This window comes from Sceloporus occidentalis, unplaced genomic scaffold (assembly GCF_023333645.1).
Source record: "Sceloporus occidentalis isolate IW3139 unplaced genomic scaffold, rSceOcc1.0.p SCAF_305, whole genome shotgun sequence".
NCBI classification, from domain to species: Eukaryota; Metazoa; Chordata; class Lepidosauria; order Squamata; family Phrynosomatidae; genus Sceloporus; species Sceloporus occidentalis.
This window is the reverse complement of record NW_028317285.1, coordinates 552,592-620,092: the sequence shown is the minus strand read 5'-3', so window position 1 is coordinate 620,092 and position 67,501 is coordinate 552,592. Positions and strand designations below refer to the sequence as shown.

General features: G+C 43.3%; 2 protein-coding genes across 2 annotated transcripts; one reads left to right on the top strand and one right to left on the bottom strand.

Annotated features, from left to right (window-relative positions):
• Window positions 1-24,989: 24,989 nt before the first annotated feature.
• LOC149275003 (NACHT, LRR and PYD domains-containing protein 3-like) lies at window positions 24,990-33,089 on the bottom strand. The gene is made up of 10 exons (XM_089505000.1): window positions 32,990-33,089; window positions 32,836-32,889; window positions 32,300-32,548; window positions 31,795-31,833; window positions 30,006-31,683; window positions 29,666-29,764; window positions 28,079-28,249; window positions 27,817-27,984; window positions 26,276-26,446; window positions 24,990-25,152 (listed from the first exon to the last, which is right to left on the bottom strand). The coding sequence occupies exons 1-10, from the start codon at window positions 33,087-33,089 to the stop codon at window positions 24,990-24,992; spliced, it is 2,892 nt and encodes a 963-aa protein (XP_089361126.1).
• A 17,399-nt stretch (window positions 33,090-50,488) lies between these two features.
• Window positions 50,489-67,221, top strand: LOC149275002 (pendrin-like). The gene is made up of 20 exons (XM_089504999.1): window positions 50,489-50,625; window positions 51,520-51,659; window positions 55,285-55,395; window positions 55,819-56,009; window positions 56,404-56,568; window positions 56,869-57,021; window positions 57,115-57,197; window positions 58,474-58,621; window positions 59,352-59,465; window positions 60,259-60,336; window positions 60,951-61,046; window positions 61,780-61,886; window positions 62,256-62,325; window positions 62,411-62,503; window positions 62,593-62,688; window positions 63,645-63,884; window positions 64,159-64,213; window positions 64,460-64,605; window positions 65,296-65,379; window positions 67,102-67,221. The coding sequence occupies exons 1-20, from the start codon at window positions 50,489-50,491 to the stop codon at window positions 67,219-67,221; spliced, it is 2,427 nt and encodes an 808-aa protein (XP_089361125.1).
• The last annotated feature ends 280 nt before the right edge of the window (window positions 67,222-67,501 follow it).

Sequence of the window (67,501 nt, the reverse complement as noted above, 5' to 3'; positions counted from 1 at the left end):
ATTTGAATATTAATTTAGGAAAAAAAAGAAAATGCCTGAATGTAAAAAGACCACCCTATAGGAAAAAAGTTTTACCAGTAAATATTAATTTAATTCATATTTCATAAAAGCTATGATTGAGAAAAATATTTGCCAACCTGCCCCCTCCCCCCAGTTATGCACATCTGCCCCCCAGAATTGCCTTATACCCCCCTATATGCCACTCTGCCCCCAGAAATGCCTTAAACCCCTATATGCCACTCTGGCATACAGGGGGTTAAAAGGCATATCATGGGACCATGTATCGAGAGAAGAAGCCGGCTCTGTCGGCAGAAGTCCATTTTCACCATGGCAACATGGCTCCTGGGATTTAGTCGAGCCCTAATTTTTAAAAAAATTCTTTATTAAAGAAATGTTCCTTTTGGGGTGAAATTAAGTTAAGATTTTTTTTTATTATTATTATTTATTAAATAAATTTTCCTTTTTGAGTAAAATTAAGTTAAGATGTTTTTTGGGGTTTTTTTTGCATTTTTTTTTAATGATAATTTAAAAAATAAAAAAATTTTTTTTTCCTGAAATGGGAGCCAACACTTCGGAAATAGAATAAATCGGTAAAAAAAAAAACAAAAACAAAGAGAAGGTAAATTTCCCACGGAGTTCACCTTTATCAATCCTACGTGGCATTATTGAATCCTTTCTTTTAATTTCTAAAGAGACCGTTTATCGTCCCAGACGGATTCGCCGAAGAACGCTTATTAAAAGTCGCTTATGAGCGGCAGCTCCACGTCTCCTTCGTGGTCAACCAGCCAATCAGTGGGTGAAGAACTCTGGGAAGCTGCAGCTCCCAACGTCCGGACGACGCGTAGGAAAGTCCACCAAGGACACCGGAATGTCCCTCAGAGGAAAGCAGGTCGGATCTGCTAAGGAGACAATGTTACCCCCCCCCCCCCGGGCTTCTCACTCTTGGACGGGTCACACAAACCATCTGTCTCGTTTGTCACAAGACACATTTTCGTCCCATAATCATTTAAGTCCCATCAACTTGGCCTGGAGGCCACCATACTTTAGGAGACATCTCCTACTCAGACGAGTCCGTTGCTCCATAGACTTTCATTAGCCAGGGAGTCCGGCTGGTTGATTAAGAGCGAGCCATTCTATTGTTGCCCACAGGCAGTATGATAAGGATAGATTAGTAGATTATGGGGCAAAAACAACAAGTGAAAGTGATTAGCTATGGTATTTTTAGGACAGGAAACTGATCAGATAATGCTCATCTAGCACTTACATTTACCTAATCTATTTTTTCCTCCCCATAAAAAAGGATCCGTCACAGCTTTTCAAGGCGACTAAATTAACTAATTAAAAACTACCCGGAGCGTGCGTTTTCTGTTTAATCGTGAAAGTAGAGATCTGCGTCTCCGAGCGGCAGAGAAAGAATTATCTGATCGATCTCCTGCCCTGAAGTCCTCCTCCGGCTGGGAGAAAGGCTGCCAGAACCGAGACAAAACAAGAGGAAGCATAACCAATGGAGCCCTCGGAACAGGAAGCGTTCCAAATGAGCCAGTCCCGTTTATTATATGTACATATGCTGCTTATTTTACGCTGTAAAGCCCATCACGTGTGTGTGTGGGGGGGGGGGGGCGCTGTATGGCCGTCGGATTAGGGAACCCCCAACGGATCTAATTTAATGGAAGCTGCCTCAGCATGATGAGTCTCTAGCATCGGGAACTATTTAGTATTGTGCAGCCCCCTCCCCTCCACGCTTACTAGCAGCATCGCCCTCTCTATACTAGGCTGAGGGTGGGGGGCACAACTCTCTATACCAGGCTGAGGGTGGGGGGCACAACTATCTATACCAGGCTGAGGGTGGGGGGGCACAACTCTCTATACCAGGCTGAGGATGTTACAGGGTCACCGTACCCAAGGCTGGGTCCCCCTGTTTGAGGGCTGAGGAATCACCAGTCAGTCCCTCATACGGATAGCACTCAGCTATCCACGGATCATCCAGACCACCATTCGTAGTAAACCAAGAAGAACTCTCTTTATTACAAACACACAGAACTTTATATACAATCTCAATGCAATGAGTACCGAACCCAACCCCCAATCCCATCAGCCACATCCCATCACAAATCCCATCAGTATACAGGGGATGTATCAGGTGAGGGGATTACAGAATACAATGGGTTCCCCCACCTGTGTTATCCCCCCTGTAGTGCGGGTGCCGTCTGGGCAGACAGGGCTGTGTTGGCTGATTAAGAGCCCCAGCCAGATTATAGGATCGTCTCTTTGAAGGCTGGGGCTGAATCCACATCAGTCTCTGGGCCGGTTACACATTAAACACAATATAATATATTACCGGGTCACGGGATACGGAACCGGACACAAAAGTGCTCCGTGACCCGGCTAAACTTCATATGACATATGAGCCAGGCTGAGGGTGGGGGGGGCACAACTCTCTATACCAGGCTGAGGGGGGGGCACAACTCTCTATACCAGGCTGAGGGTGGGGGGGGCACAACTCTCTATACCAGGCTGAGGGGGGGGCACAACTCTCTATACCAGGCTGAGGGGGGGGGGCACAACTCTCTATACCAGGCTGAAGGGGGGGCACAACTCTATACCAGGCTGAAGGGGGGGGGGGCACAACTCTCTATACCAGGCTGTAATGCCTCGATGTTGTGGAAAGGGTTAAAATACTAGCATTTGAAATACCTTGGGGTGTCTAGTTTTCAAAAATATGGTTTGATTGGGTAAATTGCATTGGCCGGCTTCCAAGATACCCGAAAATGCACATGGGGGCAGAATGACCAGATTTGGAAAAAAATGGTTTTGAAATAGCAAAAGGCTACGTGTACTTATTGCCCAATAACTTGCAGCAAGATGCCCATTATGACGTACAGGTACGTCGTGACTTTGTTACAGCGGCGGGGACATCTATAGACAGATTCCTGCCGACAGATCCTGTTCGCTATTACTCAATGAATAATCTCTGCCCTCGTAACAAAAGAGCCCCCCTGCTCGATCTTCTCTATGTTCTCCTCGTGGATGAAGGCTTTCCTCCTCTTCCTTTACACAGTTACATCAGGAACTCCGAGCCTCCGTCCTTCTCTTATTCGGAATATTCAAGACCCTCTTCTTCAGAGTAAAACCTCCATATCTTATCTGCCACAAGTACAACTCCCACCGCTATCTCAGCCTCAAACACCATGTCCCCCCCCCCGATCCCTTCTAGATTGTAAGCCTGCGTGCAGAGCCGTCTTAGTCCGTCTCTTCTAGTTTTGCCCTTCGAACGTAGGGACTGTAAGAAATTGTTGGCAGTATATCGTTTTCTATGTCAAAGCTGGGTTACCACGGCGACTACAAAATAACCCCCTACGCCCAGAGTATTTTCAAAACGGCTATTATAATGAAGCAGTTTTTGGTCAAAAGCCCCAGGCTTCTGGGAATCAGTGGGTGACCCCGAATCTAGGGGTTTTTCTCCCAATCTCAGGGCGAACGGGGCAGATTCTCAAGGGGTCACACGGTCCGGTGCCAGATTCCCACAGTTGGTGCTTTTGCTCCCATTACGTTATAGTTGATACCCCCTGCTTGAAAACAGGTGACTCCATTACGCGTATCTTTACATAATGACAAGTCAAGGTTTCCATGACGACCGCTATTACAGCCATTTGGCTAACACAGTCGCAATCTAGGATCTCCCTGGTGGGTCGTTAAAGGGTTAATACTTCAAGCGCCCCAGCTCTTCTAGAAAGCTGCCAGGTGCGGTGACCACGAGGGTCTCTCTCACGCTGTCATATATTAGGGGCTACACATTAGAGGCCCCCCCCCCATCGCAAATGAGGTATTGGATTAGGAAGAAGAAACCCCTAAGGAGACATGGGGGGGGGCGCACAGAGAACAGGGTTTGTGCAGAGTGATTTTGCAGGAAACAAATAAAGTTTGTTCAAATAAAAAAGTTTTCCAGTGGTTACTCTACACAGACATTATTACACGCTTCTCGTGCCCGTCCTGGGCTACAAAGACTTGGGGGGAAATCCTTCAAATCGCGGCATTATAATCAAACGCCACAAAACGCCATTTTTAATACTTTCAGATTCCACCACTAAAGATTTACTCCGTTGTACGGCGCTGCGGAACAGGATGGCGCCATATACAATAACAATCATTTCTACAGCCACATTTCACGAATAAAGAAATTATATCATTCTAGCATTTCGCCCGTATACTATAAAACTTTTTGCTTTGACTGAAAACAAGATAAATGGGTTTTTTGACCCAAACAACTGGTCTACGAGATAAGAAGACTTGCTCAACAATATTCAAATTTGTGCTGACTTTGTGTGTTGGGTGTTGACAAGATTGAGACTTATAATGTATATATATATATATATATATATATATATGACAACATATTATATATATATATATATGCATATTAAATATATATATATAGACATATATAAATATTTTAGAATGTATATTATATATATATATATGCATATTAAATACATATATTTATATATACATATTTAATAGATATTGTGTAATACATATAAATATATACATATATAAATATTTTAAATTGATATCTTTATATTATATATATACACACACACACACACACACACACACACAATTTCCATATTTACTGAGTTACCCCACCTACTGTGGGCCTCCAAGGAGCTCCCCTCTGCCTCTAATTAATATGGCGATTAATTCAATAAATACCGAATTAAAAAGAGGAATAAAACCTAATATATGCAATTATGACAAACGTTACCGGCCGACATTATTCACAGAAAAAGAACAAAACGTGAACTGACCTTAATAAGCAACGTCCATCATCCGAGCGCTTCGCTAAGCCCCTAACCGGAAGTACAGAACAGGAAACGCTCACAGTTCCGTTTCACCTCACTGGCTACTTTTGTTGTCCTATTGTTACTCTCTTCCCCGGGGTGTTCTGCGCTCAATAGGCAAACTGTGTCGTCGCCGAGCCAGGCGCCATTTTGTTGGAGTGAACTCACTAGGCCGCCGCTAACGTTGGTCTCTGACAAAATGGGCGCGGTCCTGGAAACGAAGCACCTAGCGACGGAGACGCTTTTCAGAACGAGTTTCTTGAGTGTTTAGCGCTCGCAAGACTGGTGGTAACTTGGGATTTGTAGTTCCTGAGCAGCAAACGGGACAATTGGACAGAGAGGGGCTGAAGCAGTTTATTTCTTCTTATTGTTTTGTGAAGCCTACTGTACAAAAATAAAATACTCCGCATACAGTCTCTGAAATGTGTTGTTTTTTTTTGTGGGATTAAATAATAGACATGTATATAATCAGGCGACTCCTCCAGGGGAGGAAAAAGAGAGACTGGCGAAAGGGAACAGGGACGCTTGGCAGGTAAAGCATAGCTGCCAACATTCCCAATTAGAGCGACATAACTTTGAAGACCTCAGAGGTCTTTTCTGATGGAGTCGGGCTCTGCTTACACACTGTCACTCACATGGAGAGATGGACGGAGGAGATGGAGAGGGGATGGAGAGAAAAAGAATGGAGAAGGAGAGAAAAGGAGTGGATGGAGAGAGGTAAAAAGGAGGAGAAGGAAAGAGAAGAAAATGATATAGTGAGGAGGGAGAGGGAGGATGAGGGGATGGAGAGAAAAAGAATGGAGAAGGAGAGAAAAGGAGTGGCTGGAGAGAGGTAAAAAGGAGGGGAAGGAAAGGGAGATATAAAGAAGGAAAGAGAAGAAAATGATATAGTGAGGAGGGAGAGGGAGGATGAGGGGATGGGGAGAAAAAGAATGGGAAGAAAGAGAAAAGGAGGGAATGGGGAGAGATAAAAAAGAGGGGAAGAAAAGGGAGATATAAAGAAGGAAAGAGAAGAGAGAAGAAAATGATAGAGTGAGGAGGAGAGGGAGGATGGATGGAGAGAAAAAGAATGGAGAGGAGGACAAAAGAAAGGGGACGAAGAGAGATAAAAAAAGGAGGTGAAGGAGAGATAAAGAAGGAAAGAGAAGGGAGAATAAAGTGATAGAGTGAGGAGGAGAGAGAGGATGAGGGGATAAATAGAAAAAGAATGGAAAGGGAGAGAAAGGGAAGGGTAAGGAGAGAGATAAAAAGCACGGGAGGGAGAGATAAATAAGGAAAGAGAGAGAGAGAAGAAAGTGAGAGCATGAGGAGGAGAGAGGGAGAGAGAGGATGGGGTATGGAGAGAAAAAGAATGGAGAGGGAGAAAAGGAAGGGTAAAGAGAGAGGTAAGAAGAGATAATTTATCATTATAACTATTATTTTATTTGTATTTCTTTTTTCTTTATTATTGTTATATATTTATTTTATTATAACTGTTATTATTTGATTTATTATTATTTTTAAAAATCCACCCCCCCCCCCCCCATTAATTCAATGGTTTCCGGTAAATCGTTCGCCCCCGTCAGACCTCGCGGAGTTAAAAGTTATATTTTTTGTTCTCTGTGGATGATTCTTACGCAGCAATATTCGTATTAATGGTGCAGTCCCACTTATACAAAACATTTCTGGGATATACCTTAGCCGATTTGGGAACGACCTATCAGTGCCTGCGTTTGGGTCACGTGACAATTAAGCATTCCCTGAAAAATGATGCATGGGGCAAATTTAATTAGCCAATCATTTCTAGGAAGGGTTTGGACTTTTTTTATGTTAAGTGACGTTACTAATCAGAATCATATACTGCACCATACAGTAGTTATTGAGACCAGCAACACTTTGGCATAAGCCTGACCTTTAACCTATGTAAATATAGACTACAACCCCCACAATCCCTCCAGTGTCTGGAAGTTAGATTCTCTGATTGTATCGCTTGCATTTCGAGCGATTTTTGACATCGTAAAAAGGCGTCAAAAAAAAAAAAAGAAGTGTACCCAGTACGGAGGAGATAAGCCTAAGCAGCGGCCATTTTCTTGGAGACCACAAACCATAAAAGGCTACGCGCGCAGCTACAACAAAATGGCGCCTCGGTGAGCGACAAAGAGCGGACGCGTCAGAACGAGGCTTGAAACGCAGACTTGGGAGAGAGAGAGAGAGAGAAAAAAAAAGCGGAAACAGGTGGATTTTTTTTTTTTTTATATAATTTCCGGTTGTAATCTAATTACGCTACGGGAAATAGGTTCGCGGAGCTTCTTACAGGTCTGAGTTATCCAGGTGATTGTGTTTGTTGTTGTCAGTAATGTCTGACGATCTATACACTCAGATAATGGTCTCTATGGTCTATAGGAGACATATAGCCCTTATAGATGATCTGTTGTTTTATCAACTAATTTCTTAAGTAATGTATATGCCAGTGATGATATATACAGTGTACCTGACGTCATTAAGGCTTATGAAGTCATCGCTATGTAATCTATTATATTATAATATATGTAATATAAAGCAGAATGCAATTAGGAGTAATGGCGGTGATTTACGCAGGTAAGTGCAGTCCGGTAGGTGCGCTGTAGTGAGGTGTATACAGAATCGTGTGACCCCTTCACTTTAAATGTCTTTATTTTTGCCTTTATTCATCGATTTCATGATCGTTCTGTATCGGGGATCTGCGGTTCATGAAGAGCCATGCTCAATTGTTTTTAATTTCTAGTATTTTTTTTTTTTTATAATTTATTTTTCTCACGTAGGAGACCAAAACGTCAATATAACCTCAATTATTATTATTTCTTTATTTTTTATTTTTTTTTGCAAAGAGCTGTGTCTTTTATTTTTTTATTAATATATTATATATTTTTTTTTTCTTGACTGTTTACGCCACCCCAGCTTTCCTATATACCATGTAATGTTTTTTTTTTTATTATTTAAATTTTTTTTGCCCAAGGAATATTATGTTTTTTGTTTTTTTTTATTATTATTTTTTTTATTTTGTTTTTGCCTAAGGAATATTATGTTTTTGGTTTTTTTTGTTTTTTTTTTATTCTTTTTTTAATTTTGTTTTTGCCTAAGGAATATTATGCTTTTTAAATTTTTTTTTTTTTTTTTATTGTTTTTATATTTTTGTTTGGATTTGCACCAGAGTTTTTTCTTGGAATCTACAACCGAAAGAAGGGGCATTGGTTTTTGGATGCCTACTATGAGGGGAACGGCTACCCGTTCAGAGGAACCCGCCGTATCTCACGTACCTTCTGTTTTCTCGTCAGTGAGGGGTCGTGTTGGCTGTTTTATGGAAAGCGCGGAATACCGTCACCACGTCGCGCGGAGCCCTCCTCCGGAACGTATGGCCGACTCGTCCGTGATGGAGCAGGACGAGAGTCTGATGGGTGAGAGGGTCTTGAATCTCACCCTAGAGATCCTCTACCTGTTAACTGGAGAGGTGAGGTGTTCTGGAAACGTTCTGCTGACACCCGGCACCTGGCTTACGATATCGCCCGAGAGCCCCGATTTTGGGGCGCATGGGCTAGTTGGGGAGAGGTGGGGAAAAAAATCAAGGGAGGTCTGTGCTGATGTGGCGCTTATCTCCACCGTGGCCCCTCGTGATGATGGGCCAGCAGATTAAAGGGCCAGACCGGAGAAAGAAAAGCAGCTCCGGCACTTTAAGGCCAGCGGCCACTAAATCACAAACTACATTCTTGCGCTCGCGCGCGCCGCACAGCTGCGGCTATCCGTGGGTTAAAGCACCGGATAGGTCGAGCCTTCTGGCCGCCGGACGTAGTGAAGAACAGCCTTTTACCGTTTTAGGACTATATCGTGGTGAAGAAAAATGGCGGCTACGTCACGGAGAGCAGTGGTCCCGGCGTCCCGGACGAGTCTGAAAAGAGTCCGAAAGTCCTCATGGAGCCTCGTCCCGATTCGCTGCTACACAATCGAAACAACAACAAAAAGATCCTGGAACTGACCAACAAGATCATCCAGCTGCTGACAGGAGAGGTGAGTGCTGCTGGGTACGGCATTCTGCTACCTGCTCGGGGGGGGGGTGAGTTCTTTTTACTTCGGGTGAGGGTGGTAGATAAGTGGAACAGCCTACCAGCGGTAGAGGCTAATACAGTGAGGGAATTTTGGGATAGGCAAACGGCTCCTGAATCTAAGATGAATAAGGCTTGTGTCTTTACAGCAGGAAAAACAGGCAGACTAGGTGGGCCGAAAGGGGCCGATCAGTTTCTAAAGCACTGTGTATCAATAAAGGATGTTGCGTGTGATTGTACGTTCTAAAATGATGCCGTTTTTGGTGTTTTCCTTGTAGGAGTTTGAGTATTTGGGAGAAAAGGCTGTCTATAAGGACACGATCGTGGACGATGTCTATACCTTCAGCTCACCAGGTATGACGTCGGTAGCCGTGCTTGTACAGACAAACATGCTACAAGGTGACATACAGTAGCTTGTAATTGAACTGTAAACAGGTCTTATATCTACAATAATCACCCAAAAAAAAAAAGCTCTACCCACCGCCATCTTTGTTGTGGCGGCCATTTGGTTCTGCATGGATGACGTAGAAAGCTTTCCAAATAACCCAAAAATTACACCTAGAGGGGAATTCCTACTGAAAAAAAAATAAATTATTGTTCTTCCTGAGCTTAAGCCCCAGTGCTGTGTACAGTAATTGACAAAAAAAAAAACCTGGGTTCATCATTAAGAAAAAGAGTCCTGCGATCTCTGCGATGGCCGACCGGTCCATGACCATGAGTGGTCAGTCTACAGCCAGCGCCCTGCCGTTCCTTGCGTGTGGTTGCAGACTCTCGTACGTCTTTAACCTTCTGCACCCCTTGGCGATGAGCTGAGACATTGGCTGATCCATCGCTTCTAGAAGACGTGGACGTAAGCGTTCGCTGTAGGAGCTACTCGAGGACCAGCAATGGTCCAGGTCCTCCTTTAGATGTTTAGATGACTTTAGAAAGCTGTGAAAACCCTAAGTTATGGTAGAATGTCTTGAAAGCAGGTTTGTTTGCAGGAGAAAGGAAAAGTTTTTTATCGTAGTTCTTGTCTTCTTCTTCTGTCCCAGATAAACCTGTGAGGAGGAGGAGTACCCCGGAAGAATACGAAAACCTTATTCCTTCCGATTTCGCCAAGGAAGACGGCTGCGACAAAAACACGCAAAGAACCAAATGTAGAAGGAAAAGTATACCCAGGAAGCTCCAGAGCCAGTCGGCGGCCGACGGGCCGGCGGAAAGTGGTGTCTCCTGGGAAGAAGGGAACGCCTCGGACGCGGACCTTTATACGCAAACCGAACGCGGTTCAACTTACAAAGAGGAATCGGCTTCCTGCGAAGAGGCGAATCTCACGGATTATACGTTGACTTATATTAAGGAGGAACCGGGAGCGTTGGAAGAAGGTAACCTTCCAGATGTATACGCGCCCGCCGAGCGCAACCCGACCGAGACATTCACTAAGAAGATCTCTTCCAAGTCAGATCTTCTGACCCAACAGAGGTCTGCGGCCGGCGACAAGCTGTTTGAATGTTCTTACTGCGGGAAATGCTTCACGGGGAATTCGGATCTTACCAGGCACAAGAGGGTCCACACGGGGGAGAAGCCGTTTTCGTGCGCCGATTGCGGGAAATGCTTCTCCCACAAGTCCAATCTCGTCACCCACCAGAAACTCCACACGGGGGAGAAGGCCTACTTATGCTCGGAATGCGGCAAAAGCTTCACCAACAGCTCCAACCTGGTCACCCATCAACGGGTCCACCGAGGGGACAAACCGTTCTCGTGTTTGGACTGCGGCAAACGTTTCACCCATAAGTCGGATCTGGTGAAGCACCAGAGGGTTCACACCGGAGAGAAGCCCTTTTCGTGCTCCGAGTGCGGCAAATGTTTCACCAACACGTCAAACCTGGTGACCCACCAGAGGATCCACTCCGGCGAGAAGCCGTACTCGTGTTCCGAGTGCGGCAAATGTTTCATCAGCAACGCCAGCCTTATCAAGCACGAGCGGATTCACACGGGAACCAAACCCTTCGCCTGCCCCGTGTGCGGCAAATGTTTCACCGATAAGTCCAACCTTTCCAGGCACCGATTGACTCACATGCACAAGGAGACCATGGCTTTTCATTGACGGGCCGCGGCTCGCGACGGAGATGGTATCAACGGTAAACAAGACCGTTTCGTCTGTTGGGTGGCTTCTTGACCCATGCTCGAGGCTGGCGATTAGTCCTGCGAACGATTTCTGGCCTGAGAAGAGTGAGATTTCCGCATTGCCGCAGCGGAAGGGGACCCCGTACATTTCCTGTTGAACGGCGTTGCCAGCTGGTCGTCTGCTTGTTCGTGGGAGCGAATCCATCCGCGAGCTTATCTTCAGTGCCCTCTGTGTACCTTTCCTTAGAGGTTTTTGTTGTAGTGGTTCGGCGGGTAGACCTCTCGTGTCCTTCTTGGCCGTGAAGAGCGTGGAGCCGATTCCTGAGGAAGCCGCACAGAACTGTTTTGGAACATCAAGGCCGAAAGGAACATCGGGGGCTTCTATTATAACATGAGGAGTAAGACAAAGAGATGACTCCCTCGTTAACGATTGAGCGCTTTCTCTGGGCATTGCGTCATGGCGGTGTCCATGAGCCTACAAGACAGCGAGACGCTTCTGCTTTTGACTTTCGATGTGGAAGTAGAACCTTCCGAATAAGTATTTATTATTATTATGATGTCATCATTGAGCTCATCGATTATGTTTATTCTCAAAGCAACAGGAATGGTGTCCACTCAACGTGGTGGATGACCTTGGGTCAGGCAAGGCTATTGCTGTCGTGCATTAAGCAATCAGATTAGCATATTACCATATCCCCCCCCCCCCCAAAAAAAAAAAAAAATCATCTGAAAAAACATCCTTGTCTTATAATTAAGTCTCTTATTCAAACCCGACTAAGCCTGGGGGCTTCTTACTCACTGTCTCTCATACTCTCACTCACTCTCTCTCAAGCTCTCTGCTAATGTCTCTTTACCGTCTCCACTTCTTCTTGTCCTTCTGTCTTCTTTCTTCGTCCGCCTCTCCCCGTATCAGCGCCGTCCTCCAAGTCCTTTCACAAAAGGGGGCGGGGCCTCCATGCACATCCTGTCTCCTGATTGGAGGAACGTAGAAGAGAAGCTGCCTCTGTGTAACCCGAGAGGGCAGAATATTGCAGACCGATTCACAGAGAAAGAGAAGCGTTTCTGCTCCTCTTTCTCCCTGAAACTGTCGGCGATACTCGCGCCTCTTTCCCGGTCCTCCAGTTGGGGGGGGGGGGTGCCCCTTTTTGTGGAAGTATCTGGGTAACTGAGCTGATACCAGAAAGAGGACAGAAGGGGCAAGAAAAGAAGCAGAGCTGCGGAAAAGGAGACGGGGACACGGAAGTGGTCGGCGGCAAAGGTAGGGAGACGTTGATGGGGAGCGTGAGCGAGGGCAACAAAAAACATTTTTTTTCCCAGTAAATGTCGTCTTCTGTTCTTTTTGATGAAGATCCAAAGTTTGGGGGTTGACTTATAATCGAGCAAATACGGTATTATTGATCTATAAAGCACTTCTGTATTCCACGCTGCTCTAGAATAGACCAGAGTTTTTAGTGAGTGTAAATAATGCACTACATTTCAGGGGGACCTGACGCCTTTTGAAGACCATTTTCTTAAAAGAAATATGTTTGTTTTTTTTTTATTATTATTATTATTATTTTTTCTGTGGGCTGTTAGTCTCCACATGATTACATTTCCCCGTTATTGAGTGAATTGCTGGTATTCAAAATGCATCCAAAACGAGTTATTTTTATCTTCAGTGCGGAAAAAAAAAAAAAAGATTGATTTCAGAGGATTTTTCTTTTTAAATAAAGGAAAAGAAAAGAGAAATATAGCAAAAAAAAAAAAAAAAAAACCCAGCTCATTAGCATATGCAAATATTTTAATTACCAGTCTTGGCCTCTATCGCTGGTCGTCATGGAGATCGGTGACATTCTCTTCGCTACGGAAACCGACGTAAGTTAATCGGACCGGGAATACGACCCGTGTTGTCATCTCGACGTGCTGAGCGGCCGGAGTCTCGCTTTATTGCGCAACATCGACGTTGCCTAAATGCCCTTCGATAATTGGCCCACGTCTGTCGGCGGAGAGAGATTTTTTTTTGCTTTTTGTTGTATGAATTTGGTAATGCTATTCATTTTTTAATTCCTTTTTTTTTTTTTTTTTTTGGTGCAAAAACACATTTCTATAGCACAGTCGCTTGGATGAGGCGACTGAATGAGCATAAAGCAATGAACTAAAAGAAAACGCGTTGAAGTACTTTATTCGTACGTTTTAAATATTAAATACTGATACGCTAATCACTGTAACTTTTTATATATGCAATAAATGCGTTGCATAGGATGCTTCTCATATCTGCCAGACCTGTGCTTTTTTATTATTATTATTATTATATATATTTATATATATATGTCAGTTGATATGATATATGGTATTTGCGTGTCATGTGATAAATTGACAGCGTGGATTAAAGGGACGCTCCAGCCATATGCGCTTTTAATGCTCCGGATAGCCGTGTGATCCGCTGGCATGATGGGATTGGGCAGAATCTCCTATACAGACGGACCCTGACTTACGCGGCTCCTGCAGTCGCTCGCGCTCGCTCATATACTTTCTCAGCGTCCCCCCACCTTTTCCGCCGGCCGTTTCCGTGTCCCCATCTCTATTTCCGCAGCTCCGCTTCTTCTTGTTCTCCTGGCTTCTTTCTTCGCTCGTTTCGTCCCGCTGTCCGCTCTGTTGTCCAGGCTCCCCCAGAGAGCGCTTCTCCAAAAGAGAGGAGCCTCCGGGCACCCTCTCGCCCCCAATTGGAGGAGGGGGGGGGGAGGCTGTCCCCGTGGCCCCGCCCCCTTTTGCAGAAGTACTCCAAGAGGTCAGAATATTGAAGAAAGAGAGGTGCTGAAGTGCCTCATGTTCTCTGCGAATCTGTTTGCGCTATTCTGGCCTCTTGGAGCACTTCCGCGAAAGGTTTGTAGGAAAGAGAGGGGGAGTTTGATTAAGACGGAAGAATGAGAAGAGGCAACGCCAGAAGCGGAGGTGCGGAAAAGGAGACGGGGACGCAGTTGGTGGAATGGGACGGTATGCTAAAGCATGTAAGGTCCGTGCCACCGTTCGTGACGCGTGCCCAGGGTCAGGACGACGGCTGAGGGCTCCAAGGCGGTGTGTGGTTGTGGGGCTAGCCGCAAAAAAGGCTTTGGGTGGGAAAGTGGAAAAGGATGAGTAGGCAGAACGTGAGCAGGGAGTGCTTATAGCAGAAGAATCTGCCCCAGAGACCTGGGAAAGGAGAACTTCATCAGGAGACCCTGGGTCAAACCACGAAAGTCCCCGGGTACACAAAAAAACAGAAAACAATGGTAGTCAAACGAGTATCTGCGGTGACGGTGGCTTTTTTACAGTAGTACGGGGGCTAATGCAGCATTTAGTATTACATGCAGAAGAGGAAGTGGAACAGCACCTTTAAAAAAAAAAAATAATAATCGCTGCAGTCGGAGAGCCTCTCGCGGGGCGTCACGGGACATGTAGTTCCAGGCTTGTCCACTAACACTGCGCAGGTGCAGAAACGAAATCGTCTTCTCGCGCGAAGGCTCGTGGGAGTTGTATTTCCAAGGGCAAAGCCGACCTTTTCCAGTTCTCACTGCGCATGTGCAAGACGAATTTTAGCGGCTTGGGTCTCGGTCCTAAGTCTGTGATCGGCCAGGAGAAAAATAATAATTTGGAAACATATTAGTTCCTGCAAAAGCTGGTTTATTATAAAGGAGTCAGATTAGTACGGTAATATTACATACATAACAAGTGTCCCTGTTCAGTTTGGCTAGTCCCTATTACATCCTCTGGTGGATATCAGTGTATCCCAGGGGTCTGCGGCAGAAGTTATATTTATATATCACTGTATATACATTATTGCCTTGCTTATGTCTCTAGCAACACCTCCCGGTCGTCTGAAGTAATGAGGTTGTATAAATGAATATAAATGTTAACGAACATTATGCATTATAATTCATTTTATTGTCCCCTGTCTCCTTAATTCGGTATTGGAAGACATTTTCCCGAAGTCCAGTTTAGGGTCTACACCAAAATGGCGACACTTCGCCTTTCCGTAAATGGGAGAGAGTGTTAAACACTCGAGACCGTCGCGCAATCTACTCCTGGAACCGTATAACGAAAGCTTCCAATCACCACCTCAGACCAAAAATGACCTCGAGGCTTGGAACGCGGTGACGGAAGTGGTACCTTTCAGGCGACAAGCTTCCGGTTCCCATTGAGTTTCGCACTCTGTAGTGCCTTCTCTATGCTGGTCGTTAAACTGGGGGTGATATAGGTGAGATATTTGATCTGCTTTTACCGTAATTGCGTTATATAAGGGCTTCTACTGTATCCTTAATGGATTGCTTGACTTCCGGTTTATATGACTTCATCTTTTGCTTGGATATTTCCAGCTGTACACATGACGTTATATATTTAGCTCTCCCTTTTATTGTTTGCCCCTGAGTCTCAGGGCTTTTGCTCCAATCTCAGGGTGAAGGGGCAGATTTTCAGGGCCACACAACCCCTCCTTCCTATCCCCCCCCACGCTGTGATCCTATATAAGACCCCCAATCGGTGCCTTTGCTCCCGGCATGTTACGGTTGGTATCCCTGCTTGATTGTAGGTGAGTCCATTAAGTTATTGAGCCAAGGTTTCCGCGAGGACCAGCCAATCTCTACGTAGAATTTTCTCACTGGCCTCGGAAAGGGTTAATAGTCTCTGGGCCTTCAGCCCAGTTTAAACGTTTGGAGGTTTGTTGGTATCAAGTGTCTCTGGCCACATTTCTCATGCAATTTCCATGATATCTTAAGTTTCCCGGCGCATTACGGGCAACCAATGGGAAAAATGCACTCAAAGCTCTCCATCCCTCGCATTCAATCCCTCGGCAGATTCTGCTGCTTGCCCCCAAACCCCCCATCTCTAGCCTCATCCCCTTATTATCTCCCACCTGGACTATTGCAACATCCTTCTGGTTGGTGTTTCTTTGCCTCAACTCGTTCTTTCTCCTGTAGCGAACAAAAACTGCTACCGCTAGGCTTATCTTCTAAACATAATATATATATATATATACCGGTATATTACATCCACACACAGTAACACGCGCTACCGTTCAAAGGTTTGGGGTCACTGAGGTGTTTTCATGGAAAACAAGGACATTTCTGACTGTAACAATTACAAAAAAGGGTTTCTAACCATCAATTATCCTTTTAAACTTGGGTCAGCGAACACAACGTGCCATTGGAACCCAGGAGTGATGGGAGTGATAAAGGGCCATTGGAACACAGGAGTGATGGGAGTGAAAAAGGGGCCAATGGGACACAAGAGTGATGGGAGTGATAAAGGGCCATTGGAACACAGGAGTGATGGGAGTGATAAAGGGGCCAATGGGACACAGGAGTGATGGGAGTGATAAAGGGCCATTGGAACACAGGAGTGATGGGAGTGATAAAGGGCCATTGGAACACAGGAGTGATGGGAGTGATAGAGGGCCATTGGAACACAGGAGTGATGGGAGTGATAAAGGGCCATTGGAACCCAGGAGTGATGGGAGTGATAAAGGGCCATTGGAACACAGGAGTGATGGGAGTGATAAAGGGCCATTGGAACACAGGAGTGATGGGAGTGATAAAGGGGCCAATGGGACACAGGAGTGATGGGAGTGATAAAGGGCCATTGGAACACAGGAGTGATGGGAGTGATAAAGGGCCATTGGAACACAGGAGTGATGGGAGTGATAGAGGGCCATTGGAACACAGGAGTGATGGGAGTGATAAAGGGCCATTGGAACCCAGGAGTGATGGGAGTGATAAAGGGCCATTGGAACCCAGGAGTGATGGGAGCGATAAACGACCATTGGAACCCAGGAGTGATGGGAGCGATAAAGGGCCATTGGAACACAGGAGTGATGGGAGCGATAAAGGGCCATTGGAACACAGGAGTGATGGGAGCGATAAAGGGGCCAATGGGACACAGGAGTGATGGGAGTGATAAAGGGCCATTGGAACACAGGAGTGATGGGAGTGATAAAGGGGCCAATGGGACACAGGAGTGATGGGAGTGATAAAGGGCCATTGGAACACAGGAGTGATGGGAGTGATAAAGGGCCATTGGAACACAGGAGTGATAGAGGGCCATTGGAACACAGGAGTGATGGGAGTGATAAAGGGCCATTGGAACACAGGAGTGATGGGAGTGATAAAGGGCCATTGGAACCCAGGAGTGATGGGAGTGATAAAGGGCCATTGGAACCCAGGAGTGATGGGAGTGATAAAGGGCCATTGGAACCCAGGAGTGATGGGAGTGATAGAGGGCCATTGGAACCCAGGAGTGATGGGAGCGATAAAGGGCCATTGGAACACAGGAGTGATGGGAGCGATAAAGGGCCATTGGAACACAGGAGTCATGGGAGTGATAAAGGGCCATTGGAACACAGGAGTCATGGGAGTGATAAAGGGCCATTGGAACACAGGAGTGATGGGAGTGATAAAGGGCCATTGGAACACAGGAGTCATGGGAGTGATAAAGGGCCATTGGAACACAGGAGTGATGGGAGTGATAAAGGGCCATTGGAACACAGGAGTGATAAAGGCCCATTGGAACACAGGAGTGATGGGAGTGATAAAGGGCCGTTGGAACACAGGAGTGATGGGAGTGATAAAGGGCCGTTGGAACACAGGAGTGATGGGAGTGATAAAGGGCCATTGGAACACAGGCGTGATGGGAGTGATAAAGGGCCATTGGAACACAGGAGTGATGGGAGTGATAAAGGGCCGTTGGAACAGAGGAGTGATGGGAGTGATAAAGGGCCATTGGAACAGAGGAGTGATGGGAGTGATAAAGGGCCATTGGAACACAGGAGTGATGGGAGTGATAAAGGGCCATTGGAATACAGGAGTGATGGGAGTGATAAAGGGCCATTGGAACACAGGAGTGATGGGAGTGATAAAGGGCCGTTGGAATACAGGAGTGATGGGAGTGATAAAGGGCCATTGGAACACAGGAGTGATGGGAGTGATAAAGGGCCGTTGGAACGCAGGAGTGATGGGAGTGATAAAGGGCCGTTGGAACGCAGGAGTGATGGGAGTGATAAAGGGTGGTCTTGGGCCAAACATGGCTGTCTCGGGTCATGGCGAAGCCCACGGGACTAGTAGACCCGAATTTCTCTGGATATAGCTCTATAACATTCACCGAAACTTACTCTTTATATAAATCACTGAGCCAACCTTCCACCCCTGCTTGAAAATAGTTTTTAACGCCACAGCAGGCGATGCAAGGGTGCGTCTCATTGAAACCTGATGGTTGCCATGGCGATAAATTCCCTTTTCAAACTTTATGCGTGCTCCTAGTGTGTTTAACCAAATGTTAATAAATATATAACCCAGGCAGACTGCCGGGCCGTACCGGAAAGGGGCCCCGGCGCTTTAAGGCCAGCGGCTGGTAAGAGTCTTATGGTATTTGCATTAAAGCCTCTGCTTGCCCCGACAGCCCTCTTCTGTGTCGATCGCATCGTCATGGATCAGTATGATTTCTCAGAGGAAATGACTGACGCCCTGATGGCGGCCATGGACGGCAACTGGATAACGGAACGGATATTGAACCTCGTGATGGAGATCGTCCACCTGCTGATTGGAAAGGTGAGGGGTGCAGTGAGTCGCGGCGGGTCGTTCCCGTGTTACTCGCCAAACCGCGGAGCAACAGGGCAGGGGGGTTAATACGTCGTCAGTAGTAGTAGCCCAAAATCTCAGCCGTCAGTCATTTCACCCGGACCCCAGCCCCGCCAAATACTTCACAAATGCCTGCGTTAAAAAAAGCAGCCATCACCCCGGACCACCCATACTGAAAAAAGGCCCTTAAATACACGCTTCCATTGCCCCCACCGGAAAGAACAGGTACGCAGCGTGGTAAGACTACCCTTAGGACATACCTGTATGCGTTTTTCAGCCCTATCCAGCAGGGTCTCCCTTTTGGGATATACGATTGCTCCCCCTGCTGGCTGATCACACTCATTGCGATCAGCAATTCTAGGCTATGGAGCCCTACTTGCTGATCAGCGCAGGGGAGGGTCAGAAACAACCTTTTCCCCCTCTTCCCATAAACATAAAAAAAAAAGTGATCGATATGGGGGGGGGGGGACCATTAGTTGCTCTCTCTCATGGCATGCGAACCATATGGGAGATGTTACGTGTCCCCTAGGCACTGCGGTGACTTAGCTTTTTGAGGAGGTGGCACAGAAAGCCACTTCAGCGTAGACGGGTGCCCTCTTCCGAGTCGAAACGTGGGGACTGGTCAGAGATAACCTAGTGGAATACGTATCTCTGGAGATTTGTGGCGAAAGCGTTAGTCCGCGTGACCGAAGGATGTATTTTCTCATAGCCAACGTCGGTGACCGTGGTTTCTTTATGTAGGAATACATTATCGCCAAGAAGAAACCCGGTGGAAGCAGCGCAGATAGTTCCTGTTCTTCGGCGCCAGAAGAGTTCTCCCGGACCCGAAACCTTATAGAGACGTCCCCGGAGAACTACGGCCGGAAGAATGACAAGAAGATCCTGGACGTGACCCAAAAAATCATTCGCCTGCTGACCGGAGAGGTAAGCGACGCTCCCCCCCCCACCCCCCCGCGAACCCGATACCGTAACGCTTCGTTAAACCAAGGCGAGCGCTGGGAGTGACGGCCGTGTCTTCCCGTCTCCTAGGTACCTGTGAGGAGCGACGATGTCGCCGTCTACTTCAGCTTGGAGGAGTGGGAATATCTGGAGGAGAACAAGCACCGTTATAAGAACGTTATGATGGAGAATCAGTCGGCCCTCAGGCTGCTGGGTGAGCTCGCTGGGTTTTGAGGCGTAAGGGCCGGCCATCTTCAGTCCCTCTCCAGCCTTGGTCCCTGTTCAACGCGTATTGTAGCCTCTTTTGCTTGCGCTACGGTGCTGAGTGCGAGTTGCGCAGGCATTCTTTAAATGAATGAAACGATGACGTGTTTGTAACGCCTTTGCTGTTATTTCCATTAGAAGGATCGAAACGTAGAAGCTCGAAGGGAGGATTTGAACGGCCCAATCCTTTCTCGGCTCCTTCGCGCCCAGAGGACAGGGCCGGCAAAACCAGCCGTGCCGGAAAACGCATGAAACTGCGTGTGCTGAGCGCGGAAGACTTCGAACCCGAATGCGAAGAAGTGGATCTAGGACATAGTGGGCGCGCAGAAACAAGCAGCGGATCTACTCCTCGCCCCAACGAGGGCTCCGATTGGCCGGGCGAAGGACGCTTCATAGACGACGACGGTTTTTGTTCGGATGAACCTCCCGCTCCGTGCATCGTCCTTGAAAGCGACCCGGAAACATCTCCTCTTGGAGGCTCGGCCCGTGTGAAAGAGGAGCCGTTGTTCTCGTGCGAAGAAAGGACTCGCCCGCGGGATGGCTTTATAGCCCTGTGTGTTAAGGAGGACCCTGACGCCATCGAGCCTTTAGAGCACGCAGAGGAAGACTATGACGCCATCCAAATAAAAAATGAACTGCTGTCGTGGGAATACGGGGGTATCGCACACGGGGGTCTCTCTACACCTTCCGACCGCACGCAGATGGGTCCCGACCCCGATGGGGGGGAAGTGTTTTTTAATGACCGCTCGAAACCCGATCGTACGGAGCAGAAACGCGACTCGCGGGAAGAGAACCGCAACGCCAGCTTTTACACGTCCTCGGATCACACTCTGATACTGGGCAACCTCTACGCCGAGGTGGAGAAGTACTCCAAGGGCAACCTGTCCGTGATAAAGTGCAACGAGTGCGGCAGGAGCTTCAACAGCAAGTCGGCCTACACGTTTCACCAAAGAGCGAGCTCCAAGGGGAGGATGTACAACTGCTCGGAGTACCAGAAGTATTTCATCAGCAACTCGGATCTCGTCAAGCAGCCGTCGGTCAGCAAAGAGAAGAACTTCTCGTGCTCCGAGTGCGGCAAGTGCTTTTCCTGGATGGCCCAGCTTCTGAAGCACCAGTGGGACCACGTCAAGGAGAAGAGGTTCACGTGCGCCGAGTGCGGCAAGCGCTGCACTTGCGAGTCGGAGCTTCTAGAACACCAGAAGGTCCACGTGAAAGAGGTTCACATTGTGTGCGCCGAGTGCGGCAAGCAGTTTACCCAGAAGGAACATCTGGCTCTCCATCAGAAGACCCACGAGGTGGAGAACAGAGAAAAGCGCTTTGCGTGCTCCGAGTGCGGCCGGTCGTACACCAAGAGGTCCCATCTCGTCCGACATCAGAAGGCGAAGCACAAAGGGGCCAAGCCTTGCATATGTTCCGAATGCGGCAAGTGCTTCTCCGACGACGTGTATCTCAGCAAACACCAGATGGCTCACACCGGGGAGAAACCCTTCTGGTGTTCTGACTGCGGGAAGTGCTTTTCGAGGGGCTCGTACCTCATAAAACATCGGAGGACTCACGTGAAATAGGTCCCTGGCTCCGCGGAGCGAGACGAGGGATTAGGGAAACATTTTTGCGTAGACATGGCTGTAGACCTCGGCTAGAATTTATTTCAGCGGCCCCTTTATAGGACGAGCGTTGAGTTTCTTGTCGAAGCAATAACCGGAGGGAATCGCGTGCATGCGGAGTAGTCACGTTTTTGAATCATGACGGTGAAAAAGTCCCAAGAAGTATCGTTTTAGAGGAGGACGGACCTTGGTTGGACCAACTCGGCCTACACGGCTCCTTATAAGCTCACTTGAAATGGGTTCTAGAAGCTGGCTAGAAATCTCCAGCTTGGGTCAACGGCGGTTCTTCTTGCCAAGCTGAGCTTCTGAGACTCTGGGACTCTTTTTTTTTTTTTTTTTGTGGACAGTTAGGAGATGATGGAGACAATGCCGAGGGTCCTAACCACTGAATGCTCATGGAAGCTCTCGAAAATGACCGTTAGAACGATGTAAAGGCCTCCGTGGCATTGGGCAAAGTGGAGGATCTGCTCTTCTCCCCTTCGTATCGTTTGACCGTTATTTACGTACCGATGAATATAAGACGAGTGACCAGTATTTTAGGTTTAGCTAATTTATACAAAAAAACCCCCCCGTATTTCCCTGTTAATGTCGTGGTGATGTACGAGTAACGCTCCAATAAGAAAATATTGATTTTAAATGAGGTCTCTACTTTGATTTGAAAAATGCAAATTGACACATTTGCAACATAACTGTTATTTCCCGTCTTATGGATTTTAATTAAAAAAAAAAACAAAAAAAAAAACCCTCATTATTTTTAGTATATTTTGTTTAGTATGGTGCGAGGGTCCTTCAAGGGGTCTTTTTTGTACCTAAAAGGCTCTTTGAAGATCTGGCATTACATTTCTTTATATAGCACCAGCAGATTCCCGAGCACTGTTACAGCGGGGGGGGGGGGGGGGTGTGTAAAAATATGTAACGTAAACAATTTAAAATAACAAAATTGACACTTATTGGTACAGAATGAGAAGAGGGACCTGCTCTTATAAAGATTACAATGTATTAGACACAAATGTATTTTATATCGCTGGCTTATCGTCTCCGAAGATCAGCATATTGCATGTACAGTATTCTCATATTTGCCGTTGTTCTCCCTCCCCTAATTTAAATCTTTAGGGTTTTGGCCTGTCTCGGAGGTCCCCAAGTCTCCCAGAAATGCCGTTCTTTCTCGCCCCCTCCCTGATGCACTCTCTTCCTTGCCCCTGTCTCCTTTTCCGCAGCTCTGCTTCTTCTCCTTCCTGTTCTTCTGCCTTCTTTCTTCGTCCGGTTCTCCCCCGGTATCCGCTCTGTTGACCAGGCCTCCCGGAACGCTTCCTCAAAAGGGAGGAGCCTCGGTGCACATCCTCTCCTCCGATTGGAGTGACGGGGTGGAGGCTGTCCCAGGTTTGTGCGCCGTTGCTCCGCCCCTTTTGGGAAAGTACTGTTAAGAAGCCAGAGTAACGCAGACCGATTGGCGAAGAAAGAGAAGGGTTTCCGCACCTCCCTTTCTTCGCTGATCCGTCAGAATGGCTTCTTGGAGTACTTCTGCCAAAGCGTGGAGCAACGGCGCCCCCACCTGTAATCGGGACAATGCGCGTTTTCTGTTAACTGAAAAGTAAAAATTAAGGATGAAAGCTGACTTAAGCATTTTCAGGGCTTTCCTTTAAAACCATATTCACACAAGTAACACAATATTTATTAAAATTTACGTGTTAAAAAAAGCAAACACAACTTTTTTTTTTTTTAAATACGGTTTTATAAATTTTACACAGAAAATGTCAATAAAAAATCTTGAAAAATCATATTCCTGAGATTTTTGTGCTTTGATTTTCAATTTTCTCAATTTGTTATTGTTTCCAATTTGATGGGTTTTTTTTGGTTTTTTTTTTGTTTTTTTTTCTTAAATTTCTCTGCCGGGACTGTAGCTTTTAAAACCCCTTCTCTACCAACCCCCCCCCCCCCCCGAAAGTATAGATTTCTGAAAAGTAGGCAACTATTTCACTAGGGTCGTTGCACCACTTTTCATGCTCCATCTTCTCCTAAAGTACATGCCAAAAAAAGTGTTTTTTTTTTTTATACCCCCTTTGCAATTTTGCATAAGACTAGATTCACCGGATAGGGAAGAAAAGTTGCAACTTTTTATTAAAAAATAAATAAAAAAAATAAAATAAAAAAAAATATATATATTAAAAAAAATAATAATAATAAAAGAAAAAAAAAATATATAATACTATTGAGTTGGGCAGCATTAAGATTTTTTTCATCTGCTTTAAGTTATATGGGGTGTTTTGGGGGGGGTGAAAATGTCTTTCATTTTACTTTTTTTTTATTTTATTTTTTACTCCCCCCCCCACCTTTCTTTCACTGCTGTTTATTATTGAGCACTGCAACATGAGAAGACTCCTAGACCCCATCTAAGATGAACCCCCCCTGATGTCATGATGACATCACATGGGCCTCTTGGTTTTTTTTTTTATCTGATAATCATGCACCAGCTTGATAGCCGCATGCATAGGGATTGATACATTTTCCCGTCGCTATGATCTCTAGTGAAGTACATAGTGTGTTAATCGGCAGCGGTTGTCACCTTTGGGTCCTAGGCCACTAATTTATTTATTTTTTATATATTTTTCTTTTATTTTTGACATTATGGTCCAAAACGACTTTTGAAGTACCGCTGTATTCTTCGCTGTTGAATGAAATTGGAGAACTATCAACTTTCCAAATAAACAATCGAGATACACGGGGCCGAGGTACAACGGTCCTCGTGCAATGAGTTATATTAAGATTAAATTAGAGGTGTTGAGGGGATCAGCCCAACCATGTCGGTGGATACCAAGAACGCCGAGATAGTAGAATGTGTCGCCATCAAGCTCTAGCCCATCGTTCGACCTTCAGTATCGATTCAATATATTTTAGACATCGTGTCGATATGTTGGTATGCCCCAAATTCAAAATGGCTTCCTTTCATGACTCACAGCAGACGACAAACCCTAAAGTAAAATAAAAAAAATGGTGAATATATAATGTGTGCTATACTATATTGTGTATTAAATACATATGTACACATTTTATAATTTTGTGTCATTTCATATGATTTGATGTCATAGTCTTGTTAACATATTCGATAGCAAAGGTTTTTCTTATTATGTTTTTTGTAAAAAAAAGTAAATCACTTATTTGTAATTCACTAATAATAATGTTGTTAATAATAATTAATTTGTTATTTTTCCTGGGAACACTTGTCATGTGACAGTAAAGCGGGCACTGATATATTTATATATTAATTTTATTATTTATTTTGTTTATCCCCACATTGATAAAAAAAAAACCAAAAAAAACCCAAAAAACAGTACCTTTTCAGAGAAAAATAATGAACCGAGCAATGAGCGACATGATTATTTTTTTTCCATGAAAGGCTTTGGCCAATCAGCCGTATCCGGAATGTCTAACGCTGCATTTGGTTTTAAGCATTCAGCAGTGTAAGTGGAACGGCAGATTTAATGGTTCTACTCGTCCAATGAAATTTCCTTTTGGAGAATCTCCAAGAATGATTATTTTTCCCTAATTCTGTCTGGGGTTTCTAGATGGCTTTTCTTTTTTCTGGTGAAACCCAAAGATATCCTAGAAAGCTTTTATGACCGATTCCAAGTTGGCCACCGAGGTAGCCGTGTCCCGGTACCTCAATATAGGCCTAGCGGGCTCTTGTTTTCCTTTGCTTGGCGACGCGGAAGGTAGTCCGATCTGTCGTCTGTAGTTATCGACATCGATGGTGTTACCTTCTAACCTGTATCGAAAGCATGAAATAAAAAAGATGCTGCTCAACACAATTTAACTAAAGAATCTTAACAATTTGAAATTGGCACCCCTTGGTAAATATGAGCGAAGAAGGCTGCGATCTGAGACCGTTCCTCCATAGAGAATCTGTCCAGGGGTGGTCCGGGCCGGCGGACTCTCCTCCTTCGGTTCTCCTCTTACGTATGCTTTTGCCTCTTTCCCCAGCCGCCGCCGCTCCTTGACTTGTCTTGGCCTTTAAAATCTGCTACCCCCTGCCCCAACGTTGCATACTCGCCACCGGTTAGCTCCAGCTCTAGCTTGGGTGAGGGGATCTAATGAGACCCACCTGTGCGCAAGTGAAGAAAGAGCTTCCGTTGTTGCTGATTGGCTGCTTTTTAGACTTTGGATCAAATGGGGTGGTACAATCATCCATTGATGTCTGACGTACCATGCATTAGGCAGTGTATTCACGAAAATATGGCAGAATTTTGAGGTATTTTTGGAACACGGAGGAGAAAGAGTATAGTTTTTACGATATATGGGCAATGTTTGAATGTTACTAATCCTATTGGACCATTCCTATAACCTACCAGCGTTCCAGGAAAGACCCTCTTACAGTTATGTCACACGATGAGATACACAGTCATGCTGGAATTCCAAAGGGTCTCCCCCAAAAACTTTGGACGATGCTCTGCTTCCAACTTTGTGGGGACAGTTTGGGGGAGACCCTTTCCTATCCCGTAATGAAGGGGACATAGCAAGACATTTTGGACAATGCCATGATTCCAACTTTGTAAGAACAGTTTGGGGAAGACCCTTTTCTATTCCAGCATGACTGCGCCCCAGCGCACAAAGCAAGGCCCATAAAGACCTGGCTGGGTGAGTTTGGGGTGGAAGAACTTGACCGGCCGCACAGAGCCCCGACCTCAACCCCATCCAACACCTTTGGGATGAAGCTGGTGCATGATTATCAGATTTCAAGAAAAGATAAATGTAGAAACCCATGTGATGTCACCATGATATCAGTATTCCGAGTATAATACTTAATGCTTTATTAAAGAAATGTTGGGCAGGGGGCCGGGCGTCCTCCTTTACCTTCTAGAACGTCTAGAACAGTACGGTTCATGTCTCACCTGAGTGCCTGGAGGGTGCAGTCTGGATGTCTTATTCCAGCGTAAATGAGTCTTAATCCTGAATCTTCTAGTTTATTATGTCTGAGATGCAGTTGGGTGAGAGATCGATTTAAAATAATGACCGCTTTGAGATCCTCGCAGCAGGACGAGGTGAGGCCACAGCTTGATAAACTGCAGGTAGACAGAATATAAACGGAAACATAATTACCCCCAAATTGGTAATCCCACTTTGTGTGACTCTCATACCTGAGAACGTCCTAAATGAGCTGACCCTGAGAAATATTAACCCCTTTGAAGATTCTAGGTGGTGAGTCACCAAGCGTTTTGACCGAATTGCTCAAATACCGATCCTCGTGGAAACCTCATTATTTAAAGTTACATTTAATTGGGTCACCTGCACACAAGCAGGGATATCAACCGTAACCCTAACTGGGAACTTTCTGGCTCTGGATCTTGGAGTGTGTGTGTGTGTGTGTGATCATGAATGTGTACGTGTGTGTGAGCATGCATGTGTACTTGTGTGTGATTGCGGATGTTTGAGCATGAATGTGTACATCTGTGTGTGAGAGCATGGATGTCTACATCTGTGTCTGTATGAGCATGGATGTGTACTTGTGTTTGTGTATGAGCTAGGATGTGTAGTTGTGAGGGGGGCAATGATGGCACAGACCAGCTGTTGAAGTTGGGGGGCCCAGGGCAATTTTTTTGCCCCAGGTCCCAGTGGTTTCTAGTTACGCCCCTGATTTGACCCCATCTAGTCTGCCCGTTTTCCCCGCTGTAAAGACTCAATGGGCCTCACTGTGTGTTCCTATCATTTTTTTTTTTCTTTTTCACTTTTTATTGCTATTGCCATTACTATTTGTATTTATTTTTTATTTATTTACTTTTTTCTTCTGACATTTAACGTCTAAATTATCTGTGGAATTCTGGACCGCCAGCGGGTGGACGTGTACTCACGTCAGCTCTTGCAGAATGCAATCCGGATGTCTCAGTGCCTTACAGAGATGTCTTACTCCCGAGTCTTTGAGATCGTTAAATGCCAGATTCATGCTGGTGAGGGATCGGTTTTTTGTCATCATGGCGCCGAGGTCCTCACAACACAACGAAGTCAAGCTGCAGTGGTTCAACCTTCAGGAACATGGCCAAAACTTAGTTGTGATGTCACACATCTTACATCTTACATGTAAAAAAAAGTTGTGTTTATATAATAAAAACTTAAGGGGACAGTTTAATGTCAATGGCAGTAAAAAAGAATGTACATTCAAGTAGTTTATGAGGGCTTTAATATGCGTTCTTTAAAAAAGCAGAGAAAAAGCACTTACCCGGGCTAGAAGCTGCAGCTACAGAGCTGTAGCTGCCTTCCTTCTCCGAGGTCTGGTGATTCTTGTCACTGATTGGATGCTTAACGTAAATATATCTTGCCACTAACCCCGCCTCTACAGCAAAAGTGACCCCCCCCCCTTTGGCCATTAGTCGGGAGGTATGCTGATCTGTCCGCTTAAGCTCGTACCCTGCGACGTCCATCGTCTTTAACCCTTTACCTTAGGTCCCTCAGGGCACAGTCGGGGTGTATAAGCCCTGCGCACAGAGATTTCATTCCGGGGTCATTCAGTTTATTTGCACGAAGATCCAGTCGCCTCAAAGACGGCCTCGCGAGCGCCGAGCCGAGATCCTCGCAGCAGACTGACGTCAAGTCACAGCCCAGTAAACTGTACATGAAAATACGGAATGAATAAACCAATTTAGAATCTGTTTTTTCTTTTTTTGATGACTCTGAAATTAAGTTGAAGTTGAAGTTCACACCTGAGTTCTTGCAGGGTACAGTCGGGGTGTTTCAGACCCTCGCACAGATGCTGTATACCGGAGTCCGTCAGTTTATTTAAACCCAAACGCAGTTTAAGGAGAGAGTGGTTTTTAATCAGGACAGATGCAAGTTCCTCGCACGAGGCCGAGGTCAGGCCACACTTTTCAAGCCTACAGAGAGTGGAGTAAATAGTAAATACTGTGAGTGTGAGTGAGGAGCAAATAAAAGAAGCAAAGCTTCAAGTACGTGGAGGACCCAGTACAACAGAGAGACATTCCATCGTTAAATCTCAAGGAGCTCTCTCCTGGCCTTCAAGGGTGGTGGGCTCACAATACTCATTTGGGCTTTGTCACTCCCCAATCTGTTGGAACTCAGAAAGGTCACTCGTCACGAGTTCCTGTGAACACCAAGAAACACTCACTTGGGTTCGCACAACCATGATCTGGAACGGAGTCTTCTCCATATCAGCATACCCGGGAACTCTTTGGGTTTGCCTGGAGACTCCGGGAGAAGACCACTTCTCTGGGTCGACACCTGAATCCTCCCAAGTCGTGGAAGCGTGGTCCTGACATGCCTCACTCCCCGTCCCGTGACGTCAGTGTGAACGGCCAATGATGCCGCCGGGACCGCCCACTGACATCATTGGGACAGCCCGTGATGTCAGAGGGACCACCCATTAATCTCAGCGGGAGCAACCATCCCTCAAGGGGGGAGCCTAAAAGTATGTATAGCCGTATCCCCACTTTATGAGGCATATCTGGGAACTTCCCAAGACAGGCTACCTGGTGAGAATAGATAGCCATTTAGATGGGGCTAGCCAGCCACAAACAGGGCAGGTCTAGCTCCAGGCCCTATGAGAGAAAATGGGCAAGAAAATGGGCATAACTCAATGCCACGTCCCCTGCCCTAAGAGAGGGGTAAGTGGCCCAGGAAGCAGCTCTTCACCTCGGAACTCAGAGAGTTCGCAGCCGTGGTGGGACTACCTGTCTCCTGAAACTAAATAGTCATAACTATTTATGAATGGTCATTAATCTTTTCAGTCAAATCAAGGGCCATCTCAAGGGCCACTGTTTCCTCCATGAACTTTAAACTATGTTTCTTTTGTTGGACTATAACTGTGGATTTCTAAGTAACCTACAGAAAACTTTTCCTACACTAGTGTCAGTCTAGTTCGGTCCTTACTAAAAGTAGAAGGAAGAACCGGGCAACTCTGAGCCCTTATCTTACTCGAGCTCCCGTAGAGTAGAGTCTGGGTGTCTCAGTGCCGTACAGAGATGGTGAACGATAGAGTCCTGCAGTTCAGTGCAACTCAGGTTCAAAACGACCAGAAAGCGGTGGCTAATTGCAGCAGAAAGAAGATTCCTCCAGCTGGCCGTTGACAGATGGCAGCTCTTCAAACTACGTAGAAATCAGTAATAATAATAATAAAAATAATAAACTTAAGCAAAACATTAATTGCATTCTCTAATCTTGATTCTTCTTCATAAATCACTCCCACTAGACTAGTATTTCTGAAAGGTGATTGCTCCACCTATAGCCTCCTGCTCCAAAACTTCTCTTGACGGGTAACGTCTACGGGGTCATACCTGAAATCCCGAGTGTTACTCTGTGAGTTATACAGCCACCGGAAACTGTATTCTTCTGCAAGGGAAGTCTTGTTCTTAAACCCATAATCCTCTTCTGCCCTTTCACCAAAGTGGCAACAATGAAAGCTGTAAAGGGGTCCGAAGATGATCAGTTAATTATATAAATACCCATGAAAACAGAAGTCTAGAAATGTTGGGGGGGGGGAATATTTTCTTGGTTGTCTAGGTTCTTAGCGCTCTGGGGGACTAGTCCTGACGGGTGATTAAACAACATTTGTTTCCCCCAACAGAAAAAGTAAAACGAATAATAAAAAGGGTTAATCTATAGACGCTCGCTTACCTAAGCTTCACACATTTCTGAAGCGCTGGGGATAATATTTTCTGTGCTTTGGAGTCGATGGTGCAGTGCTTAAAGGCTAGACTGTGGTCTTTGAGGCTGTTGACTAGACAGTAGGAAATAGCTCTGAGATTGATGTACGACAAGACATCGACGTGCGAAAAGTTGGACATCACCCTTCGCACGAGTTCCCCGTCTTGAGCCTCGCACAAACAATGGAGGGTTTCGTTAAATTTCTGGCGAGCCACTTCATTCAGCCATCCTTCCAAGACAGACCTGATGTGGTCTGAAATCGTATACCCAAAGAGTCTTTCTATGTTTTTTCTTTGGATTCCGTTAGAAAGACCAAACAAGAATCGCACCGTCAGCGTAAAATGCGGGTGGGTTTCGGACTTCTTCAACAAAGCCGAGACTTCTCGTTGACCGACGGGGTCGCGGCTTTCTGCTTCGTCAATAAGTACGTAGTGCAGAGCGGCAAAGAACTCCTGCACGCTCAGGTGAATGAAGCTATAACACGTGTAAGTCTCAATGTCCCGTTGAAAGACGTTTTCATTCAGAAAGACAGATTCGATGTCCGACACGGTAAGCCCGTGCCGTCGGATATCTTCCTCCTCAAACAGGATTTTCTGGTCCCATATGGCATCCTTGGCTAAAGCGCTCAGCCTCTTCATGCAGGAGTTCATTGAAACGTTGGGGGTTCTGCTATGATACTTTAATAGGCTCTTGAGGTAGAGCAAGTAAATTGAGGTGAGCGTCCCAGAGTTCATCTCGTTGAGTTCCTCTTCTGTCTTCTGCTTAAGAACAGTACATACGATCCAGCAGGTTATAGGGACGGCACACATCGTGAAGAGCGTTTCGTTTTCTCTAACGATATTAAGGGCCATCTCTGCCCACTCCTTTTGATCAAAGAAATTATGAAAATATTCTTCACGGTCGTGCTCTGTAAATCCTAAAACCTCTACGTAACGGGGGAATTGGACCACCTCCCTCAGCTTCTTCAGCGTAAACGGCCGTACCGTAATTACGAGCGACGATTTCTCGAGAACTTGTTTTCTGAACAAGCTGTTTAGAATGATTTCCTTGGTGGTCTCTTGAAATGGGTCTTCACAGACCTCAGTTTCGTTGGTGAAGGACCACGCAAGTTCATCAAAACCATCCACGATAAAAAGGTTCTTTGAGGAACGGCTGCAGATGGAATGAATTACGTTGTGTGGACACTTCAGCTGACATAACTTGGATATAAGACCCGCGAGGCTTATTTTAAATCGGATAGTGTTGATTTCTCTACAGCTCAAATAAAAAACATAATTAAATGTGTCATTATATAGACCCCCAGAAGCCCAGTCCAGCATAATCTTCTGGGCTGTCATAGTTTTCCCAATGCCAGCAGGTCCCTGTAATACGACGATGCCCGGGGCTTTCCCTTCTTCATCGGGATCAAACAGATTCCCGATAGCTGTTGGGGAATATTCGTTGGAAGATCTGTTCATCATTATCTGTAGATGTTTTTTCCCAGAGGATGTTATCTCGTGTTCCCTCTCTTCCTGACTCCGATGTTTCTTTATCATTAACAGTCGGGTGTACCTACTGGTGAGATGAACTCTTTCTCCCAAGCGTGCATTTCTATCTTCGATACATTGGAATTTATTCCTCACGCAATCCATATATTGTATTCTGTGGTCTAGAAGAAAAAAAAAGTATCACTCACCAATGGATTAGCCATTTAACCATTTAATTGGTTATAGTGTTAGGTAGAGTAATCCAAAATATTTAGGGTTAGGGTTCCACGTACCTTCCATACATTTGTCTGCATGCCCCCTTTTGACGGTACCTACAAAAGAAACAACACCAGGTGAAAGCGATATACTAAAATCTGAAAATATTAAGGATAGATTCTCAACAATGGTTATGAGCTTATTAGTCCCAAAGACCATAGAGTCTATAGCCCAAGGTGATACCTTGGGGTCAACATAGAAAAATGGTCACATAGGCTTTCAGAACCTCAGCTCTCCTTTATTTTTTAGATTAAATGAAGATGGTCTTGTTTTAATGACTTCTGGGGTCCCGTTTCTCCATGTTGACCCCAGTCAAAGGTACTGTATATGCCACGCGTTCACTATGCTCTATTTTTTTTTAAGAGGATCATGAAGATGTCCTTCTTCCGGGTTGAAAAAAAAGGACCATACATCAGAGTTAATTACATCCGTTCATTTGTATTCCACACCTTCATTGGCTAGTTAGAAAGGAATAAAACATACATATTCTTTGTCTATCCTTTCTAATGTTTTCTGCAGGACCCATCAAGCCAATTTCCTGAAGGACCTCAGCCGTCACCTCCAAAGCCACTTCCTCTCCATAAGTATCAGTAAGTTGGTTCTTTGCCCCAATAAAGTCCACCGTCTCCAGACGCCCTCGTGGGATTGGAAGCTTCCCTCCGAAAGAGAAATCAGATAGCTTGTCTTTAAACCTTTTGAACTCATACGTAGTCAGGTCTTCTAGGGCTAAAACCAGATAGTCACCGGGCGTCCTGAATATCTCCTCCTCATCTACAGAAGAACAACCAGACAAAGGAAAGGGAAATAAACCATACCTAGTCAAAACTTGAGACGATGAAGGATGTTTCCTACAAGCAATGCACTCTAATATAATGATTTATCTTTATTTTAAGGTCGGAACATGGTGGGCCTAGGAAGAAGTGGTGGGTTGAGAAGACGGGCAGTGGTTTATGCTCTTTAATTCCCAGAGGGTAGGGGTGCTTCGATCCCTGCTTCCAACCTATGACTAAGGTAGCAATCAACACAAAATGAGTGCTCATGTGATATATTTTATTTACCGTGAGTATTGGAAGCAGCCATCACAATCAGGCGGTGGGTGATTCTCACATGCGCTAAAAGATAGAAGTTTCGGGGCATGGATTAAAAGATCGGTAAAATAATTGAGCGCTTACGTTTATGGTTGTATTTGACTATCGTACAATATCTTCATACCCGAAGACTCCAAGTCACCCTCCGCCAACAATGGCGTGTGTCCTGCCACCTCAGATTGGCCGACCACCGACGCCAGCGGGACCTCCCAACCGCATCCCATTGGGGGGCTCCTTGTAGATTAGATGTATTATTATTTTAGTAATTAGAGCCGGACTGGGATGACGAGGCAGACCTGGTAGTTTAAGGCGTGTTACGTTTTTTATGCTCACGTAGTGTGCGGCCCGGCACATCCAGCCGGGGGCCACACCTCGCGGCACCAGCGCAGCACATGGGGTGCTGTCAGCCAAAAGCCCACCAGCGCTGGACAGGGCCTGTGTACACAAAGGTTACTTCCGCGAATTCTTTACTAGAAAACCCCCCAAAAACATATTATGCCTGCGATTCAACAGTAACCACGTGGTTAGTAAAAATATGAATGTGAAGGGGCAGTAAATATAGGATTATTAATATTTTTTCCATATTTTCGTTTTTATGTGCCTCCTTTATATATTTATATATATGCAGTAAGAACCCCCCAGCGCTGTATACAGTAATATAACCCCCCAGCGCTGTATACAGTAATATAACCCCCAGCGCTGTATACAGTAATATAACCCCCCCAGCGCTGTATACAGTAATATAACCCCCCAGCGCTGTATACAGTAATATAACCCCCCAGAGCTGTATACAGTAATATAACCCCCCAGTGCTGTATACAGTAATATAACCCCCAGCGCTGTATACAGTAATATAACCCCCAGAGCTGAATACAGTAATATAACCCCCAGCGCTGTATACAGTAATATAACCCCAGCGCTGTATACAGTAATATAACCCCCAGAGCTGTATACAGTAATATAACCCCCAGCGCTGTATACAGTAATATAACCCCCAGCGCTGTATACAGTAATATAACCCCCCAGCGCTGTATACAGTAATATAACCCCCAGCACTGTATACAGTAATATAACCCCCCCAGCGCTGTATACAGTAATATAACCCCCCAGCGCTGTATACAGTAATATAACCCCCCAGAGCTGTATACAGTAATATAACCCCCCAGTGCTGTATACAGTAATATAACCCCCAGCGCTGTATACAGTAATATAACCCCCAGAGCTGAATACAGTAATATAACCCCCAGCGCTGTATACAGTAATATAACCCCAGCGCTGCATACAGTAATATAACCCCCAGCGCTGTATACAGTAATATAACCCCCAGCGCTGTATACAGTAATATAACCCCCAGCGCTGTATACAGTAATATAACCCCCAGCGCTGTATACAGTAATATATCCCCCAGCGCTGTATACAGTAATATAACCCCCAGCGCTGTATACAGTAATATAACCCCCAGCGCTGTATACAGTAATATAACCCCCAGCGCTGTATACAGTAATATAACCCCCAATACTGTATATAGTAGTAATAATAACCCCCCAGCTCTGTATACAGTAATATAACCACCAGCGCTGTATACAGTAATATAACCCCCAATACTGTATATAGTAGTAATAATAACCCCCCAGCTCTGTATACAGTTGTAATAACCCCTCCCCAGCGCTGTATACAGTATAATGTTGGTCGGTGACAAAAAACCTTGTTTTATCTCATTTTATTCCAATAAACTCCATTTATCTGCAGACCTGGAGGCGGCCGTTGCTGTCAGTCATGTGATATTTTGGGTGACTTTCCCTCCTCAAACACCACACTGAGCTGATGCTTTATGGCAATGCTAATGAAGTCCGCCCCCTCATTGGTTTCATCAGTCAGAGCACCTAGCTGAGTGATTTAGACCGAGCGACAGCAATAACCCACATACATATTTTTTTAAGCCACATCCTTCCCTTACATATATATATATTACCCTAGTTTTTCATAATTTGGGGGGTAGTAAAGGTTTTTCTTTTCCAGAATTTTTTTACTTGTAGTGATAAGACTAAAAGATATTGGGGCATTTTAAATAATATTATTTGTTTTCTTTTTTTATCCAAATTCCTTTTTCTTATGTCTTACCGATGCCAGTGATATCATAGTGAAATCACTGCGCCCCTTGTTACATTTATTTTTTTCGTTTATATTCCTTTCTTTTTTTCCATTTTTTTTTGTTGGAAGGAGAAACTTTATTTAAATTTCCACTTTCCAAAATGTTGTTGTTTAGTAAAGTTATAGTTATTTGTCAGTAGAATTGTCAGAACTTTAAATTATATGAGCTTTTGGGTTAAAAGAAGGATCTATAAATAGATCATTGATTACAATACCTGGTCTTCAAACGTTCTATAGGAGAAGTGAAAGAAGTTGCTGGAGATCCCGAACTTTAATCCCCGTTACATGAACGTCAAAAGAAACTAATGGTATTGGAAAGGGAAGTTATATCTGATGCAACCGTGTCACGTTACACCCCCCCCCCCCAAAAAAGGAACTGGTACCATTTGAACTCACAAGACATAAAATGCATATCCAAAGCTTTTAAAGCACCATACACCATATGGCCAAAAGTATTGGGACACTTGACCATTACACTTGGTATGTCCCCTTCGACATACCGAGAAGTTTTGGACAATGTTCTGCTTCCAACTTTGTGGGAACAGTTTGGGGAAGAGCCTTTTATATCCCAGCATGACTCTGCCCCAGCGCACAAAGCAAGGTCCATAAAGACACGGGTTGGATGAGTTTGGGGTGGAAGAACTTGACCGGCCGTACAGAGCCCCGACCTCAACCCCATCCAACACCTTCGGGATGAACTGGAACGGAGATCGCGAGCCGGGCGTCTCGTCCAACATCAGCGCCTGACCTCACAAACGCTCTACTGGTGATGATAATTCCCACAGAAATGCCCCAAAATCTTGTGAAAAGCCTTCCCAGAAGAGTGGAAGCCGTTATAGTCATCAAAGTCCCTGTTGGCCATGCTAGTAATTGATACACATCAATTAGGACCGTGTGCAAATTGGACACAAAACAGGCTCCAGGTAAATAGGGGTGTGAGTGAGTGTAAGCGTGAGTGTGTGTGCGTAAATGGGGACGCTTTGCTAGTCTACAGAAACGCACTTCCCACTCCAGAAGCCAGGATATTTGGAGACTTTTACCGTCGAGAGTCTTCTCTCCGTTCACCTAGAGGTTAGCATCAAACGCTTCAAACACTTACCTTAGGGAAGAATGCCACCTTTTTATCGACAGCATCATAAAATAACATTACGAAAATGGCTTACCCTTAGGAGAAGCTGCAGCTCCTCATAGTCCTGGAAAAGGGAATTGCCCCTTTGTGTAACGTATTATACGACACAACTTGTAACAATCGAAAAACCTGATTCACAAGCTACCGTATAACCTTTATCTTTGACGATCTCTATTGTAAAAAATGATCATTAAAAAGAAGGCTGTAAACCTCACTTCACGAGGCAATAACAGCATATTAAACACTATAATATAATGGGGTCTGGATGGGTTTCAGTGCGGAGCGGCTTGGATCGTGGGTCATGTAAGGAAATCCATGTGTTATACTCCGATTCAATGGACGGTCCCTGGGAAAGAAGGTTTGCTTATTCATGGGTCATGTTTTTTACTTTTAAAGAATATCAAACATGATGATGATGTCTGCAAGATAAGAACGGGCTTGTTGTTGCGCAATCGTCCGTAAACCAACTTTGTGCAATTGTGTACATAGAAGTACCAAAAATGTCCTAGTTAGGACCACGTTTTATCCAAATGGTTCACAACGTGGGCACGTTTTTTTATAACGAAGTAGAAGAATCTCAAATTGCAAGTCCATGTTGGCCCCAGGGGACATGGTCCATTACAATCCATCATGAATGGTAGTGTCAAACTTACTCGTTGGTCTACCAACACCATCACATTTAGCAATTTCTTTACTAGTTGCCTGTATTCTTCAGAATTCACTTGAGAAACCTGATTCTCACTTTTGAAGCTCTTCATAATAGTTCCCCTAGCTATATCTTCTCATGGATCTCCCAATACACGTCTACTCGGGCTCTCTGCTCGTCTGATGATCTCCGTCTGTCCTCTGCTTTGATTTCTACCCCTCATCATACAACACTTCTTACAGGCTGCCCATCTCTGGCTTATGCCACTTTTGCTTTGACCTCAGTCAAAAAAATCCCTCAACTCTCACTTCTTCAGGGATGACTATCTCCAGCTCGACTTTCTAAGTTCCTTTGCCTGCTTTAGGATGTACCTGTACTGTACAGCCTGTGTTTTTCGGAACAGTAGGGACACCTCTCTGCCGCTGACAGCCTCAACTCCCCCCGTGTCAACAGAAGCCGGTATCATTGGCTTCCTGCGAACCGCTCGTGTGTAATGGCGCTCGATGCGAGCGTTAATACAACGTTATATGAAGAATGCCCGATCAAGCTAAAATAAATATATTAGGTTATTTTTTTATGTTTGTAACCTTTACAGTAACTATTTATAGATCGTGATCCGGTCAGTTCCGAATGCGTGCCAAGGCCAATAACACGCAGGTCAGGCAGAACTTCCATGTGACACATCGATTCCTGGGCCTGTACCCCGTCTTATAAAGAAAGAAAACCCTGTATAATTTTCAGAAAGAAAAAAAACTATGAGCTTGAGGGCCATAAAAGAGTGAAAGGGAAGGGTAAGCCAGCTGCTTCAAAGGTTATTCATCACCAGACTAAAGGTGTTTCTACAAATTAAACCAGTTCCTGGAAAACAGTGCTTATAGGAGTTTATATTTTTATTTATTTAGCGCTAACACAGGTACTTCTTAGAAATGTTAGAACGAGAGGGGATAATGTAAAACTGGTGGGTGGGTGAGGGTTTTAGTGCCAAGCCTAGGCGGGCACACAGGGTAGCACCGCACCTGGGCGCTCTGAATAGAAGGGGCGCATCAGCCTTAGAGTGTCCTGACCTCCTTGTCATCAGAGGTCCGACCCTGGATACGGCCGTTTTGGGCAGGAAAAGTGACAAAGGTGTAGTTGTGGAAGATGCGTGCGAGTGACGTAATCATGAAGCCTGCATATTTTATATGTGTAAAAAAACTGAACTGAAAGTGAGTAAAAAAAGCATTTAATGTCCAAAATTGGTTTTATTTTCTGGCTGTGAACTTTACAGGTCGGGGTTTCTTGGCTGCCTTTTAGTTAAAGGAACATTAAAAGGTGAAAGAAGGAGAGTTTGGTTCAGCTAAAGGGGATCTCCCACCATTTTCTTTACTTGTATTAGATTAAAGATAACTTTTCAAGAAATTGTGCTGTTTTCTTTTTTAAACAGTTTTTGCCCCATAATATAAAGTTTTCAGGCAGCTGCATATCAGCCGTTTGTGTGATTCTCGCTCTGTTATCTGACCCCGATCTACTAAACCCCCGACTCCTTATCATACTGCCTGTGGGGAACAATAGAATGGCTCAGTCTTAGTGGCCAAGGCAGACCCTCTGACTAATGAAAGTCTACAGAGGGATGGGACTTCATTAGCATTGCCATAAAGCATCAGCTGTATACAGCGCTGGGGGGTATTACTGTATACAGCGCTGGGGGGGGTATATTACTGTATACAGCGCTGGGGGTTATATTACTGTATACAGTGCTGGGGGTTATATTACTGTATACAGTGCTGGGGGTTATATTACTGTATACAGCGCTGGGGGTTATATTACTGTATACAGCGCTGGGGGTTATATCACTCTATACAGCGCTGGGGGGTTATATTACTGTGTACAGCGCTGGGGGGTTATATTGCTGTATACAGCGCTGGGGGGGTTATATTACTGTATACAGCGCTGGGGGTTATATTACTGTATACAGTGCTGGGGGTTATATTACTTTATACAGCACTGGGGGGGTTATATTGCTGTATACAGCGCTGGGGGGTTATATTACTGTATACAGCGCTGGGGGGTATATTACTGTATACAGCGCTGGGGGTTATATTACTGTATACAGCGCTGGGGGTTATTACTGTATACAGTGCTGGGGGTTATATTACTGTATACAGCGCTGGGGGGTATATTAGTGTATACAGTGCTGGGGGGTATATTACTGTATACAGCGCTTGGGGGTATATTAGTGTATACAGTGCTTGGGGGTATATTAGAGTATACAGCACTGGGAGTTAAGCTCGTAGAGAAATTCATTTTTCCATCCGTTTTCCCCTTTAAAGTAATGTCTAAATCTAGTCTATTCCAAAAAAAGCTAATATTCTATTAACAATCTGATTTTAAGTTAAGAATCTTGTCTTTAAGGTTGCATGCGTCTTCCACTACAGTACTAGAAATGATGATTCTAATGCTGCAACACGAGTGCCGTTACACTGTTACTACATGAATGCCTGACTGTGTGATCGTGCATTCCTTTCCGGTGGGTCTCAAGTGCTGTCAGCTGTCAAAAGGACTTGAGAGGAGAGAAGAGAACCAGGAGGGTCTGTCTAGACCCTGCTGGGAATAATCGATCCACCTATTGGCTGATCACACACATTGCAACCAGCGATGCAGGGTTATGGAGTTATGATTGCTGATCAGGAAAGGAGATTGGAGAAATTTGAAAAAAGAAAAAAAATGGACCGGTCCGGGTGCTGCGGTTCTACAGGTAAGGGACGCACCCGGCCATCCACATGATGTAAAAGAAAATGTGATTCATCAGACCGGCCACCTTCCTCCATCGCTCCGTGGTCCAGTTCTTCTGCTCACGTGCCCATTGTAGGTACTTTCGGTAGGGGACACAATGGGCTCCCTGACTGGTCTGTGACTATACAGCCCCATACGCAACAAACTGCGAAGCTCTGTGTGTTCTGACTCCTTTCTATCAGAACCGGCATTAACTCTTTCAGCAATTTGAGCTCCAGTCGCTCGTCTGTTGGACCCCACGAGCAGCCTTCGCCCCCCCATGTGTATCAATGAGCCTTGGCCGTCCATGACCCTGTCGCCGGTTCACCGCTTTTGTATCTCACATCTCTGTACATATCGCTGATTAGGACGTCTCAGCGCCTATAGGGATTATATTCCAAGTGCCCCTCGGCTCAAACTCCCCCCAAAAATGAAAAGAGTGTTGTAGGCAGGGTATAGACGAAAAACAATGGTGGTGGAGGATAAGTGGCGGTGTAGGCCTTGTTCCTTAACCTTCCGAGGCACCCAAACAAAAAACTGCACCCAATTGGCCTAATGAAAGAATTCAGCCACGTGATCTGGCCCTGATGTTTCGTTTGTTTGCAAAGATAAAGTCCGAAGGGCTCTTAAGGTTACCGTTTTATGAAATCTGACACGTGAATTTTTTAATATGACAATAAAGCATTTTCATCCAAATTAAAAAAAATACACATTCTAGGATGCGAACTCCCTGTATTTGTGCTGAGTAGGCAGATTTTACAAGCAGGACGGGTTTACTTTGGGAACTCCCTTCATATTTTCAGCCAGCTACCGGCCGAGTATATCTTGGGTCAACAATTATATTCTGGCCGATATTTTAAAGATCCAATTTAAGACATGGACACGATGTTTAAACAAATTTAGCCTTCACCCTCTTTTTTTGTATTGATTTGGCTTCCTTACTTTCCATCTTTCTTTTATCTGACCCTGTTCTCTAGCTGTTGTACTCGTTTCTGGCTTCACTTTTATAGCCTCAGCCTCCTATTAGGTTTCGGTGATATTCTCCCTTTCTAAAACCCTTTTTTGTGACCCCCGACTCTATCTGGGAACTCTCCGGGTTTGATGCAGAGTCCTTGGGTTAAGCCCCAGAGCCTCCGGGACAGTTTTGTCTTTCTCCTGGTAAGGGTGTTTTACTACGTCCCTTTCCCACTCGCTATAGATTGTCGGAGGCTAGCCCCACTCCAACTCACAGCTACTGTAGACTCTCTTCTGACAAACCCCAACCCTTCACAAAGCTATTCAACCAGCCCCAAAGCCACCCCACCATGACCAGCCCCAAATGGAAGAAACACAAAATAACTGTCAATCTCCATCGGTCTGGGGCTTCATGCAAGATCTCACCTCGTTGAGTTTCAATGATCATGAAAACGGTGAGGAATCAGCCCAGAGCTACACGGGAGGATCTTGTCAATGATCTCAAGGCAGCTGGGCTCATAGTCACCAAGAAAACTATTGGTAACACGCTATGCCGTGAAGGACTAAAACCCTGCAGCATCCGCAAGGTCCCCCTGCTCAAGAAAGCACATGTAAAGGCCCGTCTGAAGATTGCCAATGAACATCAGAATGATTCAGAGGAGAACTGGGTGATAGTGTTGTGATCAGATGAGAGCAAAATCGAGCTATTTGGCATCAACGCAACCCGCCATGTTTGGAGGAGGAGGAATGCTGCCTATGACCCCAAGAACACCATCCTCACCGTCAAACATGGAGGTGGAAACATTATGCTTTAGGGGGGTTTTGCAAAGGGACAGGACAACTTCACCGCATCAAAGAGACGAAGGATGGGGCCATGTACCGTCACATTTTGGGTGATAACCTCCTTCCCTTAGCCAGGGCATTGAAAATGGGTCGTGGATGTGTATTCCAGCATGACAATGACCCAAAACACACGGCCAAGGCACCAAAGGAGAGGCTCAACAAGAAGCACATTAAGGTCCTAGAGTGTCCTAGCCAGTCTCCTTACACCCATAGAAAATCTGTGGAGGGAGCTGAAGGTTCGAGTTGCCAAACCTCACCCTTGAAACCTTAATGAATTGGAGAAGATCTGCAAAGAGGAGTGGGACGAAATCCCTCCTGAGATGTGTGCCAACCTGGTGGCCAACTTCAAGAAACGTCCGTCCTCTGTGACTGCCAACAAGGGTTTTGCCACCAAGTACTAAATTATTCTGCATTATTTTGTTGTTATTCTGTCTCTCACTGTTCAAACAAAGCGCCCGCTATGGGTGAAGCAGCAAAATCCAAGTTATGTCACATCTATAGCATGGCAACATAAGACAAGGAAATATTTTCTTATTTTTTTTCTTTAAGAAACTTAGCGAGTCACCTTTCCATGACTCGGTCGGCTTTTCGCTTTCATGTTTACAATTCTTTAGGTTTACGTCCCATTTTTTTTATTGCCGCTTTGGTCCTGTAGCATTTTCTTCATTCTGTATGTTATGGTATCTCATCCCCGTATGTTGGGTATCTCATGTGTGTAAATAAGGCAAGAAGAACCCTCACATGGTATATTTCATTGACGCTTTTTATTTGAATGTTTTTTTGTCGTCAAAAGTAATCGTCGAAAAGAATGCAATAAAAAGCGCTTATCGGCCGCACATCGCACGTTGATTATGGCCATAAAAAATCATGACAATGTTTGAACCGTGTCGATATCGTGCTGCGCTGATGTTAGGATAAGTACAGATCTATTTAATTCAGACAAGCTTAGATGCCTTCCACAGATAAAATATATTTCAAGTACGTTACCCATAAACATATACATTAAACCGCACGAACAATGATGAAGAAATGTCTTAATGCGAAGGGACAGTTTTCATATATTTTTTCCCACGCATCATCTGATGTCGGTTTGTTCCTGAGAGTCGTGGTAGATCACGAAACACAGTCTGATTCAACTGATCCCATTGACCGTGCAGACTCCTACGACCACCCGTCAGCCCCTTTACAGCCGCTAGGCGCGGAGTATTACGGTTCATATTCCTGTTTAAATGCAGGAGACTCAACTGAAATGAAGACAAGTCAAGGTTTCCACGAGGAGTCGTTTGATGAATCGCTACATAGAATCTGCATGATGGGCCATTAAAGGGTTAATATTGAATATTGAAATTATATAGATTTTCTTGGGGGGGGGAGCCCCAATTATTTTTAGTGCAGGATGTATGGCAACGTCTGTTCATCAGTCCTACATAAAGGTGATGCAGCTCCTACGTGCCGTCGGTCTTATGTTTGCTATCTATATGTCGTGTATAAAGCTGTGGGAGAACGGGTTTAATCACGAGGACTCAATACAACGGCTTGGCGTGACATCACAAGATGGCGTGACAAGATTATTTAACTTAGATCGCTTATAGAATGGTAGAAATATTTTTCTCCTTGACCATAAACCACCCGTGTCCAAACTGGGATTTGGGATATGGTCAACCTTCACAAGTATGGTCAAGTATGGTCAAGGTGGATCTCTTTGGAGATCTCCTTATAAATGGTATCTTTCAGGCAACATGTGGGCATCACGTATGATTGGAAGAATGGAGCTTCCATCTTAAACATAGAGAAGGTTTCTTTACTTTTGGGGTGGTTAAATTGTGGAAGACTCCATCTGTCCAGATATCCGAAAAATGTCTGGATGTTTTTCTAGATATGGAATGCATATAAGAAGGATATTTTTCCCTTGGAAGTGACATTACTGTCTCAGCTTGTTGTTCTGCCTTCTTCTAGATCAACTTATATGGGTTTGCGGAATGGTTTTTTAAAAAAAACCCTACGCAATATTTTTGAAAACTTATTTTTAATCTGATACTAGTAATAAAAACATTTGGTGGAAGGTCCCCTTGAATGACAGATATAGTTTTCTGTTTAATTCTATTTTGGGGCTTTGAGCAAAAACAATAAAGCATTGAAAAATATGACGTTTTAAATTTGTGGGCTGTGTACAAATATTTGCACTATTTCCAAAAGCTGAAAGAGTTTATTTGTAGCCCTCAGCCTAAAAATATTGGACATTGGGCTTGATTGGCCAAGAGACATGACAACCTCCAATGACTCTAACCTTTATGAAATAACACAAAGCCTAAGCACATGTCATTTTGCTGAGGCTTTCAAAATGTAGTGTTGTCCACACCTGGGAACTCTCCGTGTTTGACCCGGAGATTTTGCCAGGTGAAGCACCACTTCTCCGGTTCAAGACCCGAATCCTCCGGGTCGCAGGGTCTTGACACGCACTGCTCCCTGCCCATTTTCCCTTGACGTGAGCGGGAATGCCCCCGATGTCAGCTGGACCTCACACTGATGACAGAGGGGCCGCCCACTAACAGCAGCAGGACCGCCCATCGACATCACAAGACCAAATTTGGCCAAACAAAAATCAACAACAATATTATATATATATATATATATAATTTCTAACAGCAATCACACTCCTATCATGCCCAGGCAGCCAGTACATGCTGGAACCTGGGCATGATAGAAGTGAGATTACAGCCTACCTATGCTATGCTACCCCCCCCACACATTTACACATCCATGCTTACACACACACTCATTCACAAACATTCATTCATAAAAATTCAGCATAAATTACAGCATAACACCCATCACTCTCACACACACATACTAATCCACTCTCACTGAATGTTTTCCTACCTTTCCTCTGTCACTTTTCCTCCTCCTCTTCTTTGTTCCTCTTGGTTCTTCTTCTTCTTCTTCTGTCCTTCCGGTGCAGTGAGCGCGGAAGGCGGTGGGCGTGGCTTCAGTGTTGTGCTCTGGCATATGACATCAAATCCCGACGCACAGCATCAGCTGCCGCGCGCATCGCAAGCCCCCTCCCTTGATTGCTTTTAAGCCGGTTGCAGGGAGATCCTTGATCTCCCCAACCGGGCCTACTCCTCTAGCGGCGGACGTTACTGTCCGTCTCTCGAGGGGTGCCGGCGTGGTGGCACCCGCCTGATGAGTGGCACCCGGGGCAGACCGCCCCTCGCTAGGTACGCTACTGCAACACCCAATTGTATAGAAGCAGATCATTTTTATTGTTTGACATTTTTATTAACCTTTTGTGGTATTTATTTTATTATATTTTTTGAAGGAATAAACCCTATCATTTTATTTCAGAATGACCGCATCCTTCTGATGCTCGTATTAAATTTATAGGCAGACTGGTTTGGAACCTTACACCGATAAGAGGCATTGGGTTCTTGTGTAGAAACACATTGGACTTCTAATGGCTTCCTTATACAGCCAAAAAAACCCCGAATGAAGCAGTGGTTGTTGTGAAACATTCCACATGTTCGACGCCTCAAGTTCCTGCTTTTATGTAGAAGATATTGTCACTAAAACAGTGCAATCTAGTGGGTTATAAATTTCTACCTTTTTTTTTACTGTTTTTTTATGGAGAAGGAGACCAAGTAAAGTCCACACTGAATGCGATGAAGAATCGAGAAAACACGAGGTGACTAAAATCTGGAGTCTCACAGCCTCACAGTTCTTAAGAGGTTGACCCCTTCTGCAGCTATAACAGCCTCCAATGTTCTGGGAAGGCTTTCCACAAAAATGTGTGGAGTGTGTGGAAGAGAAGGCCTGGATAGCAATTGTGGTTCCAAATCATCACAAAAGTTCTTCAATGGGGTGAAGGTCAGGGCTCTGGCCACTCAAGGTCCTCCACATCAAACTCATGAAACCATGTCTTTATGGACCTTGCTTTGTTCATGCTGGAACAGGAGAGGGCCATCCCAAAACTGGTGCCACAAAGTTGTCTAAAATGTCTTTGTATTCTGTAGCATTTACATTACCCTTCACTGAAACTGAAAAGGGGCCCAAACCCAGAAAAACAGGGCGACCAAGATGGCATCCTCTGACAATACATGGTTGTTGATGGAACATCTAAACCCGTTAATTAGGAGGGGTGTCCACATACTTTTAGTCTCATTCTGTATATGGATTTCTGCTAAAGCCAATCCAGCTCCCTTGATTCAAGGTGCTTCAAGATGTTTTCCGCCTTGGATGAATATTTGAATATTAGTGAACCCCATCTTTTGCAGGAAAATTTAAAGCTTAGAAATACTTTTCTGGGAAAAGTATTACACATTATATATATATAAATAGAAACATATTTGAGGATTGGGTAAAACATGGACAGCAGATGGAAATCAACATTTGTTACAGGGTCACCGTACCCAAGGCTGGGTACCCCTGTTTGAGGGCTGAGGAATCACCAGTCAGTCCCTCATACGGATCGCACTCAGCTATCCACGGGTCATCCAGGCCACCATTCGTAGTAAACCAAGAAGAACTCTCTTTTATTTACAAACACACAGAACTTATATACAATCTCAATGCAATGAGTACCGAACCCAACCCCCAATCCCATCAGCCACATCCCATCACAAATCCCATCAGTATACAGGGGATGTATCAGGTGAGGGGATTACAGAATACAATGGGTTCCCCCACCTGTGTTATCCCCCCTGTAGTGCGGGTGCCGTCTGGGCAGACAGGGCTGGGCTGGCTGATTAAGAGCCCCAGCCAGATTATAGGATCGTCTCTTTGAAGGCTGGGGCTGAATCCACATCAGTCTCTGGGCCGGTTACACATTAAACACAATATAATATATTACCGGGTCACGGTATACGGAACCGGACACAAAAGTGCTCCGTGACCCGGCTAAACTTCATATGACATAAGAGCCAGCTAGCCTGGCCCTGTCACAGATCTCCCCCTTGACCAACGGTCCGGCAGACCAGGCAGATCCACACGGGTCTGCTGCAGGCTGTCCGAGTGGACAAAGTTCAAAGGTGCAGGCCTTAGTTCATGGCCCCCTTTGTCAGAATCATCCATTGAAGGTGGGCCAGGGCCCTGGTTGCCCAAAAAGATAGTCAGTAGTCCTCTGTGAATTGGAGGGCGGACCCAGCTCAGCCGGGGGCACATGGCTATCCCCCTCACCGGGGTAACAGGGGCACGTGGGGACTCTTGCTCCCTAGTCTTGGGAACTGAGTCTGGGGCAGCTGCCAGGCCAGGGTGGTTGCATGGAAGGAAAACCCTGCTGATCGGGCCGGGGGCACTCGGGGAACCAGGGAAACACGTAGAGGTAGTAAGCGAGGCCTCTACCGGGACACTGGAGTGACCTAGGGGACACTCTGGGACAGGAACAGGTGCCCTTACAGGGTTATTGGGTGAGCTAAGCAGCTCTGCGGGGTACTCAGGGGACCCAGGGGAATACTCCGGGGCAGGGACAGGTGCCAATACTGGACCACCGGGAGGGTTAAGCAGACCCTCGATCTTTCTCTCTGGGACAGGTGCCTCTGCCTGGGCACGGGGAGAGTCAGAGGAACACTCTGGGACAGTGACCTGGGCTTCTACCAGGACACTTGGGGAACCAGGGATCACTTCGGAGAACACAGGGATAGGAACCAGGGCCTGCGCCAGGCTACTGAGAGGACCCAGGGAACTCGGCAGCCCCTCTGGCGTCCTCGCTAGGTTAGGGAATGGTACCTCTACTGGGTCACCGGGGACTTCAGTGGAAACCTCTGGGGCAGTGACCCGGGCTTCTCCCAGGACACTCGGGAAATCAGGGGGACCGTCTGGGGCACTGGCTTCTACAGGCATAGCTAGGGGTTTGGTGAGGGGAATTGTGCCACTTACTCGGGCGGTGGGGACAGTCATCTCTTCTGCCGGGGTAGAGCAGCCAGGGTTGTTGGTGAGGACTTGGGTCGGAGCTTTTGGCTTCCTCCTCCGCTCCTTCTTGCTGGCGAGGACCTCGGTTCTTCTCGCCAGGGCAGGGGCCGCAGAGTAGGTGAAGAGGACCTCGGTCCCACTCCCGCAAGTTGTAGTATCATGCTCCCAGTCTCCTTGTAACTCCTGGAGCTCTACTCTCCGCAGCAATTCTTTATAGTCCCTCTCGAGCTGCCATTCCTCTTGGACCAGGCAATCCATAACAGTCTCCAGCTCGGGGGGAATAGCATAAACCAGGACTTCTGCACGGTTGTCCCAGATTGTATCCCTGCGGTACTGGCAGGGGCTTCCGAAGGACGAGTCAAATTGGAAGGCATCATATATCAGTCCTGGGTCGACGGGGCTATACAGCATCAGAGGGTCGCTGTGGTCTTCACCTGCTAACTGCTGGGAGAATCCCTGGTAGCGGCTCTGGAGGTCGAGCTCTGCATATATGAGACCCCTCAATTCGTCTTCCCACTCCGGCAACGGGTTCTCCCCCAGGAGTGGAACTCTTATATCCCACCGCTGCCACCAATGTTACAGGGTCACCGTACCCAAGGCTGGGTACCCCCTGTTTGAGGGCTGAGGAATCACCAGTCAGTCCCTCATACGGATCGCACTCAGCTATCCACGGATCATCCAGACCACCATTCGTAGTAAACCAAGAAGAACTCTCTTTTATTTACAAACACACAGAACTTATATACAATCTCAATGCAATGAGTACCGAACCCAACCCCCAATCCCATCAGCCACATCCCATCACAAATCCCATCAGTATACAGGGGATGTATCAGGTGAGGGGATTACAGAATACAATGGGTTCCCCCACCTGTGTTATCCCCCCTGTAGTGCGGGTGCCGTCTGGGCAGACAGGGCTGGGCTGGCTGATTAAGAGCCCCAGCCAGATTATAGGATCGTCTCTTTGAAGGCTGGGGCTGAATCCACATCAGTCTCTGGGCCGGTTACACATTAAACACAATATAATATATTACCGGGTCACGGTATACGGAACCGGACACAAAAGTGCTCCGTGACCCGGCTAAACTTCATATGACATAAGAGCCAGCTAGCCTGGCCCTGTCACAACATTGCCCAGACTGGTCATCTAGCACACTGGGCAAAGACCCATTGGGCCGGTGGATGATAGCGTCACATACTAGAAAATATTCTAGAAAACATTGGTTATACATTATATGGAATAAGCCAAACATGTTTTTGGACAGGAATTCATACGAAAGATGTTATGAGACCTGAGTCAGTAAAAGTAAAGGGCATGGAAGATTTCAGTCTAGAAGGTAAGCGTGATACTTTTATTGGTCCAACAAAGAAAGCTTATGTAACTTTACATTTTTTTTTCCTTGGCCCAATAAAAACGTAGTAATGTCAACGAATGACCCTATTTTCTCTTGGGCTAATGCGGCTAGTTTGGATATTCTGTCTGGAAATTGACTCAATGATACTAGAGAAGACCACAAAACTGCAGCCGGGAACTCAAAAATGTTCCCTACTATGGGCTAAATTGCCAATTAGGAGAATAAAATATGGTTCCTTCATTAGGATCAATGCAGAAAGCACTGAGGTATCGAGTTCTACCATGTTGGCCATAAAAGAAAATGGACAAACTTGGTAAAGATACCTTTATGGGCAATTTAGCCAATAAAGCTGGGCTTATTATTCTGGTCTAAACCAACAAGGCCTAGGGCAACAAGGCCAAGGGCATAACAGAGACCCTGATCGCATTGGTCTCCCTGATCAGGCTCCCTTTAACTCCAACTGGTCCATTGGCTAAATAAAGTCTGTGCTGAGTCCTCCATACATTATTTCCATAAATCAACACGGGAATACTTATGTACAAATTTCTGGTAAAGTAATATTTTTATGTATTCGTTTTATAAGTTCATAGAATTATATTACTAACTTTTATTTATTAAGCGCCAACAAATAACAATAAAAGTACAATAATATGTAAATAGCCATTTTTAAAACATTTTCAGAATTATTGGGTTTTCCACTAAGAATAACTTATTTAGTCGATCTTGATTAACTTTTATTGGGCCAGCATGGTTAAAAAGACGTACCCAATCGCATAAGCTTCGGGGATCTTTAGATTTTGGCCTCGTCATGCCTGGTAAGAGGTTCCCACGTGCCCATTCCACTCCTGCTCTATCTACATTCATGTAAGACAATATAATCGTTGCAGATCACAACAAATGGAAAGTTTGGTGTATGGCTAGATGTCAAGTTATTCTCGAGCAAGTAGAGATACGAGTCCAATAAAAGAACATCCCTTGACCTACAGACACTATATATTGTGCATGGCAAGCAGTGCAACAACTAAACCGGAGCTGTACATGTACGTAGCACTAGTGCAAGATACTTAATATTGTTTTTATCTTTAATGCTATTTTTTTATTTTTTTTTGCTTTCTTGTTGTTATCAGAAACAAAACTAAATTTAGAAACAAGTTATTCATTTTTTTCTAAAATCAATCGGCAATTTTTATCTGAAAAGGAACTTATGGGCTAGAATCATAAGTTTGATAGTTATTTAAAAACTGTTTTTTTTTTTTAATTTAGAAGAATTTTGAAATCACAAATTCATTAAAAATGTCAAAATGAATCAAAGTGTTATAAGAGTTATAAAATATTCAAATAATGATTTTTTTTTAATTTTCAAAATAATTTTGATCAGCTGTGTTGCTATTATTTTTTATTGTAATTTTTTTCATTGATTAAATGTTAGATTTGCTTCTCCCGCTGAACATTTTGCTTAATTTTTAGATTTTAATTTTTTATTTTTTTTTACATTCAGCCAAAAACTAGCTTTGCTTCACCAGCCTAAGATTTTGCAGAATTTTTTTTAAATATTTTATTTATTTAAATTTGTGCTAAAACATGCTAGATTTGTGACTTCTAAGAGTTTGCTTATTTATTTGTTTATTTCAATTTGACCAAAAGCTAGATTTGCTTTTTCCAGTCTAAAATGTTGCATTATTTATTTATTTATTTATTTTTCAATTACAGATTAAAAATCTAAAAAAAAGATACATATTTCAGAGAAAATAAAATGAACTTTGTAATTGATAGGATTTTTGACAAATCAAAAAAATAAAAATATATAACACATAAAATCTTAAATGTAAAGAGATTACAATATGATAAATATTTCATTTCTAGTAGATCGTGACGCTGTATATGTAGAAGATGAGTCCCCCCAAACATGGATACCAATCGTACCTGGTGTCCAGATCCGTCTATTCGGAGACGACTTTCCAGGAGGAAAATGAAAAGAATGAGGTTGTTCAGAAAACGTTCCGTGAACGAGTAAGAAAACACGTGAGGTGAGTTGACAATTGACAAGTTCCCTTTAACGTCAGTGATGATTGGAGATTCACTGACAAAAGGATGGCGGTTTTGATGTTTTTTGACATATTTCGATGGTGATAGATAAATAGAACAGCCTCCCAGCAGATGTGGTAGGGGCTAATACTATTAGAGAATGTAGACATGCATGGGGTAGACATACGGCTCCTGAACCTAAGACGAGACCAATGACTGATTACGGTTTAAGTCTAGATGGGGGCCGATCTGCCCAGAACATTCTATATTCTGTGTCTAGGTAGATGAAACCACCTTATTTTATTTTTGATTTTTTTCTTTATTCTAAAATTTGGGATTTTTATGTAAACTGGTGTCTCATGAACTAAGTACCCTTAGTAATATAGTCATATAGTATTTCCATCACCCACAAGCACCCATAACAGCAACCTTCAAGACCTCAGAGGTCTACTCTTTAGCTGTCAAGAACCGAGCCATCTTTCTTCTGGTTTCAAGAGCTCAGAAGTACGTTTGTCAAAGGTAAATCCCATCTAAAACGTGCCTCGGTAGTCCTGGATGGTTTACTTTGATTGTTGGTCCACAGTTGGTATTGGGAATATCGTGGACCATGTGCTTTTTTATTTGGTATGTGACATTTCTGTAGAAAATATATGCTCTTTACGTCCGTAAATGTATGTTCTTTGTGTAAAGGAACCCAACGAGCAGCTCTCCAGCTGTGGTTGGGCTTCCATACTACCTTGATCCCCGTTAAGCTTTTCCTTTGGCATGAGCTGGCCGTGTGTCCTGAGATATGTGCGTCGCCAACGAGTCTATTTAACGTCAGAGTTGCTTACGTTGACCGCGGGATTCCGCGTTCTCTGTGCGTGGTTTAATATACGCTCTCTCCACGTTGGCAGATGTACTCCAAGGTCCGCGCTTCTGGTGGTCAAATCCATCTTCCCTTTCTTGGATTGGCTACCCAAATATCGATGGAAAGAATGGATCGTACATGATATAATCTCTGGAGTGAGTACAGGCCTCGTTTCCACTTTGCAAGGTAAGTGTATTGTTTCTATATATATATATATATATCTATTTATAAAATGGCGGTCCAGATGTTCCCATTGGCTGGAGATATTAATAAAAGGAGCAATAGCATTGGAAGCGAACCTAAGCGAATCTGTTATGTACTTGTTTCCGATCGTATAAAACAACACAGAAGTTTTTAGGAAGCTTTTTCGGTTTCTACAGCAACAACCAATCAGTGCCTGCGTTGGCGTCACATGACAATTAAGTGTTCCTGGCAAAAATTAGGAATGAGCCAAAATTTAGCTCCATGGAGGTTTTGGGCATTCAATAGTATGTGGAATGATTACCACATTTCAGAAATGTCAGTGACCCCTTTCCTCCTAGGAAAAAAGCATTATTCTACATTATTTTTAAAGCCTGGAGACCTTTGTTTGTTTTGAATGAAGATTAGGCCCTTGCAAGACAACGTAAAAGGAAAGCTTCATTAGGATGCCAACTATACGATGGAAAACACATTTTAAGACATTTTTAGAATTTGAGAACTACCCACTGACCCTCGTAGCCGTTTGAAATAAACCTTTTAAAAACCCCTGTTTATAGTCCATAAAAGAATTTCAGAATACTAATAAAACATGAAATTAAGCCGTGAAATATTTAGTTTGAAATTTCGGACATATGCTACGATTTCTGTACTGGTTTACATACCGTTCAGAGAGAAAAAAATAATCTGATTGCTTATTAGTAGTGTAATGTCGAATTATTTTAATCTTGATTTGCATTCCAAAATATGACAGAAACCCACCTTTTAACAACGTAACAAAAATAAATAAAAAAATGTATAAAATAAATAATAAAAAAAAAATAATAATAAAATATCCCTGTATGCATTTGGAAGCAAACCTGAAAAATGGTGACACTAAGCTTTTTAAGACTTTATTCTGTTTTGCATACAAAAAGTTTTCTTCTTTCACATTTTTGCGATTCCTGGGTGGGTTCAACTTACTCGCCCTAATTCTATACACTAACACATGCCTACTAACACTCACTCTAACACCATAAATTTACATATACACATTCTACCACACATGCAGACACACTCACACTAACACCATATGCTAATGTAAACACTATAAATTAACATGCTATACACTCACACACATGCTAACCCCATACACTCATGCAAACACCATATGTTAACACACACTCATTCTAACAAACATCTATTGGCCAGTGTGTGTAAGAGCAGTATAGGTATTTGTTAGCTGGTGTGTAAGGCCAGTGTATGTGTATATATGTGTGTGTGTAAGGGCAGTGTATATGTGTGTGTGTGTAAGGGCAGTGTACATGTATGTGTGTGTGTGTGTAAGGGCAGTGTGTATGTGTGTGCGTAATTGCAGTGTACATGTATGTGTGTGTGTAAGGGCAGTGTATGTGTATATGTGTGTGTGTGTAAGGGCAGTATACGTGTATATGTGTGTGTAAAGGCAGTGTATGTGTATACGTGTGTGTAAAGACAGTGTATGTGTATACGTGTGTTTATGGGCAGGTGTGTGTAAGGGCAGTGTATATGTGTGTGTAAAGGCAGTGTATCTGTATATATGTGTTTATGGGCAGCTGTGTGTAAGGGCAGTGTATATGTGTGTGTGTAAAGGCAGTGTATGTGTATATATGTGTTTATGGGCAGGTGTGTGTAAAGGCAGTGTGTAAGGGTCCTGGGAGGGAGGCTAACATTAGCCTTTTTTAATAAAAAAATCTCTGCTGCTGTGGATTATGGTGGACACCTGGCTGGCTGAGAATCATGGGAATTTTAGTTCACAGATTGCATCTGCAGCTTCACTGTTGCTGCACTTCCCATGACGCTCAGCCATCATCATGGAAGTAGTATGTCTGGCTGAGCCTCATGGGAATTCAATTCAATGTGTTGGTTATTTTTAACATGCATGACTGCTGACAAAAACGAAGCGTGTTTTAAGTGGCGATGCAATCGCGACATTTTAAAGTGCAATCGCTTGTATTGGTGAGTTCCGCGAGATTTAAAAAGAAAAAAAGTGTCCCTCTTTCACATTTTGAAATGTTGGGAGGTATGCAGTGGGATCATGTTGGCTGGGCTCCAGAGACTGGGCTGACCACCAAAACACTTGGGCCTCAGCCTACGTAGCCCCCAATCAGCCAACTACAACAATCAAAGCTAGAGGTTACGTCATATACAATCTACAAATACTTTGTCCTTTTGATCCTATTCTGCCATTTTTTCAATATAATGGTTTGCGCAAAGCCAAACTAATCCTTAATTGCTTTTCATTGTATAAATCTATTTTAAACATCGTGCTACGAACGTTGACGGAGAGGGTTGCGGGTGAATAGAGGTTCTCTCTCTCGATACGAGCAGCACTGTAGATCGCCGAAGATATACACAATAACTTTTTATTCCTTCTATCATTACCTGCAGTTTAATGTCAACCTTTTTTAATTGGGTTGCACTTGAAAGCCAGCGAGCCTCGTTACATTCTTCCTTCCTCTTAAAACCCAGCTCATCCGATAGCTAAAGAATCATGAAACCAGAAATATGCTTTATGGGACTTGCTACATCTTACAACGACGGGTATCTTTATAGATCACTATTTAGATTTACAGTAGTAAGTGTCAAACATTGAAAGTGTTGTATTGTTTAATGTTGACTAATCATTAAACTATTGCGCAATGATTAACCTTCCGTTCAAGTCAACATGACCTGTCTTGGTATTTTACCCCAGGGACACGTAGAATTTGACGACAGATCGGCCCCATTTTTGATTTAGGAGCCATTTGCCTATCCTAAACATGATCAAATCCCCTCGGTGTATTAGCCTGGGAGGTCGTTCCACTCATCTACCACCCGTCTGCCCCCGACGCTCTCTTTTTTTTAGATGATGGCCTCTTGGTCTTACACAGGTGAAGGAGCAAGAATTGGCCCTATGATGATATTAGACACGATTAAGGGCTCTATCTGGCTGAGTGGACCTGTGGTTTACTGCATTACGTATTATGGAGGACCAACCTCAGAGAGTTTCTCCCACAAGAAGGGGCGAAGCTGACCCTGTATAATGTGTAGTTCAAGGACTGGGAAGACTTTGTTTTCAAGTGATCTCCCCGCGTTAACTATTTATAACGCACTTTATGAGTTGAAAAAATAACTTTCGTACAGTAATAACCCTCTGTACCTTCTTCAGATACATAACGTATCCAATACACACAGATCGTAAACAGGTTCCTCTTGTGCTTTCTTGTGTCTGTCACTGTCTAAGAGCTGAGTTTGGAGGCTTTCTGCTCTTGAGAACCTTCTTCGGCGAATCCACTTATCTATACCTAAAGAAATGGACAGGGATGTATACAATTTTTGCTAAACTTTAGTAAGCAAATTTCCACCAAGTCGCCTGCCATGAAATCCGTAACGGGGAGGCAGACTGCCTGTAGTAAACAATAGAATGGCTCGGTCTTATTCACCTAGATAGGTACTCGACTCATGAAAGAGGAACTGACAGGCAGTCTGGCGATCAAAATATTGAAAGGCATCTGAAATTAAAAAAAAAATGTTCTCTTATTTTAATATAGTAGGTTTGTTTTCTAAAATAATTGCCAATGGTTAATTATTATGACTGACCTTATTATTTCAGGACTGTCCTTCGCATTGCTTGCCGCCGTTCCTGTTGGTTATGGCCTATATTCTGCTTTTTTCCCTGTACTGACCTATGCTTTTATGGGAACGTCTAGACACCTTTCAATAGGTAAGTTCTGGAAATATCCCAAGTCCAATCTGACAACAAACATTGGCATTGGATGGTAGACCATTCTGGACAGCCATTGCTTACCCATATCTATAGTGGTGGTGGTGGTGGGGGGGGGCAAGGATGGATCCAATATCCAGCTGAATCCACTTACCTCCATGGAGCACCTAGACAGTGCATAGCTGCCACCTGCCCTGACAATGTTGGAATGGTTCCCGTGCTTTTGACAATGTGGCTCTTCATATGAACAATTTCACATTGAAACAAGCGTTGCATCTAAGCAAAGCGAGAAAAGCGTGAGAAGGGTGTGAAGCCACAACAATGTCTAGAGAGAATTATATGATCTCAAAGCAGTGTCCTCCTTGAGGAGGCATCTACATTACCTTCCCATATCAGCCCATGTTCATATGCGTATTTCTACAGGGCCGTTTCCCGTGGTGTGTTTGATGGTTGGTGTGGTCGCAACTTCCATGGCCCCGGATGAAGATTTCCACCTAAGTAACGATACGGTCGTGAACGGTAGCACAACTACTGCTGAGATAGACATAGAAAGAAGGGATCAAGCTAGAATCTTGATTTGTGGAACCCTGTGCTTCTTGACGGGCATCATCCAGGTAATTTCCGACAAATAGCACCTTCCATGACCCTGTGTGTGATAATCACATAAATATTTATGCCCCAGGTGGCTTCAAAAGTCCTTACACAAGTGACACCTTGTAGCAAAATGCCCCTGTATTTGTAAGAATACTCAGGCTTCACGTCTGACGTCTAAGTCCAGCCAGGAAACGCAACATCAAGCTAAGGGACACGAAGTTGCTCTTCTCTGGAGAACCGGAGCAGCTACCCAACTTGCAGCCAACTTTGACCATGACGAAGGTGGCAGCGACGGCCAGGGATGTCCCGCTACGAGTTCCTTACATACCCTAACCGCTTATTTCCCAACATCAAAGTAATTTTATGTTCTTGAGGGCAGACCCAATAAACTTGTTCCCTTTCCCTTTTTCGCAGCTTGGATTAGGAATACTGCAGATCGGATTCATCGTCAGGTACTTAGGAGAGCCGTTAGTCGGGGGATTCACCACGGCGGCCGCTTTCCAAGTTCTTGTGTCCCAAATCAAACAAGTCCTCAATGTTCCCACAGGAAACTACAACGGGGTCTTCTCTATAATACTGGTAAGTGCGGTATATTACACATAAAATTAGGTTATCATTCAGATTAGGCATTTTTTTCAAGGACATGGCCTACCCATAGCGCCTCTCAAGGTCACTCTACTTTTTTGGGTCATGCACAATTCTCGTTAAATAAAGCCCTGAGATGAAGTACTAAAACACAAGACGGAACCAAGGAACGCGTGATTTTTTTCCCAGAGGATGTACAAAAAAATATTAAATTAGGACTGAATATTTCTTTAATTTGCCGTAAAATTATGTGTTTCTCAATATTCTTTTTTTTGTTTCTATGTTTATATCTAGACGATTGTAGACATCTGTGCCAACATAGCTAAAACCAACATTGCCGACCTCATCGCCGGACTCCTGGCTTTCATAGTATGCGTCGTGGTAAAGGAAATAAACGAAAAATACAAACATAAACTCCGAGTGCCAATTCCTATAGAAATTATTGTGGTACGTATAGAAAATACACATTTATATTTAATTTTTACATGAACCAATTGTAGGGACTACACATTCATTGGATTATCTTTGTTTTGTCTCTAGACAATAGTAGCGACTGGAATTTCCTACGGAGCAAAGCTTGAAAAGAACTATAACGCAGGAATTGTAAAAACAATTCCTAGCGGGTGAGTGAATTCACTAAAATGATAATTTCACTGGATAAATTTGAGTTATACCAGTTACATATCCCAAATAAAAAAAGGATTAGTTTTTCTTTAAATATGTGTAATTTTTCATTACTGCTGGAGTACTTTTGACTACTAAATTCCAAAGAGATCACATTAGTGAGTCTACCTGTACATGGAAGTCTTATAGAAGGTATTAGTGAGTCTACCTGTACATGGAAGTCTTATAGAAGGTATTAGTGAGTCTACCTGTACATGGAAGTCTTATAGAAGGCATTAGTGAGTCTACCTGTACATGGAAGTCTTATAGAAGGCATTAGTGAGTCTACCTGTACATGGAAGTCTTATAGAAGGCATTAGTGAGTCTACCTGTACATGGAAGTCTTATAAAAGGCATTAGTGAGTCTACCTGTACATGGAAGTCTTGTAGAAGGCATTAGTGAGTCTACCTGTACATGGAGGTCTAGTAGAAAGCATTAGTGAGTCTACCTGTACATGGAAGTCTTATAGAAGGCATTAGTGAGTCTACCTGTACATGGAAGTCTTATAAAAGGCATTAGTGAGTCTACCTGTACATGGAAGTCTTGTAGAAGGCATTAGTGAGTCTACCTATACATGGAAGTCTTGTAGAAGGCATTCGTGAGTCTACCTGTACATGGAGGTCTAGTAGAAAGTGTTAGTGAGCCTACTTGTACATATGTACTGAGTCCAACTTTAGGAGGGACATTCCATATTCTAAACCAAAAGCCCTCTGATCCTCTTTCTTAGGAGACAATAAAAAACTAGAAAATTATAGTAGAAGTGCGTCATGACAAGGAAAACAGAAAATAACCATGAACATTTTAATACATGTAAAATGTAATTATTTTAATGAAATCTGGCCAGCCACTTTTATTTTGGTCTGATTAGGTCCTCTTTTAGGTCAAAACATTGGCTGACAACTTTATTAAAATAAACAAAGCTTGCATAAATTGGAGTGTGCATGACTATTTTCTGTATTCTAATCTCTTATAGAGGTCAAAATAATCGGAGAGTATAAGCATTCTGCACCAAATTCTAAACCAAAAAAAAAAAGGCATACCTAATATATACAGTATAAATGGATAGATAAATAGATAGATAGATAGATAGATTCTATACAAATAAATATCACTCTCTGGAACAAAGAACATGCAAAATATTTAAAAGTGGAACACGTCCAAGTGTATTTTCTATTAATTGTTAATAAAAATTACCTTAAAAAAACATGAAGCTGAGTGAGTATTTAACCTTCTAGATTCTTACCACCCGTGCTGCCGGACGTGAGCATGTTTCAGCAAATGATCGGCTCAGCCTTCTCCATTGGAATTGTTGCATATGCTGTTGCTGTATCTGTGGCAAAAGTCTATGGAACGAGGAATAACTATCCAGTAGATGGTAATCAGGTAAATTACATCTAAGTCGTTATTACAGGGTTTGCCACAAATAAGGTTAATTCTACACAACCTTTAGAAAACGTACAATGGTGTTGATGAACTGCAGGCCCCATGATACTCTGACATCTGTTGCATAGATCCCTTTTCCTACTCTTGTGTCGGACACTAATGCTGTACTCTTCGGCACTGGGTGTGCCATCGTATCCTGGCGCCATCACAAACTACCGGGAATCAGACATTCAGTCACTTACAATGGAATTAGTGCTCATCAGAGCACTTGCTACATAGTATCAATCAGCTCATGGGCAGCAAAGTTGTGGCATCAAGCTACCATTCCACAGCGGAATATCCTGTGAATCAGCCAGGAGATCCCCCTTACCGATTCAAAACAACAAAGGACGTATTATTATGTCATCGGCTTTAAGTGGGAACGTAGTGTTAACTCCTCTGCCCCTGATTGGTTATACATTAGAAAGCGAAATTTCCACAAAAATCTCATAAAGCTACTGGTATTGGTCAAACCATTTCATATTTATGAAAGCACTGGTTGATACGCACTTAATGTTAATGTAGCCCCAAGCTTTTTGTTGTTCTACAAAGCCAAACTCCTGTACCCCCCCATTACTAAATGTCAACCATATCTATCATACCTCATCAAGTGTTGTAATATTTATATAGAAATAAGCCATGTAATACAAAGAGAAGACTGAATTAATCAATGTGTGTTTGTATTACTCAGGAATTTATTGCTTACGGTGTCAGTAACATGTTCAGCGGGATTTTCTCTTGCTTTTGTGCAAGCACTGCATTGTCGCGCACCGCCATCCAGGAAGGCACCGGTGGGAAAACCCAGGTAACGATCTATATACTGTTGTTTGTCTCTGCAGTATGTTGATCGAATAATCTATGCAGAACGGTCATCACGAAAGTTTAATTTCATAAAAAACAATACAGAAAGTTTGAAGAAGCCCTTTCAGTTTCTACAAAAATAGCCAATCAGTGCCTGCTTCTGTGTCACATGATAATTAAGTGTTCCCTTAGCAGATCTGCCACGCTTCTCAATGAAAAGCATTAAATGAACATCAGAATAAACTAAGTAATTTGTAATGTAACAATAGCCACTTAACTTGAGGTACACTACTTTGGGGGTGCATCATGATATATTGCATTAAATAGAATAATAAAATATTATATGGCATTAAATAAAATAATATATGGCATTAAATAAAATAAAATAATGAAATTTCATTAAATTAAATGATATGACATTAAATAAAATAATTAAATATTATGTCATTAAATAAAATAATAAAATATTATATGTCATTAAATTAAATAAAATGATATATGGCGTTAAATAAAATAATAAATTTCATTAAATTAAATGATATGACATTAGATAAAATATTATATGTCATTAAATAAAATAATAAAATATTATATGGCATTACATTAAATAAAATAATACATTAAATAAAATAATAAAATATATGGCAGTAAATTAAATATTGATATATTTATATAAAAAAGCTATGTAATACATAGAGAAGGCTGGCAAATAATATTGTGAATATTTGAATATATATATATTTTGAACTATTCACCATTTACTATTAACTGTTTCTATCCTCCTTACCTTTTATCAGATCGCTAGTCTGATTTCGGCTGGAGTTGTGTTGATCGCCATTGTAGCGCTTGGCAGACTTCTAGAACCCCTTCAGAAGGTACAGAAAGCTTCTATTTCATTTTATTATCTTTTACTGGCTTGCATTAATGTATATTTCTTACATATGTGTTAACTGCCCCTTAAATTGTGCAGCGCTGAGCAATTTGTTGGCGCTTAATAAATAAAAGGTAGAATTAATAATCTAAGTCTCGTTACAGGGAGTATTAATGTTTATACATTAATATTCTATTGGTAAGCGCGTTAGTACCGTAGATAACGTATCTAAATATTGTGAGTGACTTTCTCTGCTCAAACACCACATTGAGCTGATGCTTTACGGCAATGCTAATGAAGTCCCTCCCTCCATAGACTTTCATTAGCCAGAGAGTCCGGCTGGTTAATTAATACCGAGCCATTTAATTACTTGCCACAGGCAGTATGATAAGGAGCCGGGGTGTTTGTCTAGTAGATTGGTAGAACTAGAATACATACAAATAGCAGCTGCCTAATAAAAAATATATATATATTATGCAAAATCTATAAAAATAGCGCAATATTATTAATTATTAATGCTATATGAGTAATTAGTAACTAGTATTTGGGTTACCTTTCTACATTTTAGTTAGAATTGTCACTGCTTCACTGGGTTATTTCTGTCTTTTCTCTCCCAAGTCTGTCCTTGCAGCCATTTGCATCGCCAATTTAAAGGGTATGTTCTGGCAAGTCCGCGATGTCCCCCGACTATGGAGAGAGAATAAGTGGGATTCGGTAAGTATCGTAGCTTGCTCTATTTGATTTTTTTGTTGTGCGTTGCTGCCCATTATTAGGACGATATATTCTTGCTATATTTTTACATTTGGAAACCGATAAAGTACTGAGGCCCACCTTTGAAAATGCCTTTTTCGTGCCGAATGTTACCGTCCCGTCCATTTGTCCGAATAACGAATGAACGAGTGCAATGAAAGAAACGAATGTGTGCAATACCAGAATATTCCATCATTCGTTCCTGGCTGCGGCCGCCATTTTAACTAAAACTAAGAGGAGGAGAATCTCGCCACTTTAATTCAACTCCTTCTACTCGTTTATTTCTTGTTTCCATGGCGACCGGACGAATGGGATTTCCGAACAGAAAAAGGGCGATTTTAATCGAGCGTGAAGAAAATATATGCCCCATGTCTAGTTCTTACTTATGTACCAATAAGTTCAAGATGCACAAAAGCAAAACAGAAATATAACAACGCATCTTCCCATCTGCTCCCAATGCGTGTTACCACAGAAAGGGGGGCACAATTTTGTATAGTTTCCATGGTAACTCCAATGGCAAAAAAAATGGCACCAGGTGCTCCATTCCCGATGGTCAGAAGACATTCCTCCTACAATGTCCATTCTCCGAATCACTCTATTTGTAATCGATTAGAGGGGCCGTGAACACAGGACCTTGTAACCAGCGCACTGATGACCTAATAAGGCAGGTTCTGTGACAGAATATGTTTTTTTGCAGGTAATTTGGGTCGTCACGTGTATCGCGGCCATCATACTGGGCCTGGATTTGGGATTGCTGGCCGGTTTAGTATTTGGGCTACTGACTGTCGTCCTTCGTGTCCAGTTGTGAGTTGAATTTCTAATTAACTTGCGACGCAAGCTTTTGTTTTGTTAAAGAATCGACTCCTTTAAAACCAATACCCCAATAACGTTCCTTCTAAAAAAAAATAATGTTCTTAAATCCAAGTAAATGCTTTTTTCCATTAATTTCCAAAAAAATGTGAGAGAATTAACATGTATGTGATGTTGCCTTCAAGAAAATCCCCCATGCATCATGGCATCCGCGCCATTTCCGCACCACTGACTGGCTGGTTGAAGCAGCCAATCAGTGGCAAGAAAAGTGATCCCATTGACGCTTTTCTAAATATTTCCTTTATCTATTTTCTAATGGAGACGAAATTATTGATTTTTATTTCGTTTTTGTTTGTTTTCTAGCCCTTCTTGTACCTCTCTCGCAAATGTCCCCGACACAGATCTCTATAAGGATGTAAAAATATACAAAAATGTGAGTATTTGACGCAAATGCTTTAAATAAAATGTAACAAGCTCATTCGGGACAAGCTAAGACGGCAACCCCTGTTATGTTACAGCTCATCATACCAGAAGGCGTTAAAATCATTCGATTTTCCAGCGGCATTTTTTACGGCAATATCGAGGGCCTGAAAGGTGGCATTAAAAAAATAGTGAGTATATTCATCCATATTTAGTAACGAGTAACTGCTTTTATGATGACACCCAAGATTTTTGTTTTTATTCTCGATTTTCTCAATAGGTTGGATTTGACACGGTCAGAGTCTTTAACAAAAGGGCCAAAGCCCTGCGGAAGATACATAAGTTGATCAAGAAAGGGGAACTCAGTACAACAAAGGTACATTCAAAATGGTGGGGGTATATGGCAACTACTATATTGTAAGTTCTAATGCTTCAATTTATTTATATTCTTATGTATAAGAATGTATGAATGAATAAAATGTATGTATGAATGAACATTTACAGAGCATTCTAACAGCCATGTAAGAACTCGAATGTAGAATTGTGCTATCCAACGGGGACAGGATGAAGACATATGTCAGTATGTGTGATGAGCCAAGGACAAATGTTGCATACAAAGATTTCAGGTGTCCATAATGGGACAATTGTGTTGGGCGTGTGGCTTGTGGTGGGGAGGGGTGTCACCAGGGACAGGGCAGGACCATCACCCACCATAGGTGAAGAACCACCTTGGGGCCCTCAACTTCGAAGAGTTGCAAGGTGGCCACTTGGTAGCTGCGAAAGAAGTATGTCCTTCAACACCACAGTGCTCCATGGTTTTGACAGCTCCAAGCTTGACTCCAGGCCTGCAAAGCCAAGATACCTGTAGATACAGTAGACTGCAGATAAGAACCATTTTGGTCCAACTAGTCGGAGGCATGCTAGATAACAATTGTATCACTGACCATACTGAAGCTGAGATTATTATGGCACAATTGAGGCAAAAGGTTCTAATTATTCTCCCCATTTTCAGACAAATCCTGGTGGCTAATTAGTCCTAACACTTTATTTCTGGCATGTACCATCTCTATGGATCCTTTTTTTTTTATTTCGGTTTTATTTTCCCCTTATATAAAGGGAATACACTTTAAAGACCATGCAGGACCCTCTATGTATCCTTTCTATGGCCAGTGTAAAAAAAGCAAGCTGCTTCCAAGTATTTCCTCCTGGCTCCTGAATTCTAATAGGATCAATATTATCCAAGTGTTCTTCCATGTCAGTTTCACATGATAAATGTAGGTTGGCGTAATTTACAGATATATTTCACAAATGTTATATTTGTAATTCTTCTAGAATGGAATCATCACTAGTGACGGTATTGATAACAAGGGATTTGAATCGGATGATGACCTAGAGGCGCCACATGCAGAAGATATGCCAGAAGTTGCTACAAAAGAAGTGGAAATTCAAGTAGATTGGAATTCGGACCTGCCGGTTTTAGTGTCTGTGCCCAAAGTGAATATTCATAGCGTTATTTTTGACTTTGGGCAGATAACGTTCCTTGATGTTGTGGCAGTGAAAAGCTTGAAACTGGTAAATATTTCTTATTTCTAAAGACCGTCATAAATTTTTTAATAGTGTAGAAAGATTTCAATGGATTTCCAAAACATTGAAACGAAAGAAAACATACTTTTATTAAACACACATGTTCACCCTACATACATACAGTATATAGACTATATGGACAAAAGTATTGGGACACCTGACCATTAAACCAGCTGGGGCTTTGACGACATCACATTCTAAAAACATAGACATTGATATGAAGTTGGTCCCGTCTCATTAAACTGGCTTCTATTTCCCACAGATATTTAAAGAATTCAAGAGGATTGATGTTGACGCATACATCGCAGCATGTGACGGTAAGCGAATGAATGTTGGTTCTAATAATGAAAGAATGAATGGGTTGGGATTATATTTATGGTGGTTATGGGGCTACCCTCAAGATCACCTTATAAATAACCGATTAAAATTCCAATCATCATTGTACCCGCCCATTGTTCCAATGCTCCATAAAATATATTTATTTATTTTTTAAATATACAGTATATGTTTGTATTGTTTTATTATCATTGTATTATATTTCTCTTTATATTTTTATTATTTAGATATCATATTTAAAAAGTTGGAAGTTTGTTCTTTCTTTGATGAAACAATTACGCCCGATCTCTTTTTCCTGACGGTGCACGATGCCGTGCTGTACGTTGAAAGCGAAAGGAAGTTTCGGAGTGGACATGACCCTTTCCTGGATAAGGTATTTAGGCATTTCTGTTCTCCGAGGGCGACAGAATGAAGCGGCAAATAACATTTTAGCTGGAAACGTGTAGTTGACCCTTAGAGGTGACTTAATTATCTACCAAACAGATTGTAACATGGTAAGAAGCCATTGGTGCTATATAAATAAAAGATAATAATAACAATAATATTAATAATACATTGAAATAATAATAGTAATAATAATTATGTTCTTAATAAAATCCCGTAATCACTGCTTTACCTGAATTGTAAACGTAAGGAGCCAGGGATGGATTCCAGACACTTTTAAAGGGGCATTCCTTGATTTTTTAAGGGAATTTTAACCCCTTAATGACAAAGCCCGTACATGTACGGGCTCAAAATTGTTTTCAATGGGTTTAGGGACTGCCCATGGTCCTTAAAGGGGTTAAACAAATTGTTTATGACCCCCGTCTGTCAATGAGTGATCTTCCAACATGGAATTCCTGGATACTTCTTTTATGATGCCAGCCACCTACCTGTCAGTGCATCGAAACTCATTTGCCTAGAAAAAAACATTCAAAAATTTGACATTCTGCAGCACCATCTACGCACAACTGCTTGCCTGACTAAGAAATCATATTATTTAATAAAGTAGGAGGCATTATTTAGAAAAATTACCCAAATTACATGAATTTTTTTTTTTTAAATCACGTCTTTTCATTGCAAGATATCGCTAATGCAACAATCTAAGGGACAGCTGGAATTTACGGAGATGAGTCCGATGTACAATGAGCTGGACCCACAAGAACAGGTGAGAAATTTCTATATATAATAGTAGACAATTGCCGTTAAATTATAAAAACGTGTCGCGCATATTTATAATAAGAAAAAGTCTGTTTTCTGTTACTTAAATGAATTGAAAAGATGCCTTTTTGGTACGTTATATGATTGTATTATTTAGATATTTTATGGAATGCCAGTAGAGTCCATAGGGAAAGATTCAAAATGAACAATAACATAACATATTCACAATTAACCATAATATGAACACATGAGACATACTGTACAGTATTAGAAGAGGGACCCTGATATTGGGGGGTCTATCATCTATTGGGAGGTAGAGGGGTAACGAGACAGAAGAAGGACTGCATGGGCAAAAAAGAAGGATGGGTATTAACAGATGGAGGCCGAGATCAAAACAACGAAGAATTGTAAAATGATTAAAAAAAAGATCACTGCTATTTATTTTACTTTTTTTTTTTTACAGGCTTTAAGAGCGCTGGCATCATAAACAAACAAACAAAAAAGATCTTGGGGAGTATGAGGACTAACTTTCTTACGCTCCGTCTCTGGATCCATGTGATGGTCATGTACTTTTTTTCGTGCAACTATATAAAAGTGTGGCAGTAATTCCATTTTGCTTCCTTTGGGGGGGGGAGGGGATGAAGAATTATGACTTCACAGCTAACAAGCGACGCATCATGTGTGATGTCAGAACGACAATGACTGGGCTTTCATTATTGTAGTATTCACTAAATGACGGGCTAACTTCAATACAGGTTCAAACATATAAAATGTTCTTGGTATGAAGGTACACGTCGAAAAGCGAAAGAAATATAAGTGTGAGTGCATTTTGTTATTTGTCTACCCACAAACAAAAAAAAATCCTTTTTTCTATTTTTTTATTTTATTGTGAATAATAAACTATTTAAACTCATTAGGAATAACAAGACTGGTGTTTTTTAGTAGGCTGAAGGGAAGCAACCTTCACAGGAAGATGCTATATGATGCAACAGGAAGTAGTATCAGTAGGGAGACTGGGTTGACTCGACCGCATAAAATCAGCAGCGTGCCTTTCAATAACTTGAAGGGGGACTCTTATTTATTACATTATATTATAAATATCAGATTAAAAATGAATTTTTAAACATATTGTGCTGTTTTCTTTTTTCAAATAGTTCTAGACGCAGACAAAATGCCTTTTCACGTTGATGATATTAATATTCTAGCTATAGAATATAGACTACTTGTTCGTGGTGAATTGCTAAATTCTGGGATATTTCACATATAGAATAATCCAATCAAATTATGTATTGATCATTCAGTGCTGCCTATATAATTAAATAATGGGATTTTTTTTCTTATCGTAAAAAACATCATTTTGCTTATTTGATCACCGACCTGCTTCTTGACACTAATAGACGGCCTAATATGATTTAATATATTCCATATATATATGGAATATATTAAATTATATATATTATTATATATATATATATACATTATTATATATAATATATATATACAAAACAAATTCCCTTCTCACCCCTATGGGTGGTGTGTGTCGTCCTCAACCTTGGGTCTTCTACCAGAGACCTGTGAGTTTGAGGGTTCTGCTCAGTATCTTAGCTGTTCTAAGTTCTGCACTCTTCTGGGCAAAGTGTTCTGATATCGTTCCAGCCCTGAGTGCTCCTATGACCACTGGGACTAGTTTGGTCTTCCCTCTCCGCATCTTCACTAGTTCTTCTTTCAGGCCCTGGTAGGTCTCCAGCTTCTCATACTCCTTCTTCCTAATGTTGCTGTCATGTGGCGCTCTATCAAACGTCATCTGGTCCTTGTCTACCACCACAATGTCGTGTGGATTGGCCGGTAGCTGCTTGTCCGTCTGGCTCTGGAAGTCCCAATGGATCTTAACCCTTCTGTGGAATCTCCTATTCGGACCTTTGTAATAATTATAACCCAATTGTTATTGTTGTTTGTTTATACAATATTACAATTACCTGAATGGCGCTAAACCATACATTATATTTAATGGTGGACTAAGAAAAGACAAAATGGCAGCAGACAAAATGGCGGCTGTCTAATGTGTTCAGATGAAGTTATCGCAGCAGGGGTAACGTTAAAAAGTCTCTAACGAGGACGGCTCCTGGCAA

Coding starts and splice junctions, on each gene's coding strand:
- LOC149275003 (XM_089505000.1), bottom strand. CDS start 33,089: ATGGGATGCGGTTGGGAGGTCCCGCTGGCGTCGGTGGTCGGCCAATCT. Junction 29,765..30,005: donor CAGAAATGTGTGAAGCTTAG/GTAAGCGAGCGT, acceptor CTTTGGTGAAAG/GGCAGAAGAGGATTATGGGT. Junction 26,447..27,816: donor TGTGCCCTGAGGGACCTAAG/GTAAAGGGTTAA, acceptor GTCTACCTGCAG/TTTATCAAGCTGTGGCCTCA.
- LOC149275002 (XM_089504999.1), top strand. CDS start 50,489: ATGAGTCCCCCCAAACATGGATACCAATCGTACCTGGTGTCCAGATCC. Junction 55,396..55,818: donor GTCTAGACACCTTTCAATAG/GTAAGTTCTGGA, acceptor GTATTTCTACAG/GGCCGTTTCCCGTGGTGTGT. Junction 57,198..58,473: donor GTAAAAACAATTCCTAGCGG/GTGAGTGAATTC, acceptor TTAACCTTCTAG/ATTCTTACCACCCGTGCTGC.